Here is a 72,089-nt window from a genome sequence, read left to right as displayed (position 1 = left end):
TTTTTGGTTACTACATGATTCTATATGTGTTATTTCATAGTTTTAATGTCTTCACTATTATTCTACAATGTAGAAAATAGTAAAAATGAAACCCTTGAATGAGTAGGCGTGTATATAATTTTTTCATTACCCAACACTCATTAAAACCCACCACCTTATTCTACTACTTTAACCCTATCTGATCCTACCCAACTCCCACGACCTGAGAGGACGGGACACTACTGTTAACTGCAATTTTCTGAATTATCTTATGACCAGAACAAAACTACGTATTTCACTTAACTAAAGATTGAACTAAATGGTGTTTCTTTAAAAATAGGGACCTGGTTGACATGGATTGGTTCCTCACCTTATTCTCCTTGTATCCATGGTTGTTAGTAATTTACCAGGTAGCAAGAATCAAAACATATACAAGGACTGAAGCGTCCTTACTCAACTAGAGGTTGAAACAACAGTTTTTTCTTTGAAAGGATGTCCTATCTGACATAAAAATGCATTAAGGGGAAAGGATCCAAAGAGACAGAGGCTGATTAACTTTCTGCACATCTCTTTATTTACCATGCTGGCTGCCGTGGTTAACACAAACACAGGACATTCAATTCTACTTGAATTCAAGTAGAAATAAGTATGCCTACAGTATCTCAGGGAGGTTAAACAGGTGTGTGTGTGTGTCTTAGTCAGATTATCCCGTGTCCACAGCAACACTAATAAAATACAGAACCATGGCGGACCCACTGTAAAAAAAAGTATTTTTTCTGTTATTGCTTGTTACAACAGACTCAAACCCATCCTCTGCCTCCTTCAGTCTTTTCAACCTCCTCTCTCTTTCCCTCCAATCCTCCTCCTTCTGAAAAGGTTCAACTTTTCCCAGCCTAAATGATTTCTTAGCCTCCTCGAGAGACAGCCCTGTACTCCCTCCTCTTTAAAGTGAAGCCTCACCCACAGCAATCAACCCGTCTTTATTCCGGGCGAGTGGCCGTTCTACCTTCGTCTCCAGGCGCGTTCCTGAGCAGGGCCAAGCCCCTCTCCGGAGAGTGCCCGTGCGCCAGCTGATCCGGATGAACTGTCACAACCGGGAGCCTGCGCACTGAGGCCACGGGGATTTCCAGCAGTACAGCGGAAAAGGTAAGGTGCTGAATGTCCGTGGCGTCTCTCTCTCTCTGATGAAACGGGTTTTACAACAGCAGAACATTAAACATGCATAGCTCGCCTTTGACGCGTCTGTCTGGATATGTGTGAAGGGCCCAGAGATGTCCGTTTTCTGTGCGGCTGGGGACCATCAAACAGTTCCTAGCTAACGGTAGTTAGCTCCTGTGGCTAACGCCCATTAGCACCACAGCTTGCCAGCTCTGGCTTGTACATGACACTTCCACTGCGTACCCAGCTGATCATTGTTAACGTTGCAAGGCGTTATTGTTCAATTCGATGTATAATAACGTTTTAGTCGTGGTTAACTGGTGGGAACAACGCAGGCTAACATAGTCGGCAAGCTAACCCAGGTGGGTGTGTGTTTTCAGATGCTAACTAGTTCGCTAGCTTGCTACGCGGAGTACTAGAAGTTCGTCCCTTGCGCAGCTGGTCCTTTGCCTTCAATTTCGGTCACCAAATAGCTTAGCCAGGTCAAACACATTTTCACTAATATTAAATCATAGCACGTTTTTGGGTTCATTCAGTGGTTTCATGTAAAATAATTATCTTTTGAAGTACCATTTTTATATTCCTAGAACACAAGTTGAAAATGATACTGTTTCTGCTTCCTGTTTGTTTTTAATATAATTTATAGCAGTGAGTGTCGAAACAACGGGTTTAAATGTCCCAATTCACAATCATTATTCTGAAATATGTTGTGATATGTTGAAGACCAATGCATAAAAAAATACTCTATAAACACCTGTCACACTTGTGTTCAGATGACTTGTATTTTGCCAAATTAGTACCTTTTAAACTGCTCATGCAGTTTAACATTTACCAAGCAGGACTCCAGACTGAAATTGAGTAGGTTGTTCTACTATAATCAATTGCACACGCAGATTATTCACTCATGTCAAGAATGTATGGAAATCAATGGAACTGGGATAATTGGCTGCTGCTATGTGCTATTTGCACTCTTCAAAACAAAACAAAAAAACACAACACACTTGGGTATACTACCTGTCGATAGATTAGAACATTTATCAACTCATCTCCTTGTGGGACAATGTTTACGGTAGATGGCCAATACTAAACAAGGCAGTAGCAGTGATTTGCTGATTCCCCTTTCAATTCAAATATAGCCATCTCTTAGTTATGCCTTTCTATTTTGAAATTGTTGCATGTTGATCATTTTATTTACAGCGATCTGGATGAAAGGAATTGCAGAATTAGCAAGTGCCGGGATGATACAAGTATTGTGAAAGTAGTTAGTATCGTGGGAAGGAAACACAAAACATATTTAATTTATTTAGGAAAACAGCCCAAATGTTGGAAACTAACATCATTATGTTGTCATCCAGAGTCACATGTATTTATTTTCCAAGCTATAGCGCACAACATTTTACATACAGCAGGCTTTTTTACAGGACAAAGAGTTTGGTCTGCTTTGTTTTCATTTTTGGCCTGGATTTTTTTGGGATGGGGGAAAAACTCTGGACTTCATTGCCCTAGAATTTGCCAGCATATTTGCAGCCTTATAGTTAGCCAAACCTTACACTGACGCAAACACTCATTTGAATGTCAAAAGGATATTGCTGTGAAATGCAGATTTGAGATTAAATTACATTTTAGGTCAGACTGCATGGTAAAACATTGTCAATTATATTTCTCTATTTTGAAATGAATACAATTATGCAGGTAATATAGGTAACTTCAGAGCTTGCTATATTCATGAATCAGCATTCCATGTAGCCATCTGCATTTTGAGCTGTTACTTTTTCTGTTGATCATTCATGCAAAGTGGATGCGAGTGCAGTTTTTGGCTAAATGGTTAGCTAGCTATTTAGTGCACTGTGGGGCAAAACATCCATCCATCCATGCTACACACTGCACATTTAGAGTCAGAAACAGAGGGGGTGTGTCACTCACTAGGATACATATTCACTTCCCCTCAATTGTGCACACACACACTGAGATTGATGTTCTCTACCCCCTTTGTTTCAATGGGCCATTTAGCATGTTTGGAACATATTTTGCTGCTTCTGTGTCACCTGATGTCAGCATTGCATGAATGCAGAGAAAGAAGGGAAGTGTCCCAAGCTCAATACGTCATCTTTATTGGCACAGTGAAGTGTGTGTGGTGTGCGCATATGTGTGTTCAATATCCTACCGCATATCCCTCTTTTGTCGTTGCAGCTTGGAGTTTAAAAAAATGCACAGCATCATGATCGTGACCTTCTCTGCCTGGTGACCTTGAATTCACTACTTTTGACAGGGCAGAGGCTAGAGCTCCGGGTGCAACTCAGGACCACCAAACTGTGAACCACTCTGACCTTATTTTATTTCCCACATTTTCCCTGGAGAGCCCACATAGACAGCTAATGAAATAACCAGATGCCCCAAAGCAGAGGGTGGTCTTACAGGCAAAAGCCTAACCACCCCAATTACCCTAAACCAGGAAGCAGTTAAGTTCAATACTACTACTGATCCCCTTTTGTCTTTAGAATGGTGACGGCTTCCTGATTGAGGCCAGAGGCGTGTTCTTGTCCATTTCTCAAAATCCTCAGCAGAGTCTATTTGTGTGCATGTCCTGAGATGGCGGCAGAGAGGGGCTGCTGAGTGTCGTCCCGGTCCTTGGCATGAGAGAGGGAGTGAGAGAGGAGTGTCACGGCTGAGCAGTTCACTGCTGCGCCGCCAATGGATGCTAAACTGCAAGAGGACCTGTTCCGGAGGTACGTGGCATGCCTGGAGAGGCGGCTGGAGGATGGAGGGGGGAATGCAGGCCCTGGGAGAGGCACATCACAGAGGGGCAGCGAGGCCCTACTCTCCACGGCCACGGCCCTGCTGGGGGCCTACCAGCCAGACCCGGGCCAGAGGTTCCGCATGGTGCGCTTCTATGAGGTGGTGGAGAATGCCATGCGCTGCCTGAGAGGCTGCAGTCTGCGTGGCCTGGAGAGAGCCTTCCTCACCCTGGAGACGGTCTGCACCAACCTGCTGCTCTTCCCCTGGAAGAAAGAGTTCCGCTGCATCAAGGTACCATCATCTAAAGCTTCTGGAATGGACTTGTTTCTCTCATCTGACTGTTCTGATGGCAGGATTGTTGTCCTATATGGTCTCTGAGGTTAAACATTGTATTGCATTTCAATGAATTTGCTGGAACAGTCCTTAATAATTGTGTCCTCCTTTGTGTCTCCCCCTTCTAGACTTTCACTGGCCCGTATGTCTACCACCTTCAGGCTGTCTTGTGCGACGCCGATCTACGTTCCCTCCTGCGTTCCATGGGCTACTCCCATGACCACGAGCTCCAGTTCCATGTCCGGGACCACCCTGGTGGCCCGGCCCACCTCCGGCAGCTAGCCTTTGAGCTCTTCCTGGCCCAGGCAGAGTGTCGTCTCCTTGGGGAGGTGGTGGCTCTGGCCCGGGGCTCAGCCTCTGAGCTGGAGGCCCTGGAGCAACGGAGGGGCTGCCGGGACGACGCAGCCGGCTGTGCCGAGGTCCTTCGGCGGCGGGACAGCCTCGGGGCTGACATGGCCCGGCTCTCTGTGCGACCAGTGGACATAGGCCACCCTCACCATCTGAGGAGAGGGGGAAGGCCGTCCAAGTCAGTGGATGTGACGGATGGAGCTGGGCATTGGCACGCAGCCAGTAAGCCTGTCCTGAAAGCCTCTCTGAGCCTTAGGAAGGAACCTCTGTTTGTGGATGCAGAGGAGGACATTAAGGATGAGATCATCAGGCCCAGCACCTCCATATCCATGTTTTCTGTGGCTGCCCCGCCTTCTTACAGCCCCTTGGCTGACTTCTTCCCTATCCAATCACCGCCCTCGGTTGATGCCTACTCCTCCTACCACCTCTCCTCATTGGATGAGATTGATCTGTACACAGAGAGGGGTGGGCCTGGGGTTGGAGGTAGACAGACGCCTTCCAGACCTTCATCCAGGGAACCCTGGGATGCCAGGGATGGCTGGGCGTTCAAAGCCCATGGCGGACTCTCTTCTCTGGGGGTAAAGTGTCAGGGTTGTGGCCTGGGCTGCTCCAACCTGGCCTCCTGCCCTAGGTGTGACATGATCCTGTGCCCGGCCTGTCGCGACATCGACCCCTCCCCCTGTTGTGGCCTGCAGGAGTACCCAACCCCCAAATCACCCCGCCCCATGGATGGCTACCTCCCCGTCAAGGAGAAGCTGTCAGTATACTCCAACACCCACTCTCCCCACCCCCACATGCACCCTCATCCCCTCACCCTCACCCAACAGCACACCCACCCCCACCCCCAGATGGTAGAGAAACCCCTTATGGCCACCAAGCTGTTTTCCAGCAAGTCGGTAGCCAATGCTGACCGAGCAAGTCTGGGGGGGTCGCGGTGCGGGTTCTGTAACAAGCCGGGCGCGTCTCACACCTGTGTGAACTGCTCCAAGGTATCGTGTGACTCGTGCATGAGCCTGTACGGCAAAGACTTGTGCACACGTAAAAACCCCCAGCACAGCTTTGTCCCCAACCATCAGCTCAACTTTAAGTCTGGAACCATATCACACCTGGTCTACCGATGAGCAGGGAGTGAACTCTCTCACTTTCCTCTCACCCTTCCCTTGTACCCTTGCACTCTCCCCTGCCCTTTCTTTCCTCCCCTCCCTCATATCGTCTCTATCAGATGTATGCCTCTGGAATACATACATTACACATGTTCATAGGGAGTCCTCTCTCTCTGCCTTGTAAAAGATCATGCTTTTTTTAATTGGTTCCTCTTCTTCCTTACTGCTCCACCCCCTCTAGCTTAGTCATGTGACGTCGTAGGGCTTCCCAATCCCTTAAATCTATTCCTCCTTCAAACGAAACGCGCCAGACGGCTCGAAGGAAAGCCGCCCAAACAAAACACAAAAGCTGACATAACTTGTCAGCCGAGGAGACTCCGTTAGATGTGTCGTACAGAAGACTTCTGAAACTGGATTGTGTGCACTGATGAACTTTTTAACCTTGAAAACCAATAGGAAAGAACACTGAACTTACACTGGAATTAAATAGTATATATTTTCAATGGTTCATTCCGTAGATCAATGTGAGACTGTTAGTTGGGTGGTGAAAGAGGCTGGAGTGAACATTTGGTGTGGGGGTTGATGCTTTAAAGGGATATTTTGAGACCGACTATTATGGCAACTGACCACTATTTAAAGAACAATCACTTGTACATTTACCCTTAAATATTTAAAGTGTATGGCTGAGGTTTACATGCTGCTGTGGAAATTGGAGATGTTTTGTTGTATCAGTTTATCATATCACTTACATATTCACAACACACCTAAATTCTCAATCTCAGTGCTATCATGCTGATATGTCACCCAGCTTCTTGGAGGTGGCTGTTGTTTTGAGTAATCCAATAAACTGGAGGACCCTAAGAAATTAAGTCTAAAGCCAGTCACAGTCCCGAAAATATATATGAACTTCACTCTTTGCTACACTGGCATTTAGACACTACAGGGAGAAGTTTCTGTTCTGTGACAGGGAGAAGTTTCGGTTCTGACAGCTTACCCAGATGGTAATTTTCCCAACTGATCTTCAGTTAGTGTTTTACAACCTGTTCCTTCTCCTATTTACAGTGGGGTTTGAAATTATTGACACCCTTGATAAAGATAAGCAAAATAAATCAAATACTGAGCTATATTGTATGCTGAAAAGAATGTGCTAAGAATACCTATTTTCATGTTAATTAACTAATGTAAACACTTGGCGTTTACTGAATGACATTGGCATTTGGATTGTAGCTGCTGCTTTGGTCAGAGGTGAAAATAAATATCTTTGGCCACGCACACCAGTGGTGGGTTTGGCGCTGAAATGAGAATGCAGAAAATAACCCCATTCCTACTGTAAAATATGGTGGTGGATCTTTGTTTATGGGGCTATTTTGCTTCCACTGGTCCTGGGGCCCTTAAGGTGGGGGCAGCAGGTAGCCTAGTGGTTAGAGCATTGGACTAGTAGCCGGAAGCATTTCGCTACACTCGCATTAACATCTGCTAACCATGTGTATATGACCAATAAAATTTGATTCGGAAGGTTACAAGATTGAATCCCCGAGCTGACAAGGTAAAAAGCTGTCGCTCTTCCCCTGAACAAGGCAGTTAACCCACTGTTCTTAGGCCGTCATTTTAAATAAGAATTTGTTCTTAACTGACTTGCCTAGTTAAATAAAAAGGTCAACAGTATCATGAACTTTCAGCAAGACAAGTACACATCAAAATTCACAAAAATTGTTAATTTACAAAATCAACATTTTGCAATGGCAATCTGTCTCAGAACTTCTATCCAATTGAAAACCTGTGGTTTGTTTGAATTGAAGAGGAACGTCCATAAACACAAAGGATTCTGTATAGAGGAATGGTCTATCATCCCTTTGAACGTGTTCTCCGACTCATGAAACATTTTGGGGATTTTTATTTCTCTAAACATTTATATTAGTATAAAATGTAAATTCCCATTTTTTTTTTGTAGCATAAAATATTGCTCAGTATTTTAATTGATTTACTACATTTTTGCTAATCTTTATAAAGGGTGTACATTGGGGTAAAATACTCTATAACCTGACCCACAGTTCAGTCCATTTACTTAATATGGGCAAGCAGGAGCTGCAGGGGTGATTTAGACTCTGCTAAACATAGGTCTACCTGTGGGCAAACGTCATGACACTTCACACTTACAAAGTTAAACGTTCTGGCCATGCTGAAATCCTTATACATAGGTCTACCTGTGGGCAATGACACTTCACACATACAAAGTTAAACGTTCTGGCCATGCTGAAATCCTTATACATAGGTCTACCTGTGGGCAATGACACTTCACACATACAAAGTTAAATGTTCTGGCCATGCTGAAATCCTTATGTGGTGAGTGATGAAGAATTCACAGTTTAATAAATAGACTTGTGGTTAAGGTTATGGGTTAGAAAAATACACAACACACAAAAAGGGAAGTGTTTTGTTTCTGACTGATGAACCCAATTGGCCACTGCTGCCTTACATTATTCTTTCAACAACCGCTCTAGCTAGAGAAGGGTGATTTTGTCAGCGTCTATGCACTAGCGTCTATGCACTATTGGGGCGGCAGGTAGCCAAGTGGTTAGAGCGTTAATAATGTACTGTGTTGTAAAAACAAATGCAGTAAGCAACATGTCAGGATACTAGGCTCATCCTACTGTGATGACGCCTAATGCGTCATCTAATGTGCAATTGTGTTATTTCCCACCATACGTTCATTTTGGTGAAGTGCGTCCCCCTCAGATGATTATCAGCTTCTGTAAGACACGTGGATCTCAAAAGACGACGACTCTTCCTCGTGTGCAGCAAATTCAAATTGATTAAAAGAAGGAATGAGTATGACATCCCGGCATTTAAAGTATACTAAATTTCAGCTCTACGGATCCCCAATGGAGTCAGTTTTAAAAAGGCCAACTGAAATCCTTTCCTCAATGATGTACTGTAATTGCTTGTTCTATTACTTGGTGAAAGCTATATAGAGGAATGCATTACATTAGTCATTACCTCAAGGAAGTGTGCTACTGCATTTTTTGGAACTTGGTTGAAATGTCTTTCTAGAGTGGCCTTAAGGAGCAGTGCAATTCACTTTTGACCTTTTCTCCTCGTTCATCTAGTGATGTTTCCGAACGGGCCAAAGAGATGGCCTAATGGATATGTTCCAATACTTATAAATGTTCTTTCTTTCCAGGAGCTCTTTCACCAGTGCTCTGAGAAGGCCAGCTGAGGTGATCTCTAGTTGGCTCCCACCTCTCACTGAGTGTGTTTCTGTCACAGACACAGCTTCTGTGCAGAGTATCATATCTTTACAATGTCTTGCTAGAAACATGTTAACATCTCAGGAACCAATAGGACACAATTAAAATCTCTGCAGAATCTGTACTGAATATGCATGAAAGAAACACCCATTGTCTTCACAGACCAAAAGGAACACAGAGAGAAGAGGCCATTGGGCATAACCTACTCTATATTCTAGCCAGTAGAGAAATATAAACAAATGACGAACTAGTAGTCATAGCAAGCCCATGACAAAATGTCATTGAGCAGCTTTGATGCCGCCAATTTGATTCGCTGTCATTTGTATATATTTTTTCACACATGAAACTTCCTATGTGACAGAGAAATCAATCATCCCTTTTCTCTCTTTGTGATTATCTTACCAGTATGAAAAGTGGTGGTGTTGCCCCGACCCCCAAATCCTCTCCTCACCCGGCATGCTCTGTAGACCCAGCCCGGAACCTGAGCTTTACCCCCTCTCCTCCCCCTCCACCCGTTGACACTGAGGAGCATCGCAGAATGTCTGTGTAGAGGGATTCAATCCCCACTATCCCTACATGGCCATACAGGTGGAGAGGAGGGGGAAAATAGCCAACATTGTAAATTGGTGAAAAGTATGTACAGTTGAAGTCGGAAGTTTACATACACCTTAGCCCAATACATTTAAACTTCGTTTTTCACAATTCCTGACATTTAATCCTTGTAAAAATTACCTGTCTTAGGTCAGTTAGGATCACCACTTTATTTTAAGAATGTGAAATGTCAGAATAATAGAATTATATATTTCAGCTTTTATTTATTTATTCACATTCCCAGTGGGTCAGAAGTTTACATACACTCCATTAGTATTTGGTAGCATTGCCTTTAAATTGTTGAACTTGGGTCAAACGTTTCGGGCAGCCTTACACAAGCTTCCCACAATAAGTTGGGTGAATTTTGGCCAATTCCTCCTGACAGCTGGTGTAACTGAGTCAGGTTTGTAGGCCTCCTTGCTCGCACAAGCTTTTTCAGTTCTGCCCACAAATTTTCTATAGGATTGAGGTCAGGGCTTTGATGGCCACTCCAATACCTTGACTTAAGCCATTTTACCACAACTTTGGAAGTATGCTTGGGGTCATTGTCCATTTGGAAGACCCATTTGCGACCAAGCTTTCACTTCCTGACTGACGTCTTGAGATGTTGCTTCAATATATCCACGTAATTTTCCTCCCTCGTGATGCCATCTATTTTGTGAAGTGCACCAGTCCCTCCTGCAGCAAAGCACCCCACAACATGAGGCTGCCAACCCCCGTGCTTCACGGTTGGGATGGTGTTTTTCGACTTTTTCCTCCAAACTTAATAATGGTCATTATGGCCAAACAGTTCTATTTTTGTTTCATCAGACCAGAGGACATTTTTCCAAAAAGTACAATCTTTGTCCCCATGTGCAATTGCAAACCGTAGTCTGTTTTTTATGGCAGTTTTGGAGCAGGGGCTTCTTCATTGCTGAGCAGCCTTTCAGGTTATGTTGATATGGGCCTCGTTTTACTGTGGATATAGATACTTTTGTACCTGTTTCCTCCAGCATCTTCACAAGGTCCTTTGCTGCTGTCCTGGGATTGATTTGCACTTTTCGAAATCGAATTATGTTAATCTCTAGGAGACAGAACGCGTCTCCTTCCTGAGCGGTATGATGGCTTCGTGCTCGCATGGTGTTTATAGTTGCGTACTATTGTTTGTACAGATGAACGTGGTACCTTCAGGCGTTTGGAAATTGCTGCCAAGGATGAACCAGACTTGTGGAGGTCTACAATTTGTCTTTCTGGGGTCATGTCTGATTTTCTTTTGATTTTCCCATTATGTCAAGCAAAGAGACACTGAAGGCAGGCCTTGAAATACATCCACAGATGCAGCTCCAATTGACTCAAATAATGTCAGTTATCCTATCAGAAGCTTCTGAAGTAATTTTCTGGAATTTTCCAAGTTTTTTTAAAGGCACAGTCAACTTGCTGTATGTAAACTTCTGCCCCATTGGAATTGTGAAATAATCTGTCTGTAAACAATTGTTGGAGAAATGACTGTCCTAACCGACTTGCCAAAACTATAGTTTAACAATAAATTTGTAGAGTGGTTGAAAAACACGTTTTAATGGCTCCAACCTAAGTGTATGTAAACATCCGACTTCAACTTGATTGTGTGTGTGTGAACTCAGCAAAAAAAGAAAAGTCCCTATTTCAGGCCTGTCTCTTTCAAAGATAATTTGTAAAAATCCAAATAACTAAACAGATCTTCATTGTAAAGGGTTTAAACACTGCTTCCCATGCTTGCCCAATGAACCATAAACAATTAATGAACATGCAACTGTGGAACGGTCATTAAGACACTAACAGCTTACAGACAGTAGGCAATTAGGGTCACAGTTTTGAAAGGTTAGGACACTAGAGGCCTTTCTACTGACTCTGTAAAGCACCAAAAGAAAGATGCTCGGGGTCCCTGCTCATCTGCGTGAACGTGCCTTGGTATGCTGCAAGGAGGCATGAGGACTGCAGATGTGGCCAGGGCAATACATTGCAATGTCCGTACTGTGAGACTTCTAAGACAGAGCTACAGGGAGACAGGATGGACAGCTGATCGTCCTCTCAGTGGCAGACCATGTGTAACAACACCTGCACAGGATCGGTACATTCGAACATCACACCTGCGGGACAGGTACAGGATGGCAACATCAACTACCCTAGTTACGCAAGGAACGCACAATTCCTCCATAAGTGCTCAGACTGTCCGCAATAGGCTGAGAGAGGGTGGACTCAGGGCTTGTAGGCCTGTTGTAAGGCAGACCCTCACCAGACAACACCGGCAACAAAGTCGCCTATGGGCACATCCACCGTCGCTGGACCAGACAGGACTGGCAAAAACGGTTCTTCGCTGACGGGTCGCGGTTTTGTCTCACATGGGGTGATGGCCGGATTCAGGGTTTTTTCGTTGAAGGATTGAGTGTTAGACCGAGGCCTGTACTCTGGAGTGGGATCGATTTGGAAGTGGAGTGTCCGCCATGGTCTGGGGCGGTGTGTCACAGCATCATCTGACTGAGCATGTTGTCATTGCAGGTGATCTCAACGCTGTGCATTACAGGGAAGACATCCTCCTCCCTCATGTGGTACCCTTCCTGCAGGCTCATCCTGACATGACCCTCCAGCATGACAATGCCACCAGCCATACTGCTCGTTCTGTGCGTGATTTCCTGCAAGACAGGAATGTCAGTGTTCTGCCACGGCCAGCGACGAGCCCGGATCTCAATCCCTTTGAGCACGTCTGGGACCTGTTGGATCGGAGGATTCCCACTAGAAATCTCCGGGAACTTGCAATTGCCTTGGTGGAAGAGTGGGGTAACATCTCACAGCAAGAACTGGCAAATCTGGTGCAGTCCATGAGGTGGAGTTGCACTGCAGTACTTAATGCAGCTGGTGGCCACACCAGATACTGACTGTTACTTTTGATTTTGACCGCCCCTTTGTTCAGGGACACATTATTCCATTTATGTTAGTCACATGTCTATGGAACTTTTTCAGTTTCAGTTGTTGAATCTTGTTATGTTCATGCAAATATTTGCACGTTCATTTGCAGAAAATAAACGCAGTTGACAGTGAGAGGACGTTTCTTTTTTGCTGAGTTTATTTATGTATATACTCCCATTCAAAAGTTTGAGGTCACTTAGAAATGTCCTTGTTTTTGAAAGAAAAGCAAATTTTTGGTCAATTAAAATAACATCAAATTCATCATAAATACAGTGTAGACATTGTTAATGTTTTAAATTACCTTTGTAGCTGGAAACGGCAGATTTTTTATGGAATATCTATATAGGTGTACAGAGGCCCATTATCAGCAACAATCACTCCTGTGTTCCGATGGCACGTTGTGTTAGCTAATTCAAGTTTATAATTTTAAAAGGCTAGTTGATCATTAGAAAACCCTTTTGCAATTATGTTAGCACAGCTGAAAACAGTTGTGCTGATTTAAAGAAGCAATAAAGCTTGCCTTTAGGATAGTTGAGTATCTGGATAATCAGCATTTGTGGGTTCGATTACAGGCTCAAAATAGACAGAAACAAATACCTATCTTCTGAAACTCGTCAGTCTATTCTTGTTCTGAGAAATTAAGAAGAAAAAAAGAAATTGCCAAGAAACTGAAGATCTCGTACAATGCTGTGTACTACCACATAACAGCGCAAACTGCCTCTAAACAGAATAGAAAGAGTGGGAGGCCCCGGTGCACAACTGAGCAAGAAGACAAGTACATTAGTGTCTAGTATGACAAACAGACGCCTCACAATTCCTCATTCATTAAATACGTCCCGCAAAACACCAGTCTCAATGTCAACAGTGAAGAGGCAACTCCGGGATCCTGTCCTTCTAGGCAGAGTTGCAAAGAAAAAGCCACATCTCAGACTGGCTAATAAAAAGATTAAGATGGGCAAAAGAACACAGACACTGGACAGAGGAAGATTGGAATAAAAGTGTTATGGACAGACAAATCTAAGTTTGAGGTGTTCGGATCACAAAGAGAAAAATTTGTGAGAATCTGCTCCTTGCTGAACGGCCTTTCATGTTATGTTGATTTCGTGTTATGTTGATATAGGACTCGTTTTACTGTGGATATTGATACTTTTGTAACGGTTTCTACCAGCATCTTCACAAGGTCCTTTGCTGTTGTTCTTGGATTGATTTGCATTTTTCGCACCAAAGTACGTTCATCTCTAGGAGACTGAACACATCTTCTTCCTGAGCGATATGACGGCTGCGTGGTCCCATAGTGTTTACACATGCGTACTATTGTTTGTACAGATGAATGTGGTACCCTCAGGCGTTTGGAAATTGTTTCCAAGGATGAATCGGACTTGTGGAGGTCTACAATTTGTTTTTCTGAGGTCTTGGCTGATTTCTTTTGATTTTCACATGATGTCAAGCAAAGAGGCACTGAGTTTGAAGGTAGGCCTTGAAATACATCCACAGGTACACCTCCAATTGACTCAAATAATGTCAATTAGCCTATCATAAGCTTCTAAGGCCATGACATAATTTTCTGGAATTTTCCAAGCTGTTCAAAGGCACATTAAATTTAGTGTATGTAAACTTCTGACCCACTGGAATTGTGATACTGTGAAAAATAAGATAAATAATCTGTCTGCAAATAATTGTTGGAAAAATTACTTGTCATGCACAAAGTAGATGTCCTAACCGACTTGCCAAAACTATAGTTTGTTAACAAGAAATTTGTGGAGTGTTGAAAAAACTAGTTTTAATGACTCCAACCTAAGTGTATGTAAACTTCCAACTTCAACTGTATGTTTTCATGGAAAACAAGTACATTTCTAAGTGGCTCCAATCTTTTGAATGGTAGTGTGTATGTGTGTGTGTATATATGCGCACACAGTACCAGTAAACATTTTGGACACACCTACTCATTCAAGGATTTTTCTTTATTTTTTACTATTTTCTCCATTGTAGAATAATAGTGAAGACAACAAAACTATGAAATTACACAGAATCATGTAGTAACCAATATCGTTTTAAACAAATCAAAATATATTTTATATTTGAGATTCTTTAAAGTAGCCACCCTTTGCCTTTGACAGCTTTGCACACTTGGCATTCTCTCAACCATGTTCATGAGGTAGTCACCTGGAATGCATTTCATTGAACAGGTGTGCCTTGCTAAAAGTGAATAGGTGGAATTTCTTTCCTTCTTAATGTGTTTGAGGCAATCAGTTGTGTTGTGACAAGGTAGGGGTGGTTTACAGAAGATAGCCCTATTTGGTAAAATACCAAGTCCATATTATGTCAAAAACTGCTCAAATAAGCAAAAAGAAACGACAGTCCATTACTTTAAGACATGAAGTTCAGTCAATCCGGAGAATTTCAAGAACTTTGAAAGTTTCTTCAAGTGCAGTCGCAAATACCATATGAAGCGCTATGATGAAACTGGCTCTCATGAGGATCGCCACAGGAAAGGAAGCTGCAGAGCATAAGTTCATTAGAGTTACCAGCGTCAGAAATTGCAGCCCAATTAAATGCTCAGAGTTCAAGAAACAGACACATCTCAACATCAACTGTTCAGAGGACACTGTGTGAATCACGCCTTCATGGTCGAATTGCTGCAAATAAACCACTACTAAAGGACACCAATCAGAAGAAGAGACTTGCTTGGGCCAAGAAACATGAGCAATGGACATTTAGACTGGTGGAAATTTGTACTTTGGTCTGATGAGGTACATTTTTTGATTCTTGGTTCCAACCGCTGTGTCTTTGTGAGAAGTGAAATAGGTGAACGGATGATCTCTGCATGTGTGGTGCCCACCGTGAAGCATGGAGGAGGTGTGATGGTGTGGGGATGCTTTGCTGGTGACACTGTCTGTAATTTATTTAGAATTGAAGACACACTAAACTAGCATGGCTACCACATCATTCTGCAGCGATACGCAACCCATCTGGTTTGTGCTTAATGGAACTAACATTTGTTTTTCAATAAGACAATGACCCAAAACACACCTCCATGCTGTGTTAGGGCTATTTTACCAAGAAGGAGAGTGATGGAGTGGTGCATCAGATGACCTGGCCTCCACAATCCCCTGACCTCAACCCAATTGCGATGGTAAAACTTGTAAGAATAATGAAAAATACAACACTAATATATCTTGGTCATCAAAAAGAAAGGAGGACCAAGGCACTCTTCATATAATTAATTTAAATGCCTTTATTAGTATGGCATGTTCAATAGAAACAACGTTTTTTTTAAACCGACGCGTTTCGGCTGCATGGCCTTCATCAGGGAGTACAAAAAAAAGGATGTCCTCTTTTGAACAGCTTTTTCAATTAGTCCTAATTGAAAGAAGGAGTGGTTACAAAATTGTGGTTACAAAATTTCAATTATACCAGCTCAATTAGCCAGAAAGACGACATTATCTCTTTAAACTAAATCACAGTAGACCTATTGCTTGCATGATAATCATACATGAATTAGAATAGAGGAAATTGTAATTCATCACCTCAAAATAATTTCACTCACGTTTATATTATTAAAATAACAAACAGGGAGAGACTACAGGAAGCGGCCAAAGTGCACATGACATCAGAAGCGCAGAAAGTTTGAAATTATGAGCTGGCGATTTCTGACATTTGTTCTGAAATGATAATGTTAAAAATAGTAGTGTAATCGTACAGCATAATAGGTAGGCTAGGTTTGGACATAAATTTTGCAGCAAGTAGGGTAACATGGTGTAACTAGACACCCTAAGAAATATGTTAAAATGCTGATGCAAAAAAAAAGTTTGGTAAAAATGTGATATGTGGATAATGGTCAACCTTAAGGAAAACAAACTATGAAGGCAAATAAGTGGCTAGTTTTTAAAACTTTTTTTGTTATTTAATGAAATGTTTTCAGAAAAGGGGCGTTTTTCCCAAGTACCGGGGTAACTGGAAGTTACTTGTGGATGGCCAGCATCACGGAGTCAACTCTTCACTGTTGACATTGAGACTGGTGTTTGGTGGGTACTATTTAATGAAGCTGCCAGTTGAGGACTTGTGAGGAGTCTGTTTCTCAAACTAGACACTCTAATGTACTTGTCCTCTTGCTCAGTTGTGCACCGGGGCCTCCCACTCCTCTTTCTATTCCGGTTAGAGCCAGTTTGCGCTGTTCTGTAAAGGGAGTAGTACTCAGCGTTGTACGAGATCTTCAGTTTCTTGGCAATTTCTCACATGGAATAGCCTTCATTTCTCTGAACAAGAATAGACTGACGAGTTTCAGAAGATATGTATTTGTTTCTGGCCCTTTTGAGCCTGTAATCGAACCCACAAATGCTGATGCTCCAGATACTCAACTAGTCTACAGAAGGCCAGTTTTATTGCTTCTTTAATCAGAAGAACAGTTTTCAACTGTGCTAACATAATTTCAAAAGGGTTTTGTAATGATGAACTAGCCTTTTAAATGATGAACTTGGATTAGCTAACACAACGTGGCATTGGAACACAGGAGTGATGGTTGCTGATAAATGGGCCTCTGTACGCCTATGTAGATATTCCATAAATAATCTGCCATTTCCAGCTACAATCTGCCATTTCATTTACAACATTAACAATGTCTACAGTATTTCTGATCATTTTGATGTTATTTTAATGGACAAAAAAACAAGGATATTTCTAAGTGACGCAAAACTTTTGAACGTTTTTTGTGTGTATGTATATATGTGTATGTATAAACAATGTGTGGACTCCCCTTCAAATGAGTGGATTAGGCTATTTCAGCCACACCCGTTGCTGACAGGTGTATAAAATTGAGCACACAGCCATGCAATCTCCATAGGTAACATTGGCAGTAGAATGGCCTTACTGAAGAGCTCAGTGACTTTTAACGTGGCACCGTCATAGGATACCACCTTTCCAACAGTTCATCAAATGTCTGCCCTGCTTATTGCTGCCCCGGTCAACTGTAAGTGCTGTTATTGTGAAGTGGAAATGTCTAGGAGCAACAATGGCTCAGCTGTGAAGTGGTAGGCCATACAAGCTCACAGAATGGGACCGTGGAGTGCTGAAGCGTGAAAAATCAGCACAAGAACTGTTCATCGGGAGTTTCATCAGATGTTTCTATGGCCGAGTGCTCAATGCCAAGCGTCGGCTGGAGTGGTGTAAAATTTACCATACGGGTAGGCTAGTTACCCCATCAAATGAATGCTTTGGTGGGAGAAAAAGGAGGATTGTGAATTAAGTTAATTAAATGCATCACATGTATACACACATTGTAATTTTTCCATAATTTATGGCAAGTAGGAATACATTTACTTTTTAGTTTTGCACATTTTCGACGATTTTCAGACAGTAGATACCTGTGATATCGACGCTCACCTTGAATGGAACTGCAATCTATGCAATCTATCTTTGTGACCAGCAGAGGGTGGTAGGTACCTACAGACCACAGCTTGTTGGACTTAACCTCTGACAAAATAAGTACTAAATATAAGGCATCCTATTTGTCTTTAAATAATATTACATTTTAAATTATAGTAGCGTATTAGTGACCAATACATAATATACATATATTGTCAGCATGGTACCAATATATTTGATTCATCAAATAATTTGTCATAATATGATCGGATTTGGTCTGAACAATAAAGTACAGCAGTCTGATTGGTTATTGACACATGGATGATACAGGGTTGCCATAACAATACACAGGCATACAATACAGCAGTCAAATCAAATCAAATGTATTTATATAGCCCTTCGTACATCAACTGATATCTCAAAGTGCTATACAGAAACCCAGCCTAAAACCCCAAACAGCAAGCAATGCAGGTGTAGAAGCACGGTGGCTAGGAAAAACTCCCTAGAAAGGCCAAAACCTAGGAAGAAACCTAGAGAGGAACCAGGCTATGTGGGGTGGCCAGTCCTCTTCTGGCTGTGCCGGGTGGAGATTATAACAGAACATGGCCAAGATGTTCAAATGTTCATAGATGACCAGCATGGTCCAATAATAATAAGGCAGAACAGTTGAAACTGGAGCAGCAGCACGGCCGGGTGGACTGGGGACAGCAAGGAGTCATCATGTCAGGTAGTCCTGAGGCATGGTCCTAGGGCTCAGGTCCTCCGAGAGAGAGAAAGAAAGAAAGAGAGAAAGAGAGAATTAGAGAGAGCACACTTAAATTCACACAGCACACCGAATAGGACAGGAGAAGTACTCCAGATATAACAAACTGACCCTAGCCCCCCGACACATAAACTACTGCACCATAAATACTGGAGGCTGAGACAGGAGGGGTCAGGAGACACTGTGGCCCCATCCGAGGACACCCCCGGACAGGGCCAAACAGGAAGGATATAACCCACCCACTTTGCCAAAGCACAGCCCCCACACCACTAGAGGGATATCTTCAACCACCAACTTACCATCCTGAGACAAGGCTGAGTATAGCCTACAAAGATCTCCGCCACGGCACAACCCAAGGGGGGGCGCCAACCCAGACAGGATGATCACATCAGTGACTCAACCCACTCAGGTGACGCACCCCTCCCAGGGACGGTATGAGAGAGCCCCAGTAAGCCAGTGACTCAGCCCCTGTAATAGGGTTAGAGGCAGAGAATCCCAGTGGAAAGAGGGGAACCGGCCAGGCAGAGACAGCAAGGGCGGTTCGTTGCTCCAGAGCCTTTCCGTTCACCTTCCCACTCCTGGGCCAGACTACACTCAATCATATGACCCACTGAAGAGATGAGTCTTCAGTAAAGACTTAAAGGTTGAGACCGAGTTTGCGTCTCTGACATGGGTAGGCAGACCATTCCATAAAAATTGAGCTCTATAGGAGAAAGCCATGCCTCCAGCTGTTTGCTTAGAAATTCTAGGGACAATTAGGAGGCCTGCGTCTTGTGACCGTAGCGTACGTGTAGTTATGTACGGCAGGACCAAATCAGAGAGATAGATAGGAGCAAGCCCATGTAATGCTTTGTAGGTTAGCAGTAAAACCTTGAAATCAGCCCTTGCTTTGACAGGAAGCCAGTGTAGGGAGGCTAGCACTGGAGTAATATGATCAAATGTTTTGGTTCTAGTCAGGATTCTAGCAGCCGTATTTAGCACTAACTGAAGTTTATTTAGTGCTTTATCCGGGTAGCCGGAAAGTAGAGCATTGCAGTAGTCTAACCTAGAAGTGACAAAAGCATGGATTAATTTTTCTGCATCATTTTTGGACAGAAAGTTTCTGATTTTTGCAATGTTACGTAGATGGAAAAAAGCTGTCCTTGAAACAGTCTTGATATGTTCGTCAAAAGGGAGATCAGGGTCCAGAGTAACGCTGAGGTCCTTCACAGTTTTATTTGAGACGACTGTACAACCATTAAGATTAATTGTCAGATTCAACAGAAGATCTCTTTGTTTCTTGGGACCTAGAACAAGCATCTCTGTTTTGTCCGAGTTTAAAAGTAGAAAGTTTGCAGCCATTCACTTCCTTATGTCTGAAACACATGCTTCTAGCGAGGGCAATTTTGGGGCTTCACCATGTTTCATTGAAATGTACAGCTGTGTGTCATCCGCATAGCAGTGAAAGTTAACATTATGTTTTCGAATGACATACCCAAGAGGTAAAATATATAGTGAAACCAATAGTGGTCCTAAAACGGAACCTTGAGGAACACCGAAATCTACAGTTGATTTGTCAGAGGACAAACCATTCACAGAGACAAACTGATATCTTTCCGACAGATAAGATCTAAACCAGGCCAGAACTTGTCCGTGTAGACCAATTTGGGTTTCCAATCTCTCCAAAAGAATGTGGTGATCGATGGTATCAAAAGCAGCACTAAGGTCTAGGAGCACGAGGACAGATGCAGAGCCTCGGTCTGATGCCATTAAAAGGTAATTTACCACCTTCACAAGTGCAGTCTCAGTGCTATGATGGGGTCTAAAACCAGACTGAAGCATTTCGTATACATTGTTTGTCTTCAGGAAGGCAGTGAGTTGCTGCGCAATAGCCTTCTCTAAAACTTTTGAGAGGAATGGAAGATTCGATATAGGCTGATAGTTTTTTTATATTTTCTGGGTCAAGGTTTGGCTTTTTCAAGAGAGGCATTATTACTGCCACTTTTAGTGAGTTTGGTACACATCCGGTGGATAGAGAGCCGTTTATTATGTTCAACATAGGAGGGCCAAGCACAGGAAGCAGCTCTTTCAGTAGTTTAGTTGGAATAGGGTCCAGTATGCAGCTTGAAGGTTTAAAGGCCATGATTATTTTCATCATTGTGTCAAGAGATGTAGTACTAAAACACTTGAGTGTCTCTCTTGATCCTAGGTCCTGGCAAAGTTGTGCAAACTCAGGACAACTGAGCTTTGAAGGAATACGCAGATTTAAAGAGGAGTCCGTAATTTGCTTTCTAATAATCATGATCTTTTCCTCAAAGAAGTTCATGAATTTATCTCTGCTAAAGTGAAAGCCATCCTCTCTTGGGGAATGCTGCTTTTTAGTTAGCCTTGCGACAGTATCAAAAAGGAATTTCGGATTGTTCTTATTTTCCTCAATTAAGTTCGAAAAATAGGATGATCGAGCAGCAGTAAGGGCTCTTTGGTACTGCACGGTACTGTCTTTCCAAGCTAGTCGGAAGACTTCAGTTTGGTGTGGCGCCATTTCCGTTCCAATTTTCTGGAAGCTTGCTTCAGAGCTCGGGTATTTTCTGTGTACCAGGGAGCTAGTTTCTTATGAGAAATAATTTTAGTTTTTAGGGGTGCAACTGCATCTAGGGTATTGCGCAAGGTGAAATTGAGTTCCTCAGTTAGGTGGTTAACTGATTTTTGTCCTCTGGCGTCCTTGGGTAGACAGAGGGAATCTGGAAGGACATCAAGGAATCTTTGTGTTGTCTGTGAATTTATAGCATGACTTTTGATGTTCCTTGGTTGGGGTCTGAGCAGATTATTTGTTGCAATTGCAAACGTAATAAAATGGTGGTCCGATAGTCCAGGATTATGAGAAAAAACATTAAGATCCACAACATTTATTCCATGGGACAAAACTAGGTCCAGAGTATGACTGTGACAGTGAGTGGGTCCAGAGACATGTTGGACAAAACCCACTGAGTCGATGATGGCTCCGAAAGCCTGGCTGATGGCTCCGAAAGCAGTCTGATTGGTTATTGAGACATGGATGATACAGGGTTGCCATAACAATACACAGGCATACAATACAGCAGTCTGATTGGTTATTGAGGCATGGATGATACAGGGTTGCCATAACAATACACAGGCATACAATACAGCAGTCTGATTGGTTATTGACACATTGATGTGCATTGATACTGGGTTGCCATAACAATACACAGGCATACAATACAGCAGTTGCGTATAAATTGATGTAACCTTTAGGGGTAGATTTGGGATGGAACATTACTCTACCATAGTGCTAGGTGGAGCTTTCATCCTATTAATTACACCAATTAATTATTTTCTAATCTAAGAAGTGCAGCTAGATCACTGCTCTGTGTGCAGAGTGTTTTGTGTGCAGCAAATGGGTGTGTGTGTGTATGCAATGGGTGTGTGCCTTTGCAGCATGTGTGTGTGTGCCCGTGCAGTGTGTGTCCGTGCAGCATGTGTATGTGCCGGTGATGCGTACTGCACCTCATGCCGTGGGTTTCCCTCAGAGACAGTGGGCTCCTCTGTGTCATGTGCAGGGGACTCACAGCACCCCTCATCACCCAGCATCACCAGGACATTCTGGGCTATATTTAGACGGGGATAACAGCTAGACCCATGGCATGCTAAATTTGGACCTGGTTCAAAGTGAACACCATAGCAGCCTAAACTAAACACCATATGTGACCGACCACCTCGATTCGGTCTCATGTAGCAAAATTTCAAATCGTTTTTTTTACATTGGACAAAACTAAAGACTCCGAGCTAGAAATGGTATATAATACCCTGCAATTGAGGAACAATGTCAAAGTAATTTTGCTTTGAAAGTTGATCAACTTATAAACCCCACTTTTGAGAAAATGGCCTGTGAATGTTTTGGTACACTTACTGGAGATCTCTTCCTTCTCTTCACCCATTTAGCATCGTTCACACCCTGTTAAGCTTTAGCCCCACCCATCTCTTTAAAAACTGTTTCACCGAGTCTTGGCTGAACGACGACATGAATAACATAGACCTGGCAGGCATTTATGCTTTTTTGGCAGGATAGAACGACTGCCTCTGGAAAGACAAGGGTTGGCGGTCTGTGTATATTTGCAAACAACAGCTGGTGTACAAAATCTAAGGAAGTCTTGAGGTTTTGCTCACCTGAGGTAGAGTATCTCATGATAAGCTGTAGCCCACACTATTCTTTTCATCTATATTCTTCATAGCTGTCTATTTGTCACCACAAACCGACGCTGGCAGTAGGGCCACATTCAATGAGCTGTATACGACCATAAGGAAACAGGAAAACGCTCATCCAGAGGCGGTGCTCCTAGTGGCCGGGGACTTTAATGCAGGGAAACTTAAAACCGTTTTACCTAATTTCTATCAGCATGTTAAATGTGCAACCAGAGGGAAAAAACTCTGGACCACCTATACTCCACACAGAGAGGCGTACAAAGCTCTCCCTCGCCCTCCATTTGGCAAATCTGACCATAATTATATCCTTCTGATTCCTGCTTACAAGCAAAAATAAAGCAGGAAGCCCCAGTGACTAGATCAATAAAAAAGTGGCCAGATGAAGCAGATGCTAAACTGCAGGACTGTTTTGCTATCACAGACTGGAATATGTTCCGGGATTCTTCCGATGGCATTGAGGAGAACACCACATCAGTCACTGGCTTTATCAATAAGTGCATCGATGACGTCGTCCCCACAGTGACTGTAAGTACATACCTCAACCAGAAGCCATGGATTACAGGCAACATCCGCACTGAGATAAGGGGTAGAGCTGCTGCTTTCAAGGAGCGGGTCTCTAACCTGGAAGCTTAAAAGAAATCCCACCATGCCCTCTGACGAACCATGAAACAGGCAAAGCATCAATACAGGACTAAGATTGAATCGTACTACACCGGCTCTGATGCTCGTCGGATGTGGCAGGGCTTGCAAACTATTACAGACTACAAAGGGAAGCAGAGCCGCGAGCTGCCCACAATAGTCTACCAGACGAGCTAAATTACTTCTATGCTCACTTCGAGGCAAGTAACACTGAAACATGCATGAGAGCATCAGCTGTTCCGGACGACTGCGTTATAACGACCTCCGCAGCCAATGTGAGTAAGACCTTTTAAACAGGTCAACATTCACAAGGCTGCAGGGACAGACGGATTATCAGGGTGTGTACTCGGAGAATACGCTGACCAACTGGAAAGTTGACTTTACTGACATTTTCAACCTCTCCCTGACTGAGTCTGTAATAGCAACATGTTTCAAGCAGACCACCACAGTCCCTGTGCCCAAGACCACTAAGGTAACCTGCCAAAATGACTACCGACCCATAGCATTCACATCTGTAGCCATGATGTGCTTTGAAAGGCTGGTCATGGCTCACATCAACACCATTATCCCAGAAACCCTAGACCCACTCCAATTTGCATACCGCCCCAACAGATCCATAAATGATGCAATCTCTATTGCACTCCACACTGCCCTTTCCCACCTGGACAAAATTAAGCTCTATGTTAGACTACTATTCATTGGCTACAGCGAGGGCGTTCAACAACACAGTGCCCTCAAAGCTCATCACTAAGCTAAGAACCCCAGGACAAAACACCTGCCTCTACAACTGTATCCTGGACTTCCTTGAAGGGCCAGCCCCAGGTGGTAAGAGTAGGTAACAACACATCCGCCACATTGATCCTCAACACAGGGGCCCTTCAGGGGTGAGTGCTCAGTCCCCCCCTGTACTCCCTGTTCACTCATGACTGCATGGTCAGGCACGACTCCAACACCATCATTAAGTTTGCCAATGACACAACAGTGGTAGGCATGATCACCGACAACGATGAGACAGCCTATAGGGAGGAGGTCAGAGACCTCGCCGTGTGGTGGCAGGACAACAACCTCTCCCTCAAAGTGATCAAGACAAAGGAGATGATTGTGGACTTCAGGAAAAGGAGGACCGAGCACACCCCCATTCTCATTGACGGGGCTGTAGGGAGAGCTTAAGTTCCTTGGTGTCCACATCTCCAACAAACTAGAATGGTCCAAACACACTAAGACAGTTTTGAAGAGGGCACGGCAAAGCCTATTCCTAGTCCTCAGATCCTCAAAAGGTTCTACAGCTGCACCATCGAGAGCATCCTGACTGGTTGCATCACTGCCTGGTGTAGCTACTGCTCTGCCTCAGACCGCGAGGGTAGTGCGAACAGCCAAGTACATCACTGGGGCCAAGCTCCCTGCCATCCAGGACTTCTATACCAGGCGATGTCAGAAGAAGGCCCTAAAAATTGCAAAGACTGCAGCCACCCTAGTCATAGGGTCACTATTGTGGAGGACTTAATTCTTCCGGCTGCCATGGATAAGGTTGGGACAATGCTGGGGGAAAAGCCCCAAAAATGCTACAATATCTTCATCAAACAACACTGTTTCACAAAGCATTAGTGACATGGCAGGAGATGTTTTGAAACAATTATTACTTCGCATACAAGCCAGTGAATTATATGCGTGACAGCTGGATGAGTCAACAAACTCATGGCACAGCTCCTGGTATATGTCCGTTACGTTTATGTGGGGGTCAATTAAAGGAAGGCATTTTCTTCTGCAAAGGACAACATGAGAGGATATTTTTAAAGTGCTGGACAGCTTTGTGACATCAAATGGACTTTGGTGGTCAAGATGGGGCGGCAGAGTAGACTAGTGGGTAGCGCGTTGGACTAGTAACTGAAAGGTTGCAGGATCGAATCCCCGAGCTGACAAGGTACAAATCTGTCGTTCTGCACCTGAACAAGGCAGTTAACCCACTTCCTAGGCCGTCATTGAAAATATGAATTTGTTCTTAACTGCCTTGCCTAGTAAAATATAAAATAAAAATGTGTTGGTATCTGTACTGATGGCGCAAAAGCCATGACAGGGAGACATAGTGGAGTGGTAACGTGCGTGCAAGCAGTTGCTCCCAACGCAACTTGGGTACACTACAGCATCCACCGAGAGGCTCTTGCTGCCAAGGGAATGCCTGACAGCTTGAAAGATGTTTTGGACACTACAGTGAAAATTGATAACTTTGTTAAAGCCCCTGGCCCCCTGTTAAGGCCCCTGGCGACCATGTAATGCTTACAACATATACAACATATAACATACGTGCGCTGGTTATCAAGGGGCAAAGTATTGACACAACCAGCGCACGTATGTTATATGTTGTAAAAAGCATTACATGGTCGCCAGGGGCCTTGCTTTAACAAAGTTATCAACATTGCGACAAGCTGAGGCTAAGACCAAGAAGTTGTATCTCTTTTATGTCTGCATTAAGAAGGTGTTTCCATCATTGTAGGATTTTTTTGTGTAAAAATGAACTCAAGCTTACGGACAATGTCAAATGTGATATAGCGAAGCACCTGAATGAGTTTAATCAGAAGCCACTGCCAGATTTTTGGATAGTGCTGCACTCAGAGTTTCTTGCCTTGGCAAATCACGCTGTTAAGACACTGATGCCCTTTGCAACCATGTATCTATGTGAGAGTGGATTCTCGGCCCTCCCTAGCATGAAAACTAAATACAGGCACGGTGTGTGTGTGGAAAATGATTTAAGACGGAGACTCTCTCCAATACAACCCAACATTGCAGAGTTATGCGCATCCTTTCAAGCACACCCTTCTCAATAACCTGTGGTAAGTTATTAACAATTTTCGATGAACAAATAAGGTTTTACATGTAAGATGGCTAAATAAAGAGCAAAATTATTGATTATTATTTGTGCCCTGGTCCTATAAGAGCTTGTCACTTCCCACGCGCCGGGTTGTTTATTTATTTATTTACGTTGAGAACAAGTTCTCATTTACAATTGCGACCTGGCCAAGATAAAGCAAAGCAGTTTGACACATTCAACAACACAGAGTTACACATGGAGTAAAACAAACATACAGTCAATAATACAGTAGAAAAATAAGTCTATATACAATGAGAGCAAGTGAGGTGAGATAAGGGAGGTAAAGGCAACAAAAAAATATTATTTGTGCCCTGGTCCTGTAAGAGCTCTTTGTCACTTCCCACGAGCCAGTTTGTGACGACAACTCACACTCATTCTTATGTTTAATAGATAGGCTTACAATGATGGCAAAAAAAAAACATTTGAGAGTGCGCTGACTAGAGGTTGACCGATTACAATTTTTCAACGCCGATACCGATTATTGGAGGATCAAAAAAGCCGATACCGATTAATCGGCCAATCTTTATTTATTTATTTGTAATAAAGACAATTACAACAATACTGAATGAACACTTATTTTAACTTAATATAATGCATCAATAAAATCAATTTAGCCTCAAATAAATAATGTAACATGTTCAATTTGGTTTAAATAATATATGTGCCATGTAAGAAAGCTAACGTTTAAGTTCCTTGCTCAGAACATGAGAACATATGAAAGCTGGTGGTTCCTTTTAACATGAGTATTTCTCTCTATAAGATTTGTATTTCATATACTTTTGACTATCGGATGTTCTTATAGGCACTTTAGTATTGCCAGTGTAACAGTATAGCTTCCATCCCTCTCCTCGCCACTACCTGGGCTTGAACCAGGAACACATCGACCACAGCCACCCTCGAAGCAGCGTTTCCCATGCAGAGCAAGGGGAACAACTACTCCAAGTCTTGGAGCGAGTGACGTTTGAAACGCTATTAGCTTGGCACCCCGCAAACTAGCTAGCCATTTCACATCGGTTACACCAGCCTAATCTCGGGAGTTGATAGGCTTCAAGTCATAAACAGCTCAATGCTTGAAGCATTGCGAAGAGCTGCTGGCAAAACACAAGAAAGTGCTGTTTGAATGAATGCTTACGAGCCTGCTGCTGCCATGCATCGCTCAGGCAGACTGCTCTATCAAATCATAGACTTAATTATAACATAATAACACACAGAAATACGAGCCTTAGGTCATTAATATGGTAGAATCCGGAAACTATCATTTCGAAAACAAAACGTTTATTCTTTCAGTGAAATACTGCACCGTTCTGTATTTTATCTAATGGATGGCATCCCTAAGTCTAAATATTGCTGTTACATTGCACAACCTTCAATGTTATGCCATAATTACGCAAAATTCTGGCAAATTAGTTCGCAATGAGCCAGGCTGCCCAAACTGTTGCATATACCCTGACTCTGCGTGCAATGAACGCAAGAGAAGTGACACAATTTCACCTGGTTAATATTGCCTGCTAATCTTTCTTGTAGCTAAATATGCAGGTTTAAAAATATATACTTGTGTATTCATTTTAAGAAAGGCATTGATGTTTATGGTTAAGTACACATTGGAGCAGTCCATTTTCATGAATGCGCACCGCATCGATTAGATGCAACGCTGGACACGCTAGATAAACTAGTAATATCATCAACCATGTGTAGTTATAACTAGTGATTATGATTGATTAGGTTTAATGCTAGCTAGCAACTTACCTTGGCTTCTTACTGCATTCACGTAACAAGCAGGCTTCACGTGAGGCAGGTGGTTAGAGCGTTGGACTAGTTAACTGTAAAGTTGCAAGATTGAATACCTGAGCTGACAAGGTAAAAATCTGTCGTTCTGCCCCTGAACAAGGCAGTTAACCCACTGTTCCTAGGCCGTCATTGAAAATAAGAATGTGTTCTTAACTGACTTGCCTCGTTAAATAAAGTTGTACAAAAAAATTATATATATATATTTTTTTTAAATCGGAGTCCAAAAACACCTATTTCCGATTGTTATGAAAACTTGAAACCGGCCCTAATTAATCGGCCATTCCAATTAGTCGGTCGACCTCTAGCGCTGACCCTGTTGCTAGAGGGGGTACAGAGCTGGAGGTTGAATGTTTGAAGGGGTACATGACTATAGAAAGTTTGAGAACCACTGGTTTAGCTGATAGTGGTTAAAATAAGGACTGCAGCCACAGATTAAGTCATTAGCGAGTGGCAAATGTTTTGCCTTGTGTGTATGTCTGTGTGTAGGAACAGTCTGAATGCTTTTGTTTTTGGGTGGTAAGCTGCTACATAATACCTCACACGCTAACATAAGCTGAAAGTGCGTTCACCGCACAAAATATCTTGAGCAATTCAAGCTCTTCGTTGTCTTGTCAGATGCGTGTGTGCTCGTGCACATTTGTTTTTGTGCCTGTGTGTTTGGCAGTGTTTATTTGAGTGATTTGTTCTGTAACACAGTACTGTAGTAACATCATATGTAGTCTAATTGTTGTCTCTTAAAAGCCCTATATTCCAACCCACCATGTCTCTGTGTTCCCTTAGCCTCCATATACAGCTACTTAATTTCACACACATCACCATGTCTCTCTGTTCCCTTAGCCTCTATATACAGCTACTTCATTTCACACACATCACCATGTCTCTCTGTTCCCTTAGCCTCTATATACAGCTACTTCATTTGACACACATCACCATGTCTCTCTGTTCCCTTAGCCTCTATATACAGCTACTTCATTTCACACACATCACCATGTCTCTCTGTTCCCTTAGCCTCTATATACAGCTACTTCATTTCACACACATCACCATGTCTCTGTTCCCTTAGCCTCCATTTACAGCTACTTAATTTCACACACATCACCATGTCTCTCTGTTCCCTTAGCCTCTATATACAGCTACTTCATTTGACACACATCACCATGTCTCTCTGTTCCCTTAGCCTCTATATACAGCTACTTAATTTCACACACATCACCATGTCGAAACATTGACTTTCTTCAGATGTATCAGATGGGAAAAAGACAACAGTTGACATAACTGTTCATTTTCAGGTCCCATGATAATATGACCTTATTTATTTACTATTTTATGGATTACTTCCTGTGATGGATTTTGTTGTAGTTGATATTGTGATGATGAGGAGACTTGCTGTGAGACAGGCTGTGTTAGAAGCACTGAAACTTAGTGTAAGAGTCCAGACTGTGTGGAAGGATGTCCGAAATCAACTGCTAGCCCCTAAACTCTATACACTTAGATCTGAAGGAATTGTATAAATATAACCAAAATGGTTACAGCTCCACCATGCCTTTTAATTTGCTAGTTGGATTGTCTGCCATATTGCTTAAACCTTTCCAATCCTGTCAGATCTACAAAAATACATAGAGATTAGGGTCTATGGGTTGATTTGAGATGTTTATTAATCTGCTGAGCAGACATTGTGGAAGGAGATGCCTAATCTGAAAGTGCTTGATGTCACTTCCTTCCACTAAGCACCTTCAATTTCCTGATCTGTATTGCTGATCTGCTAGACCTCAGATTGGGAGAGTCACTAATTACGTGCTACATGGAAACCAATCTGTACTTAGATAGCTACAGGAAGTACCCTCTTATTGGTTCATCCAACCTTCCTCTTTTTAACATCACCCAACCTGGAGCACGTGTTTACCTATTGTAGCCAATTTGGAGGTGCTAGTTTCTAAAGTCTTCCTCTCCGAGTGTGTTTTATTGAAATGGCGGAGCCTGTCAATGCCAGGGGCCATCCACAAGAGACTGTTGTTTTTGCATGAAAAGATGGTTTGTTTTCAAGCACTGAGACCTTAGGCTTAGTTTGTAGGCCAGAATGTTCCAATACAAGTCGAAAGGTTTACAAGCCTGGTGGAAGAGGTGGAATACAACGTGTGGTGGTACTGACCTGAAGGCCTGGGTTTGAAGCCCCCTGGTGTCAGATCTAGGTAAACCCCACCCCAGCTCTTGAGGCCTGTAGCCACTAGTTCTCTTCCTTTGCCTTGAACCAGAGAGTGACTTAGACCTGGGAAACAAAGTGAACATGCAGTATTCTCTGGCCTGTCAGTGACATTGGTTGGTCTTTACAGTGCTGCAACTCTGGAGTTCTAGGACTGGGGACACCTGTGTTTCGGTTGTTGTTCTCACTGATCTTGTGTTAGTATGTTGTAAACCCAAAGCTTTGCCAGGTGAGTCGCTGTGCTCCAAGGCCCCTGTCTTGTCAGGTTCCTCTCTGTCCTAGCAGAGCCATGATCTGACCCATTCTTATCCATTCTGGGCCAGTCCAAATGAAGGGCCCAGTGCTGCTCAGCCATGGTATAGCTAACCTATGTTATTACACAGGAAATATATTGGATAATCTGGTAGGGTGACCTGTTGCAGAGGTAAGCACTGACTAACTGGCAAGCCTTAAAAACCTCTTTAATTTATTTCAGTGTTTTCAAACAAGTTTAAATGGTTCATCAGCTAATATATTGAAATTAAATACAAAAATTGCATATCATATCAATGGCCAATTGTATTGTCCAATATTATTGTGTCTTGTATTTTAGAAAAGATAAACAAAAAGGTCTTAAATCACTAAAGATGCTACCTTAACGAACAAGAGTTTAGAATGGTTTCGCTGAGGGTTATCTGGTGTCATGGAACTACTAAACCTCATCCAGCTACTTACTGTAACACTTTCACATGATTAGTTCCTCACTCATTTTAAATAAGGAGTAACGTGAGGATTTGTCCATCACCTTTAGAATCATAATTCTTGAATAGTTTGGTATTACAAATGCTTTCCCCTTGTCATGCAGTAGAAGATATTGCATGATATTGCTGTTCCTATAGCATAATCCTTTTGGATCCTTGTAGAACTCTGTGGAAAGGGTTCTACATGGAACCCAAAAGGGTTCTTCGAAGGGTTATTCTATGGGAACAGCTGAATAACTCTTTTAGGTTCTAGATTATACACTAGGATTTTTTTTCTTCTAATAGTGTAGTTTTGGGGGGGTGGGGCATTGGTTCAGAAAAGGCCTAGAAAGAGGAAGGAGGAGGAAGGAGAAGAGGAAGATAGTGGTCAGAGCTGTAGCCTGCCCATCCTTTCTCTGACTGCATCCTTAAATAAAGGTTACCTAAAGACATTGAAATTCTCTCACTCCACCAAAATAAGGACTTGCAGTTCATCTTTGGTTCTCATTGTAATATCTTGGCAACTTCTAACCATTCTTTAAAACAAGGATTGACAGTTAATCTTTGGCGACTTCGAACCTGTGGTCTGTGATACGTGCTGATGCAGTAAACCTGCCGACAGTGCAGCTCTCGTGCACTGAATCAAATCCTATCCCTCCGTTTACTCTCTAGTCCACCTGACATGGAAAAATTGTCTTCTGTGAAATGGGGGAGATTAGTCCCTGGCTGTCCCTTTGTTTTGGAAATACCACTGAAATACTAAAGAACAAACCATAACATCTCTGTTATCAGGGGATTTGATGCCTCCTGCTGGTTAATCTTTGAACTGCATCAGAACATGAGAAATTCGATGTTCTTTTCTTTCTTTTACAAGTACAAAAATACAATAAGTGTACTGGACAATTTATTGGTGCCTCTGCATTAGCATTATAAATGACAATATGGTCAGGATTGTATGTAAAGATCAGACATTTATTTTATATTCTATGATAGGCCAGCATTGCAAAAAGATCAACAAGAACACTCATGAGAAATAAAGGTGAGAAGTAATGGTGAGACATAATTTGACAGAACATACATAATTAGATCCATGTGCCTGATATAGGCACCCGGCCACCCTACAGTGTGCAGGACCCATTGATTTGTGTAATTTGTAACACTCATCTCCTGTCCGAATGCTTTTTAAAAAGTTTTTATAACAGAATGTGATATCATATCACGTGAAAGTTAATTACTTATGATTCAGGAAATACAACTACAGAGATTGATGGGGAGGGGCGAGGAACCCATATACCCCACTTCAATCAAGCAGGCTTCAGTCACCCACTTGTCTTCAGTCACCCTAAAGATTGAAGAGGGAGACAACAGCTCACACTGGGCAGACAGGTGTCCTGCGATGGACAGCTTGCACAGCTTCCTCACCTATGGAGCTGGATCAAAGGTGATCTCATTGAAGAGGACACCCAGGAGCCTCTCTACGTCGCCTGTAATGTTTTTGAAAAGGGAAATGTTTGTTAAATGGGTAGTGCATTTTATTGTATTTTATGATTCTATCAATTCGTTAATGTAGCAATCTACTCATTCTACAATGTGTTTTCTATTTGTTTTTTCATTCTACAATGTGTTTTTTTATTTGAAATATGCAATATTTGGTTGTGCAGTTTTTGTGAAACTTTTCAATGTTTTTATTTTGAATTTTAGTGTGTGTGAATTGCTCAACTGATGCAGATTTTAAATGAGTAACTATAACCCCCCCCCCAAAATCATCATGACTAGCCCCAATGACACAAGATACAGTGCCTTGCGAAAGTATTCGGCCCCCTTGAACTTTGCGACCTTTTGCCACATTTCAGGCTTCAAACATAAAGATATAAAACTGTATTTTTTTGTGAAGAATCAACAACAAGTGGGACACAATCATGAAGTGGAACGACATTTATTGGATATTTCAAACTTTTCTAACAAATCAAAAACTGAAAAATTGGGCGTGCAAAATTATTCAGCCCCTTTACTTTCAGTGCAGCAAACTCTCCAGAAGTTCAGTGAGGATCTCTGAATGATCCAATGTTGACCTAAATGACTAATGATGATAAATACAATCCACCTGTGTGTAATCAAGTCTCTGTATAAATGCACCTGCACTGTGATAGTCTGAGAGGTCCGTTAAAAGTGCAGAGAGCATCATGAAGAACAAGGAACACACCAGGCACGTCCGAGATACTGTTGTGAAGAAGTTTAAAGCCGGATTTGGATACAAAAAGATTTCACAAGCTTTAAACATCCCAAGGAGCACTGTGCAAGCGATAAGCGAACTGAAAACTGCTGTTCACAAATGCTCTCCATCCAACCTCACTGAGCTCGAGTTGTTTTGCAAGGAGGAATTGGAAAAAATTTCAGTCTCTCGATGTGCAAAACTGATAGAGACATACCCCAAGCGACTTACAGCTGTAATCGCAGCAAAAGGTGGCGCTACAAAGTATTAACTTAAGGGGGCTGAATAATTTTGCACGCCCAATTTTTAAGTTTTTGATTTGTTAAAAAAGTTTGAAATATCCAATAAAATGTCGTTCCACTTCATGATTGTGTCCCACTTGTTGTTGATTCTTCACAAAAAGTTGGGGGGCAAAGTTCAAGGGGGCCGAATACTTTCGCAAGGCACTGTACATCAACTGTAAGACAACAACCACACAATGAAAGGGCAAAATATTAAATTCCTTTTGTGGACAACATTCCTTGGGGCCAGCTGTGTGTTCTAAGACTAAATGTAGGGGGCTTAGGGATGAAAGATAAAAAACATATACTGTAGTGACTCAGCTGTGTTATAGAAAATATACTGTTTACAAGTCAAAGCAGCCACAGTTGCATTATTTGACGTTAGGCCTATGATCTCCAACAATGTTGGCTACCGTGTCAGACACATCAAACTCTGATACTTACATTACGGTCAGCGCTTGCAAGATCCACTGTCAATGATGGCATCCGTATTCAGGACTAGCTTCTTGGCACGACTCATCGAATGTTCTCCCCAATTGGTAAAGCTGCAGCCTGCCCACCCGAAATGAAAAGCAGCCACTGCTATCTGATGTCTTCATACGTTCTGTTTGAGCGAGATACTGGCTTATGGTTTGTTAACAAGACCAAATCAAGGCGTAGGCGCACGTGAGGCGCACGTGATGTCGGTTTTAAGGCAGAACATAATATGTTGATATGACAGGGTGTTTTACACTTCCTGCTTCATGTGACGTTGCATAAAGCCGCAAGTAAAGCCTTGGGTATGCCTGTCCAGAGATAGAGGAAGGAGTATCTGGCCTGCCTCCTGAATCCGTGTGTTTGACATGGGGGTGTGTTTGTGTTTGACATGGGGGAGGGGACCAGTGACTTTATGATCCAACTTTATCAATGTAGAAGCAACAGTCATTTTGATGATGTTCGGGACCTTTAAGTAGAAATACTAAAAAATTAGTGTTAACCAAATGTATAGCACCTTTCATATTGACATACAGTATTTTTAAAGGACAGTCCACACAGAGAGTAGAGTGTGCTAGTCCCAACCCACTGGGCACACACTGGTTGAATCAACGTTGTTTCCACTTCATTTCAATCAAATTACGTTGAACAAATGTGGAATAGACATTGAATTGACGTCTGTGCCCAGTGGGATATCATTTGCTTTGTTTTTGTTGTTCATTTTTCACAAATATGTCTAATACAGTATAACAATGCAGTCATCTTTTCTTCAAATAAGTTAAAAAGTCAGTTAATATCAATATAAAATGTGAAAACAAAACTATAAGAAAAAAACTAAATGCCCCTTTTGAAGAAAAACTTGAGGGAAAATATTGCCCAACTATACAACCAAGGGTGCATTTCAATAGCTTCAAATGGCCTATTCTACTCATCTCCTCTCCTTCACTGATCTGAAAATGCAGGAATACATCTGTTCTCAAGTTTCACATTTGAGCAGATGAAGGAGAGCAGAAGATGAGAGGACATACGTCTTTCTCCGTAGCGTTACTGGTCTCCCCTCTGATTGGCTGAGCCCTTTCCGACACAGTCTTTCATTTCTCCCTTCAGTTTGGCCAGCTGTGTAGAGTGACTGGCCATCGTTCCTTTGACCTGTGACAGGTGCAAGTCTGAGTGTCTCTCCAGCTCTGTCCTGATCCTCTCCAGGTTGTCCGCCAGCTCCCCCAGGCTACCACACTGTCCCTCCACCTGGGCCACTCGACTATCTACCTCCTCCACCTCCCTCTGCACCCCCAGGGCCGTACTCCGGCAGCCCTGCAGCTCCCCAGCCAGTCTCCTCCTCATGCTCACCAGCTCCTCCTTCAGCTGGGCTAGTCGGTGCTCCCCGGCCCCCAGGAGGTAGGCCTGGCGCCCCACTAGCTGGGTGATACCCTGGACCTGGGTGGCTAGCTGATTCTCCCTGTGTGTCCACGTGGTGTTAGCATGGCCCACTTCCTTACTGAACAGGCTAACAGAGTCCCTCAGGCCCTTCAGGGTGCGGTTGACTGAGTTGACTTTGATCTTGAGGAGGGTGATCTCTCCCTGGACAGAGCCTTCCTCGTCCTCCTGGGCAATGCGGCTCAGTAGGGTCTGCAGGGTGGTATTGAGACGGTCCAGCTGGTCAGCATGGGAGTCCAGACGGCCTGACACCTTCTTCTCCACCGCCTCACACTCCGCCACTAGGCCTGTCCGTGCGCCTCCTCCAGGGGGAGTGGCGTGGGAGCAGGAGGAGGTGCAGAGGAGCTCCAGGTCTGTGAGTTTCCTCTGGATGCAGTCCAGGTCTCCTTCCACCCTCCTCCTGACCGACTCAATCTCTGTCTCCAGGGCGGGCATCACCTGACCCTCCAGCAGAGCTGGGGCGGTGGTGTTACTCAGCTCCTCCAAAGCCACAAACACCCTCTCCTCCAGGGACTTCAGCTTGTCCTTCAACAGGGTCTTGAAGCCATCCAGACTCCCAGGCACCTTGCCAACCCCTACGTCCCCAGACTCGGTGACATTGAGCCTGGCATCTATGTCTTCCAGACGGGCCTCTATCAGGGTCTCAATGTGGATGGTCTGGTCAGTGAGAGAAGCCTGAAGCTCCAGCTGGGACTCTTTTAAGCCCTTCACTGACTCCTCCAGCATCAACATCCTCTGCGACAGGCTGTTTACCTGCTGGGACAGTCACATGTCAGGCATATAGTGTAGCAATAAGACATTTTGCAAATATTTTAGTAATATACAAGTTTTAGCCATTTAGCAGATCATATTTCATATTTACATTGAATAACTGTAACCCAATTTTCATGGTGCATTTTTCAAGGTGTGTATGCCCATAACATTTGATGTGGTAGCTACTGTTTGAAGTATTGATGAATTTCTGATGCCTCAATAAAAACATGCCAGTAGCATTGAAAAACACCAAAGTTCATTGGTACCTGTCCACAGCAGCTCTCAGTGAGGGTCAGTCCTTGTATCTGGGCCTGCAGGGTACCCAGCTCCTCTCTCAGTCCAGTTTCTCTGCCGTCCAGAGACTGCTGTATGTGCTCCTGGCCGTTCATGTGTTCATTATGGCACTGTCTCTGGACCTCTCCTATCCTCTCCTCACAGTGGTTCTCCAGGCCAGACAGACGCCTCTCAAAGCCGTCCAGGATGTCAGCGCGGACACCTGCTAGTTTAGCATCCAGCAGCTCCTCCAGGGTGGAGGGAGAGACTGACCCAGTGATGGGCCTGCCAGTCGCAGCTTCCAACAGCTTTTTCAGCTGCCCTTCATGGCCCAGAACCATGCCCTGAGGAAAGACAATGGTTTGGCTTTAGGAACACTTCAAATTATTTGACACTGTAAGTGAATGACATTGTGTGGAAATAGCCCAGTCTCAGAATCTCAGTGTGAGATTCAGAATGTTACCAATTAGCAAAAGTTATATTATTGATTTAGACATCTGCTTGTTTATCTACATTTCCATAAACTAGCATAAACCAGTCTAATAACATTAACAAAACCGTAGCACCCACCTGTATCTCCTCAAGCACATGTCCTTTGGCTTTGAGCTCATCCTTCACCTCTGTCACCCTCCCAGCCAGGTCTCCGAACCCAGGGAGTCCCTCTCCCCCCTCCAGGCCATCTGGGGTCCCGTCTGGGATCACCCCAAAGCCAACAGAGGTGTCTGAAAGACGGGGGACGGTGGAGAGCAGGGAGCCCAGCATATTTTTTGTATCCTCCCGGAGAGAGAGGTGCAGGCGGTCTTCTAGGCTGGCCATCACCCCATTCAGAATGTCCAGATCCTGGGTCAGACGAAGCAGGTCCTCTTCCATACGATCGAGACGGTCTCCACCAACTTTATGACCTAGAGAGAAAGAGAAAACATTATTACATAGGGCAAGGGAGGGAGAAGTGAATCACAGTTTGAAAATATAAATGGGCAAATATTTCACACACTGTCTGGACTCACCATAGTTGGGTTTGCCGTTCCCGGTGGGCAGTTGTCCAGTGGGGATGGGTCTGCTATCAGGCTGATTTGGGAAGGGGCTCCCTGGCTCCAGATTAGCCCCACCAGGGACAGGTTTTTGGATAAGGGGAGGTTGGGGGTGGCCATGGGGGTACCCCTTGATCCCTGGTCGGTGTGGGGCACCCCCTTTGAAGGGGGGCAGAGAGGTGGGTCCATCGTAGCAGTTCTCCCCAGAGTAGCCAGGACAACACCTCCACTCCAGCGCAGTAATTCTCTTATAGCCCACCTTATACTTAGGCTTGTAGAAGGTCCGGTACCTGGAGTGGATGGAGAGGAGAGAGAAGATAACAAGAGGTCAGTGACTATCTTAGAAAGTGAGATGGGAGGAGAGAAGAGGGTAGATCAAAGGATCAAGGTTTGTATAATGATACTGGGGAGGGTATGAACAGTAGATTTGGAGATAAAGAGACACTTTAGTGTGATGATGACGATGATGCATTCTCAGATGAAGGATTGTTACAAGGGTCATTGACCTCACTGAGACTGTTATGTCTTAAGGTGTCTACTCTTCTACTGAAGAATAGTGATCTCTACTCTCTCTTTCCTCTCTCTCTTCTATCTCATTCCCTACATTTTTTAAAAGTAGAAATCCTTTCTCTCTGTGATGTCACTACAGAGGACCTTTGAGAGGCTTCAGTCACATCAGAGAGAATCTGACATCCCAGCTCACACACTCATTACAGAGATGAGCTATAGACACACAAACACATACACACTCATGCATGCACACAAACGGACACAGCACAATTTCACTGTAAACTTATACTGAAAAGGTGGCCTCTGTAATAACCATAATGTGAGTTTGTTTATAATCCACTGAGATGGAAATAAATGGTCAAATTTGACAAGAATCCAATTATTATGAAAACTAGCAGACCATTAACACTTTCCAACCTTTGAGGCCTGAGCAGAGTCACAGAGCCACTGACCACAAACACAGCTGGAAGTGCAGCTGGAGGGACAGTGTGGAGTTAACTAGTAATACAAACTGACACCACCAGAGGGCAGCACATATACATGAGTCCCAATTTATGGTACACCACCTACTTTGTTGTGCCTGTCAAAACTATACGGAAAGTGTACAGCAGTGGGGTGAGTCTCATAAACCACGTTCCCATCCACAGTTCTATGCGAGTCAAGTCATACCATATAAAAACAAATCATGACAGCTGTGATGGAAACAGGAAGTTTCCGTACAACAGATCATTTGTTCTTTCGACATTGTGGGATCTTTTTGTGTCTTTAAAGATTTTTACAAGAAAATATTTAAGCACAAATGTTGATATAATAATTATCATACAGAAGTAAATATGGAGTCATGGTGTGTGGTCCTCCTACTACGACTAGGGATTGGCCTACCATGCAGTTTCTTAGGCTACAGATGAAATAAGTTATGATGAACTTTACAGGGTGGTGAAAGTGCAAGGTGATGATGCTCCTTTCCAATAAATATTACGGGTTTTATTCTAGTGACATGATGATCAATGATTGGCTGCTGTTTTTACAAAAAAAAAAACATTCTGGCTCCTATCCATAATATCATCATCTAAACTAGCCGACCTGCAGACCACTGTGTCCGCGAGATGTTGGCTAGAGCGAAAGTACCAAGACCAGAGTAGACACATTTGCAATTTAAAACTGTTTTTATGGCAAAACTCAGTAGAGGTGAAAATGCGATGGAAACTATTTGAACATTAGATTCTTATTGAGGACATGAACACTTGCATTTCGCATGCGCTACGTAATCACTCGCATATTTTTATCTGCAATGAGCCAGTTTGTTGGAAACACCACTGGTGGGTTTCAGATTATAGAATATTCGCATGAAAATATGTTGCAAACTGGATGGAAAGCTAGTTACTGTCAGTATCTATTATGTACCTGTATGTATTCTCTCTCATGTTACGATAAGTAGTGTCAGAGGCTGGTGGGTCTGAATTGAGTAACTATCAGGGTTGGGGTCAATTCCAATTGAATTTGAAATTCCAATGAAATTATTGAATTCACTCATGAAGTGAAGAATTTACATAGCATTACATTCTAATTTAAAACATCTTCAACTCATGGAATTGGAATTGAATTGTAAAAACAAAACATCTTTGGAATTGAATTAAATTGGAATTGAATATTTTTTGAAGAGTGTAGACTTACATGACGACAGGACACTTCTGCCCCCAGATGCACTTGGTGGTGTACTCTGCCTTCACATAGGTGGCCATGCCGTCCTCAATCGTACACGTAATGTTCTTCTGGACCACATACGCACAGTGGTTTCTGTTAGAGATCGAAAGAGAGAAGAGAACAACAACAAAATACAACATCATCGAGTGCTCAATCCGACGTTGTGTCTCCTGTAGGACTTTGTGTACTAAAGCTGTCTATAACAACATTAGAGACAGTTGCTAATCCAACACACACAGCTGCTTTTCATAACGACCAAGGAATTCAATCATTTTGTACCACACTTTCTGAAAGTTTAGTGATGAAATGTCCAATGACACTTGATTCCCCCATTCAGTGCACTATACTTTAGGCCAAAATAAAATGTGAAGACATGTATGTGTCATTGAGATTTCCCTCATGAAAATAAAACATACTAATCGAGCGATTTATGTGATTTAATGTGAAGTTAATATGTTAAGATAAAATTAAACATGTGACAACATGTTAGCACATGTGAGAACATGATCTCATGTGAAATTGATGTGAAATCCATGTGACAACATGGGGATGCAAAATCTCAACATCTGATAACATCAAACTTCACGTGACAATCACACAATTATTGACTTGATTCCGGGCAACTTGCAAAATGCAGAAATGTATTCTTGCCAATACATCTGTGGTTGATCTCTGTCATGGCCACATACCTGCTGGCAATGCAGGAAATTCCTCTTAATGACATCCTAGAGGTTATGAGTTCAAATCCCAGGTGTGGTTGTGTCCAAGTGTGCTAACCAATGTTGAGGTCAGTTTCATTTACATTCCAGTCAATTCAGAAAGTAAACCAAAATCCACTTTGACATTTTACTGGAATTAGAATTGGAATTTCTGTGTACTTCCTGAATATAGTTCGTTGTTGTATAGTTTGAGTAGCAGGATGTGTACTCAAAGCATGTGCGTACCAATTGGCATGTGTCTTCACTGACATTTTAAAACTCTCCCTGACTGAGTCTGTAATACCTATTTCTGAAATACCTGTTTCAAGCAGACCACCGTGGTCCCTGTGCCCAAGGAAGCGAAGGTAACCTGCCTAAATGGCTACCGCCGTAGCGCTCACGTCGGTAGCCATTGTTGTGTCTTGACTATCATTAATGTGATTGACTGTTATTTTATAAAATAATTACATACCATGTAAAATTATTATGCAACAATTAATTAAGTAATAATCTGGGGCACCATGGAAAAAGTTATTTAACGAGTTACTATCTCCCAACTAAACTATAAAGACAAATATCTCTTACATCAGTCAATTCATTCATTCTTATTTACCTTCAGTCTCATTCTGAATTGCACAAAATCCTTGGATGTCTGCACGAACCCTAGCATAAATGATGAATCAGCGATATACAAATTGACTTAATTATTTATTTACCAACTAATGAAATAATCACATAGAATTGCATAAACACACGAACAGAATAGCGTACACCTTGATTACTACATAATGTAATGAAAAGTCCCTAGTGGACTAAACCCGATGTGACGGCTTGCAACACAATGGACATGGGTGGGGAAAGATAAAGAGCGGGAAAGACAGAATGGATCCACTAGATACAGTTGATAACTACGCTCATTCAAAAGAATTCCAAAGTACACTGCTGTTCAAAAGTTTGGGGCCACATAGAAATGTCCTTGTTTTTGAAAGAAAAGTTATTTTTTTGTCCATTTAAAATAAGATCGAATTGATCAGCAATACAGTGTAGACATTGTTGATGTTGTAAATGTCTATTATAGCTGGAAATAGATTATTTTTTAAATGGAATATCTACATAGGAGTACAGAGGCCCATTATCAGCAACGTTGTGTTAGCTAATCCAAGTTTATAATTTTAAAAGGCTAATTGATCATTAGAAAACCCTTTTGCAATTATGTTAGCATATTAATGCCCATGATTTCTGAATGAGATGTTCGACGAGCACATGTCCACATACTTTGGTCATGTAATGTACAAACCTAAAAAGTAACTTCTATTGTTATTACCAACTATGTAAAAGTAGCCTACATAAAGCCTTCAAATAAAAACCTTTCAGCCTGCAGGTCGAAAATATCCCGAAAAAATAAATGCCCTATAAATCACATTGGCTACGCATGGCCTGTCTGCAATGATCTTAAATTAATTTCGGTCTGGCCTGAAGCTTGCTCTAGCAAACTTGCAACATTGTAGAAAATAATCTGGGCCCTCAGAGTTTCCCTTGCCAGTGAGCTCAGGACAGACATAGCTGTAGGCTATTTGCGCAAGGGATAAGAAGTAATCAGGTAGGCCTATTTTATGAAGTTTCCACTGGATCAGAGGATGACATTTTCCCCTTCCCCTTTTGGTTATCGAAAGGGAGAGAGCTGGAATGATCTTTCAGATACATTGAGGAACAATTGTCATTCTCAATAGATGTAAAAACATACTTTGTTTGCTTGCTATTTGAGAAGCTCCACAGCTCCTTAGTGGTGGTGCATTAAGACAATCATAAATACTATCAGATCCCCGAATGGGCCTATAGGCCTACTTCTATGCAAAGTCAGGTGAGTGTAATCAACATTGACAGGAGAGCTGCAAACAAAAGAGAATGAATAAATTGACAAAACTGAAAATTGAATAAAATAAACCAAAACATGTTTCTCATAAGTGTAACATAGGCTGTGCGGTCTGCAAACAACGTGTCCACTCCGACAATGAGAACGACAATAATATATTGAATGCATTTACAGAAATTACCTTAACCAAACAAGTGTTGTAGATTATTCATTTTGTAGAAATGACAGGAATGAATGGTAAATGTACTACTGCTAGTACACAGTACCAGTCAAAAGTTTGAACACAAAAACTCTTGAATGAGTACTTATTTTATTTGTACTATTTTCTTCATTGCAGAATAGTAGTGAAGACATCAAAACTATGAAATAACACATATGGGATCATATAGTAACCAAAAAAGTGTAAAACAAATCAAATTATATTTTTAATTTGAGATTCTTCAAAAAGCCACCTTTTGCCTTGATGACAGCTTTGCACACTCTTGGCATTCTCTCAACCAGCTTCATGAGGTAGTCACCTGGAATGCATTTCACTTAACAGGTAGGCCTTCTTAAAAGTTAATTTTGTCACACCCTGATCTGTTTCACAATAATTCTATATTGTAGAAAATAGTAAAAATAAACAAAAACCCTTGAATGAGTGTTCTAAAACTTTTGACTGGTACTGTATATTTTAGATTCTTCAAAATATTAACCTATTGCCTTGATGACAGTTTTGCACACTCTTGGCATTCTCTCAACCAGCTTCATGAGGAATGCTTTTGCAACAGTCTTGAAGGAGTTCGCACTTGTTAGCTGCTTTTTCCTTCATTCTGCTGTCCAACTCATCCCAAACCATCTCATTTGGGTCGGGTGATTATGGAGGACAGGTCATCTAATGTAGTACTCCTTCACTCTGCTTCTTGGTCAAATAGCCATTACACAGCCTGGAGGTGTGTTGGGTCATTGTCCTGTTAAAAACAAATGATGGTCCTTCCAAGCGCAAACCAGATGGGATGGCATCACAGCAGAATGCTGTGGTAGCCATGCTGGTTAAGTGTGCCTTGAATTGTAAATATATCACAGACAGTGTCACCAGCAAAGCACCCTCACACCATCACACCTCCTCCTTCATGCTTCAATTTGGGAAGCACACATGCAGAGATAATCAATCACAGACTCTTCGTCTCACAAAGACATGGCAGTTGGAACCAACAATCTCAAAATTGGACTCATCAGACCAAAGGACAGATTTCCACCCTTTTTAATGTCCATTGCTCGCGTTTCTTGGCCCAATGCAAGTCTCTTCTTCTCATTGGTTTCCTTTAGTAGTTGATGTTGAGATGTGTCTGTTACTTGAACTCTGTGAAGCATTTATTTGGGCTGCAATCTGTGGTGCATTTAACTCTAATGAACTAATACTCTGTAGCAGAGGTAACTCTGGGTCTTCCTTTCCTGTGATGGTCCTCATGAGAGCCAGTTTCATCATAGCGCTTGATGGTTTTTGCGACTGCACCTGAAGAAACTTACAAAGTTCTTGACATTTTCCGGATTGACTGACCTTCATGTCTCAAAGTAGTGATGGACTGTCGTTTCTCTTTGCTTATTTGAGCTGTTCTTGCCATAATATGGACTTTACCAAATAGGGCTATCTTATGTATACCACCCTTACCTTGTCACAACATAACTGATCAAACACATTAAGTAGGAAAGAAATTCCACAAATTAACTGTGCAAAGCTGTCTTCAAGGCAAAGGGTGACTACTTTGAAGAATCTCAAAAATAAAATATGTTTTGATTTGTTTAAAACTTTTTTGCTTACTATATGAATCCATATGTGTTTTTTCATAGTTTTGATGTCTTCACTAATATTCTATAATGTAAAAAAAAAAAAGTAAAAATAAAGAAAAACCCTGGAATGAGTAGATTGACTGGTACTGTATGTAATGTGGAATTGATAGTGCCTATCAAGCCATTTACCCATTCTTTAAACATGTTTTCTTCCACATGTCATTTTTCAAATGCAAACAATTCACATAATAAAGTTATGAAATAATGAATGTGCACAAATTGACGGGAGAGAGCACATTCTGGAGAGAGATGTGCATTTTAGCCACTCCCCTTCTTCTTAAACTGTGCCATTCCCACAGCCTCCGCAATGTATTAGTCTGGGCCTCTTCAATGGATTTGTTCACTGAGATTTTTTGACAGTTTGAAATGGCCATCTCAGTCTCCCGACTTGGATCCCATTGAAATTGTGTGGTTTGAATTGAAGAGGACAGTCCATAAGCACAGACAAAAGATATCAAGAATCTGGAAGGATTCTGTACGGAGGAATGATTCATCTCAATGTGTTCTTCGTCTCACAAAACATTTTAGAAAAAGGATCAGTGCCGTTGTCTTTGTAAGGTAAGGTACTGAAAGGAATTGAAAACAGAGGTGTCAATAACCTTTACCCCTACCTTTTATATTAAATATAAATATAAATATTACTTGTTAAACAAAATCTCTATCTCTTGTCTTTAGAAATTAAAAGGAACGCAGCTACCTCTCACTGGCATGCGCATGATTTAGCTCATGGCATTCTGCCAGACACCTGACTCAAACAGCTCTCATTCACTTCCCCTTAACAGTAAAAGCCTGACACAAGGTTCTAAAGACTGTTGACTTAGGAAGTGACCCCATAGACACTGTATATTCGATAGGCAATGACTTGAAAAACTACAAACCTCAGATTTCCCACTTCCGGGTTGGATTTTTTTCTCAGGTTTTTGCATGCCATATGAGTTTTATTATACTCACAGACATCACTCAAACAGTTTTAGAAACTTCAGAGTGTTTTCTATCCAAATATACTATTAATATGCATATTCTAGCTTTTGGGCCTGAGTAGCAGGCAGTTTACTCTGGGAACCTTATTATCCAAGCTACTCAATACTGCCACCCAGTCCCAAATAAGTTTTAAGCTACACTCTGTGATATGTGTTAACCATCAATAAGTAGGCCCACCAACAAAACAAAACACTACCAAGCAATATTAAAATAGGATTACAAGATATTTTCACATGCAAATAGCTAAAAAGACTGAACTGGCTTTGACCTGACTTGACTCCTGCTTCTGAGTTTGAAAGATGCATTTGTTGGGCCAATGAGATGAATGACACAGGACCATACGTTCCCATATGTACCTATCTTGGGGCTGCACTCATATATTTCATGTGGACCCCTCCCTCACTATATTTATGGAGAGATGATAATTGAAACAGAATCATGGCAGCTGCAGAATACACTAAAAGTTGACTGACTTTTTTGTCCCTCTCATGATGTGTCCCTTTCTGGTTGTAGATCGTGGCTTCCCCCTCTCTCACTCTCTCCTACATCCAGGTTCTGTTATCTCAGGTCATAAATTCCTGGCGGAGAATCTCTTCCCCTGGTCATGCAGAAAGAGAGACACAGAGAGAACAAAGGATTTCACTTGGCAAACTCCTAAATCCCCAAAATGGGAATATGAAACAAAATGCCCACTTGTGGGAATGGTTCGTGGACACTTAAGGGACGGGTATGACGAGTGTGTTTCATTTGGTGACCTCAGAGAGGACAGAAAACACACATATCTCTGAATGTGTACATTTCTCAATTATAGGGTTTGCATCTAATTCACATATAAAATGAATGAGTAAAGATGAAACTATTTGTGAAATGATGTAATGTGATGTTAAACCTTTAATGTGAGAGAATTGTATTCCCTTTAACTAAGTCATTGGCACGCCCCCGTGAGCACAGACATGATCAGGCGTCCTTTCTATTGTTACGAATAAAACCCCCTAGTGAGGAAATCCTCTTCAGACCACGCATACCTCAGTGTGAGCTGAGCACAGACATGATCAGGCGTCCTTTCTATTGTTACAAATAAAACCCCCTCCTGAGGAAATCCCCTTCAGACCACGCATACCTCAGTGTTAGCTGAGGTGGCACAGGTTTGAGAACCAAGATTAAGCAAACCCTCAGCATGAGCTGTGATTGCGAATAGTTTAGACTAAGCAAACTCACAGCGTGAACTGTGATTGCGAATAGTTATTTAGTTCCTAACCATACCACATGGAGAATTGGCTACACGGCTGGAAATGATTAAACTCTAAGACTATCGATCCATACAGAATAAGAGAAAATCTAAGATACTAATTACTAGTCTGCAGCTAGAAATTATGTAAACCTGGGATGCAAATACAGACAACCGCCGAAACATCTATTCTATGAGAACATTTCTGAATGGTACTCTGGAGTATCCATCCTAACCACGAAGTATCCATTCTAACCACAGAAAGAGAGAGAGAGAGACTCCATCAGACGGACCGGATTCCAACAGAAAAGATCACAACGACACACTGGGCATAAATATATATTGATTGCAATTATTCCCGAATAAGTGAGCGTTCATGTGCAAAAGACGAGCATTTCAATTAATATAGATTCCTTTTGTCTTTCCCACTCTTTCTCAGTCCACACCCACTTCCCTTTGTCCACCAAGCCGTCATATCGGTTTAGCCCACTAGGGAATATTCCCTATAATTTGTTTGGAACATATCTACTGTTTGTTTGTTTATGCATTTCTGTGATTATTTAGTTAGTTAGTATATCCATGATTAAGCCAATTGGTGTATGGATGATTCGTAGTAAAGGCTGGGTTCGTGCAGATAACCAACAGTTTATGACGTTCAGATGAGAATGACGTGAGGTACAGAATAATTCATTGATAGAAGACTAATTAATCAGATATTAAAATATCTGAAGAGTTATATTCGGAAAACTATAACTTTGTAATCTGAAGATTTTCCATGGTGGCCCGACTTCCTAGATAATGAAATGTACACGATTAGTTTAATCACGTAATAATAATTACAGAGAATTGATTTGATAAAATAACAGTCTTCACTTTTAATGATGCCAAAGACACGACTTCCCCACGGGGAAATGTTGTTGCAGTGTCATGTACATGTTTAAAACTTCTTATGGCTGCAATCCCGTTAACGGGATCGATATGACAACAGCCAGTGAAAGTGCAGGGTGCCAAATTCAAAACATCAGAAATCTCATAATTAAAATTCCTCAAAACATACATGTATCTTATATCGTTTTAAAGGTAGTCTTGTTGTTAATCCCACCACAGTTTCCGATTTCAAATAGGATGTACAACTCAGAAAAACACAGCACACATTTTTCCAGCCAAAGAGAGAGAAGAAAAAAAGCACAAATAGAGATAAAATTAATCACTAACCTTTGATGATCTTCATCGGATGACACTCATAGGACTTCATGTTACACAATACACGTATCTTTTGTTTGATAAAGTTCATATTTATATAAAAAAAATGTTGATTAGCCACATAGATTCAACAGAAATACTCATCAAAAACCTTTAATGTGAGAGAATTGTATTCCCTTTAACTAAGTCATTGGCACGCCCCCGTGAGCACAGACATGATCAGGCGTCCTTTCTATTGTTACGAATAAAACCCCCTAGTGAGGAAATCCTCTTCAGACCACGCATACCTCAGTGTGAGCTGAGCACAGACATGATCAGGCGTCCTTTCTATTGTTACAAATAAAACCCCCTCCTGAGGAAATCCCCTTCAGACCACGCATACCTCAGTGTTAGCTGAGGTGGCACAGGTTTGAGAACCAAGATTAAGCAAACCCTCAGCATGAGCTGTGATTGCGAATAGTTTAGACTAAGCAAACTCACAGCGTGAACTGTGATTGCGAATAGTTATTTAGTTCCTAACCATACCACATGGAGAATTGGCTACACGGCTGGAAATGATTAAACTCTAAGACTATCGATCCATACAGAATAAGAGAAAATCTAAGATACTAATTACTAGTCTGCAGCTAGAAATTATGTAAACCTGGGATGCAAATACAGACAACCGCCGAAACATCTATTCTATGAGAACATTTCTGAATGGTACTCTGGAGTATCCATCCTAACCACGAAGTATCCATTCTAACCACAGAAAGAGAGAGAGAGAGACTCCATCAGACGGACCGGATTCCAACAGAAAAGATCACAACGACACACTGGGCATAAATATATATTGATTGCAATTATTCCCGAATAAGTGAGCGTTCATGTGCAAAAGACGAGCATTTCAATTAATATAGATTCCTTTTGTCTTTCCCACTCTTTCTCAGTCCACACCCACTTCCCTTTGTCCACCAAGCCGTCATATCGGTTTAGCCCACTAGGGAATATTCCCTATAATTTGTTTGGAACATATCTACTGTTTGTTTGTTTATGCATTTCTGTGATTATTTAGTTAGTTAGTATATCCATGATTAAGCCAATTGGTGTATGGATGATTCGTAGTAAAGGCTGGGTTCGTGCAGATAACCAACAGTTTATGACGTTCAGATGAGAATGACGTGAGGTACAGAATAATTCATTGATAGAAGACTAATTAATCAGATATTAAAATATCTGAAGAGTTATATTCGGAAAACTATAACTTTGTAATCTGAAGATTTTCCATGGTGGCCCGACTTCCTAGATAATGAAATGTACACGATTAGTTTAATCACGTAATAATAATTACAGAGAATTGATTTGATAAAATAACAGTCTTCACTTTTAATGATGCCAAAGACACGACTTCCCCACGGGGAAATGTTGTTGCAGTGTCATGTACATGTTTAAAACTTCTTATGGCTGCAATCCCGTTAACGGGATCGATATGACAACAGCCAGTGAAAGTGCAGGGTGCCAAATTCAAAACATCAGAAATCTCATAATTAAAATTCCTCAAAACATACATGTATCTTATATCGTTTTAAAGGTAGTCTTGTTGTTAATCCCACCACAGTTTCCGATTTCAAATAGGATGTACAACTCAGAAAAACACAGCACACATTTTTCCAGCCAAAGAGAGAGAAGAAAAAAAGCACAAATAGAGATAAAATTAATCACTAACCTTTGATGATCTTCATCGGATGACACTCATAGGACTTCATGTTACACAATACACGTATCTTTTGTTTGATAAAGTTCATATTTATATAAAAAAAATGTTGATTAGCCACATAGATTCAACAGAAATACTCATCAAAAACCTTTAATGTGAGAGAATTGTATTCCCTTTAACTAAGTCATTGGCACGCCCCCGTGAGCACAGACATGATCAGGCGTCCTTTCTATTGTTACGAATAAAACCCCCTAGTGAGGAAATCCTCTTCAGACCACGCATACCTCAGTGTGAGCTGAGCACAGACATGATCAGGCGTCCTTTCTATTGTTACAAATAAAACCCCCTCCTGAGGAAATCCCCTTCAGACCACGCATACCTCAGTGTTAGCTGAGGTGGCACAGGTTTGAGAACCAAGATTAAGCAAACCCTCAGCATGAGCTGTGATTGCGAATAGTTTAGACTAAGCAAACTCACAGCGTGAACTGTGATTGCGAATAGTTATTTAGTTCCTAACCATACCACATGGAGAATTGGCTACACGGCTGGAAATGATTAAACTCTAAGACTATCGATCCATACAGAATAAGAGAAAATCTAAGATACTAATTACTAGTCTGCAGCTAGAAATTATGTAAACCTGGGATGCAAATACAGACAACCGCCGAAACATCTATTCTATGAGAACATTTCTGAATGGTACTCTGGAGTATCCATCCTAACCACGAAGTATCCATTCTAACCACAGAAAGAGAGAGAGAGAGACTCCATCAGACGGACCGGATTCCAACAGAAAAGATCACAACGACACACTGGGCATAAATATATATTGATTGCAATTATTCCCGAATAAGTGAGCGTTCATGTGCAAAAGACGAGCATTTCAATTAATATAGATTCCTTTTGTCTTTCCCACTCTTTCTCAGTCCACACCCACTTCCCTTTGTCCACCAAGCCGTCATATCGGTTTAGCCCACTAGGGAATATTCCCTATAATTTGTTTGGAACATATCTACTGTTTGTTTGTTTATGCATTTCTGTGATTATTTAGTTAGTTAGTATATCCATGATTAAGCCAATTGGTGTATGGATGATTCGTAGTAAAGGCTGGGTTCGTGCAGATAACCAACAGTTTATGACGTTCAGATGAGAATGACGTGAGGTACAGAATAATTCATTGATAGAAGACTAATTAATCAGATATTAAAATATCTGAAGAGTTATATTCGGAAAACTATAACTTTGTAATCTGAAGATTTTCCATGGTGGCCCGACTTCCTAGATAATGAAATGTACACGATTAGTTTAATCACGTAATAATAATTACAGAGAATTGATTTGATAAAATAACAGTCTTCACTTTTAATGATGCCAAAGACACGACTTCCCCACGGGGAAATGTTGTTGCAGTGTCATGTACATGTTTAAAACTTCTTATGGCTGCAATCCCGTTAACGGGATCGATATGACAACAGCCAGTGAAAGTGCAGGGTGCCAAATTCAAAACATCAGAAATCTCATAATTAAAATTCCTCAAAACATACATGTATCTTATATCGTTTTAAAGGTAGTCTTGTTGTTAATCCCACCACAGTTTCCGATTTCAAATAGGATGTACAACTCAGAAAAACACAGCACACATTTTTCCAGCCAAAGAGAGAGAAGAAAAAAAGCACAAATAGAGATAAAATTAATCACTAACCTTTGATGATCTTCATCGGATGACACTCATAGGACTTCATGTTACACAATACACGTATCTTTTGTTTGATAAAGTTCATATTTATATAAAAAAAATGTTGATTAGCCACATAGATTCAACAGAAATACTCATCAAAAATGTAGATGAGTTATACACATGGATGAGTTATACACATGGAATTATAGATATACCTCTCCTTAATGCAACCGCTGTGTCAGATTTTAAAAAAACTTTACGGAAAAAGAAAACCATGCAATAATCTGAGACGGCGCTGAGAACAATAGTCAAATTAGCCGCCATGTTGTAGTCAACATAAACCATAAATGACATGCTAAATATTCTCTTACCTTTGATGATCTTCGTCAGAAAGTCTCCCAGGAATCCCAGGTCCACAATAAATGCTTGATTTGTTCGATAATGTCCGTTATTTATGTCAAATTAGCTACTTTTATTAGCGTGTTTGGTACACCTATCCAAACGCTGGAGCTGGTCGCCGTTTCTTCGGACAAAAACTTCAAAAAGTTATATTACAGGTCAAAGAAACATTTCAAACTAACTACAGAATCAATCATTAGGCTGTTTTTAACATATATCTTCAATAAAGTTCCAACCAGAGAATTCCTTTGTGTCTAGAGGAGGAACGGAACGCAGGAAGATATCATGTGCTTTGCGCGTGACCTGGAACTGTCTCTCTGCCAGTAGTCTGATGCATTCTGTTCTTATTCAGCCCCACATCACAGTAGAAGCCTCATTCAAATTTCTATAGAGGGTTGGCATCTAGTGGAAACCCTAGAAAGTGAATATTAATTCATATCTAACAGGGATTTAAAAACGGAATGGATTGAAAATATACCAACTGTTTGGATTCCTTCTCAGGTTTTTGCCTGCCATATGAGTTATGTTATACTCACAGACATCATTCAAACAGTTCAGAAACTTCAGAGTTTTTTCTATCCAATACTAATAATAATATGAATATATTAGCAAATGAGACTGAGGAGCAGGCCATTTACTCTGGGCACCTCTGGGCACCTTTCATCCAAGCTACTCAATAGTGCCCCTGCAGCCATAAGAAGTGGCATTCAAATACAAAACAAGTTGACAATACCACTTTCATAACAGTTACAGTTGAAGTCGGAAGTTTACATTCACTTAGGTTAGAGTCATTAAAACACATTTTTCAACCACTCCACAAATTTCTTGATAACAAACTATAGTTTTGGCAAATTGGTTAGGACAACTACTTTGTGGATGAGACAAGTAATTTTTCCAACAGTTCTTTACAGACAGATTATTATTAAGTTGACTGCCTTTAAAAAGCTTGGAAAAATCCAGAAAATGATGCCATGGCTTTAGAAGCTTCTGATAGGCTAATTGACCTCATTTGAGTCAATTTGAGGTGTACCTGTGGATGTATTTCAAGGTCTACCTTTAATCTCAGTGCCTCTTTGCTTGACATCATGGGAAAATCAAAAGAAATCAGCCAAGACCTCAGCAAAATAATTGTAGAACTCCACAAGTCTGGTTCATCCTTGGGAGCAATTTCCAAACGCCTGAAGGTACCACGTTCATCTGAACAAACAATAGTACCAACAATTGTCTCTGGCCCCCTCCCAGTTAGGGGGAGTGATGAGCTCTACAGCGGAGTCTCACAACTCAATCGCTGGTTGAAAACTGTTTTCTGCCCCTTCCAAAAGATAGAATGTGTAGATAATTGGCCCTCTTTTTGGGACTCACCCACAAACAGGACCAAGCCTGACCTGCTGAGGAGTGACTCACTCCATCCTAGCTGGAGGGGTGCTCTCATCTTATCTACCAACATAGACAGGAATCTAACTCATCTAGCTCCACAATGAAATAGGGTGCAGGCCAGGCAGCAGGCTGTTAGCCAGCCTGCCAGCATAGTGGAGTCTGCCACCAGCACAGTCAGTGTAGTCAGCTCAGCTATCCCCATTGAGACTGTGTCTGTGCCTCGACCTAGGTTGGGCAAAACTAAACATGGCGGTGTTCGCCTTAGCAATCTCACTAGGATAAAGACCTCCTCCATTCCTGTCATTATTGAAAGAGATCATCATACCTCACATCGCAAAATAGGGCTACTTAATGTTAGATCCCTTTCTTCAAAGGCAATTATAGTTAATTAACTAATCACTGATCATAATCTTGATGTGATTGGCCTGACTGAAACATGGCTTAAGCCTGATTCATTTATTATGTTAAATGAGGCCTCACCTCCTCGCTACGCTAGTGACCATATCCCCCGTGCATCCCGCAAAGGCGGAGGTGTTGCTAACATTTACGATAGCAAATTTCAATTTACAAAAAAAAAAATATGTTTTCTTATTTTGAGCTTCTAGTCTTGAAATCTATGCAGCCTACTCAATCACTTTTTATAGCTACTGTTTACAGGCCTCCTGGGCCATATACAGCGTTCCTCATTGAGTTCCCTGAATTCCTATCGGACCTTGTAGTCATAGCAGATAATATTCAAATTTTTGTTGACTAATATTCACATGGAAAAGTCCAGAGACCCACTCCAAAAGGCTTTCGGAGCCATCATCGACTCAGTGGGCTTTGTCCAACATGTCTCTGGACCTACTCACTGCCACAGTCATACTCTGGACCTAGTTTTGTCCCATGGAATAAATGTTGTGGACCTTAATGTTTTTCCTCATAATCCTGGACTATCGGACCACCATTTTATTACATTAGCAATTGCATCAATAATCAAATAAACTCAATTTAACCTTGCGCAATACCCTAGATGCAGTTGCACCCCTAAAAACTAAAAACATTTCTCATAAGAAACTAGCTTCCAGAAAATTGGAACGGAAATGGCGCCACACCAAACTGGAAGTCTTCCGACTAGCTTGGAAAGACAATACCGTGCAGCATCGAAGAGCCCTTACTGCTGCTCGATCATCCTATTTTTCCAACTTAATTGTGGAAAATAAGAACAATCCGAAATTCCTTTTCGATACTGTCGCAAAGCTAACTACAAAGCAGCATTCCCCCAGAGAGGATGACTTTCACTTCAGCAGTAATAAATTAATGAACTTCTTTGAGGAAAAGATCATGATTATTAGAAAGCAAATTATGGACTCCTCTTTAAATCTGCATATTCTTTCAAAGCTCAGTTGTCCTGAGTCTGCACAACTCTGCCAGGACCTAGGATCAAGAGAGACACTCAAGTGTTTTAGTACTATATCTCTTGACACAATGATGAAAATAATCATGGCCTCTAAACCTTCAAGCTGCATTCTAGACCCTATTCCAACTAAACTACTGAAAGAGCTGCTTCCTGTGCTTGGCCCTCCTATGTTGAACATAAAACGGCTCTCTATCCACCGGATGTGTACCAAACTCACTAAAAGTGGCAGTAATAAAACCTCTCTTGAAAAAGCCAGAAAAAATAAAAAAATATCGGCCTATATTAAATCTTCCATTCCTCTCAACATTTTTAGACATGGCTATTGCGCAGCAACTCACTGCCTTCCTGAAGACAAACAATGTATACGAAATGCTTCAGTCTGGTTTTAGACCCCATCATAGCACTGAGATTGCACTTGTGAAGGTGGTAAAGGACATTTTAATGGCATCAGACCGAGGCGCTGCATCTGTCCTCGTGCTCCTAGACCTTAGTGCTGCTTTTTATACCATCGATCACCACATTCTTTTGGAGAGATTGGAAACCCAAATTGGTCTACACGGACAAGTTCTGGCCTGGTTTAGATCTCATCTGTCGGAAAGATATCAGTTTGTCTTTGTGAATGGTTTGTCCTCTGACAAATCAACTGTACATTTCAGTGTTCCTCAAGGTTCCGTTTTAGGACCCCTATTGTTTTCACTATATACTGTATTTTACCTCTTGGGGATGTCATTCGAAAGCGTTATCTTAACTTTCACTGCTATGCGGATGACACACAGCTGTACATTTCAATGAAACATGGTGAAGCCCCAAAAATGCCCTCGCTAGAAGCATGTGTTTCAGACATAAGGAAGTGAATGGCTGCAAACTTTCTACTTTTAAACTCGGACAAAACAGAGATGCTTGTTCTAGGTCCCAAGAAACAAAGAGATCTTCTGTTGAATCTGACAATTAATCTTAATGGTTGTACAGTCATCTCAAATAAAACTGTGAAGGACCTCAGCGTTACTCTGGACCCTGATCTCTCTTTTGAAGAAGACTGTTTCAAGGACAGCTTTTCTCCATCTACGTAACATTGCAAAAATAGATACTTTCTGTCCAAAAATTTTGCAGAAAAAATTCATCCATGCTTTTGTCACTTCTAGGTTAGACTACTGCAATGCTCTACTTTCCGGCTACCCGGATAAAGCACTAAATGAACTTCAGTTAGTGCTAAATACGGCTGCTAGAATCCTGACTAGAACCCCAAAATTTGATCATATTACTCCAGTGCTAGCCTCCCTAAACTGGCTTCCTGTCAAGGCAAGGGCTGATTTCAAGGTTTTACTGCTAACCTACAAAGCATTACATGGGCTTGCTCCTACCTATCTCTCTGATTTGTTCCTGCCGTACATACCTACACGTACGCTACAAGACGCAGGCCTCCTAATTGTCCCTAGAATTTCTAAGCAAACAGCTGGAGGCAGGGCTTTCTCCTATAGAGCTAAATCTTTATGGAATGGTCTGCCTACCCATGTGAGAGACGCAAACTCGGTCTCAACCTTTAAGTCTTTACTGAAGACTCATCTCTTCAGTGGTTCCTATGATTGAGTGTAGTATGGCCCAGGAGTGTGAAGGTGAACGGAAAGGCTCTGGAGCAACGAACCACCCTTGCTGTCTCTGCCTGGCCGGTTCCCCTCTTTCCACTGGGATTCTCTGCCTCTAACCCTATTACAGGGGCTGAGTCATTGGCTTACTAGGGCTCTTTCATACCGTCCCTAGGAGGGGTGCGTCACTTGAGTGAGTTGAGTCACTGATGTGATCTTCCTGTCTGGGTTGGCACCCCTCCTTGGGTTGTGCCGCGGCGGAGATCTTTGTGGGCTATACTCAGCCTTGTCTCAGGATGGTAAGTTGGTGATTGAAGATATCCCTCTAGTGGTGTGGGGCTGTGCTTAGGCAAAGTGGGTGGGGTTATATCCTTCCTGTTTGGCCCTGTCCGGGGGTGTCATCGGATGGGGCCACAGTGTCTCCTGACCCCTCCTGTCGCAGCCTCCAGTATTTATGCTGCAGTAGTTTATGTGTCGGGGGGGGGGGGGCTAGGGTCAGTTTGTTATATCTGGAGTACTTCTCCTGTCCTATCCGGTGTCCTGTGTGAATTTAAGTATGCTCTCTCTTTCTGTCTTTCATTCTCTCTCTCGGAGGACCTGAGCCCTAGGACCATGCCTCAGGACTACCAGGCATGATGACTCCTTGCTGTCCTCAGTCCCCCTGGCCGTGCTGCTGCTCCAGTTTCAACTGTTCTGCCTGTGATTATTATTATTTGACCATGCTGGTCATTTATGAACATTTGAACATCTTGGCCATGTTCTGTTACAATCTCCACCTGGCACAGCCAGAAGAGGACTGGCCACCCCACATAGCCTGGTTCCTCTCTAGGTTTCTTCCTAGGTTTTTGCCTTTCTATGGAGTTTTTCCTAGCCAACGTGCTTCAACACCTGTATTGCTTGCTGTTTGGTGTTTTAGGCTGGGTTTCTGTACAGCACTTTGAGATATCAGCTGATGTATGAATGGCTATATAAATACATTTGATTTTATTTTAATTTGATTTGAATAGTACCCAAGTATAAATAACATGGGACCACTCAGCTGTGTTACCACTCAGGAAGGAGACGCGTTCTGTCTCCTAGAGATGAACGTACTTTGGTGGGAAAAGTGCAAATCAGTCCCAGAACAACAGCAAATGGCCTTATGAAGATGCTGGAGGAAACGGGTACAAAAGTATTTATATCCACAGTAAAACGAGTCCTATATCGACATAACCGGGGGACAAAAATCATACTTTTTGGAGAAATGTCCTCTGGTCTGTTGAAACAAAAATATAACTGTTTGGCCATTATGACCATCATTATGTTAGGAGGAAAAAGGAGGATCCTTGCAAGCTGAAGAACACCATCCCAACCGTGAAGCACGGGGGTGGCAGCATCATGTTGTGGGGGTTCTTTGCTGCAGGAGGGAGCAGTGTACTTCACAAAATAGATGACACCACGAGGGAGGAAAATTATGTGGATATGTTGAAGGCATCCGTCTAGAAGTTGAAGCTTGGTCGCAAAATGGTCTTCCAAATGGATAATGACCCCAAGCATACATCCAAAGTTGTGGCAAAAAGGCTTAAGGACAACAAAGTCAAGATATTGGAGTGGCCATCACAAAGACCTGACCTCAATCATATAGAAAATTTGTGAGCAGAACTGTAAAAGCGTAGGCGAGCACGGAGGCCTACAAACCTGACTCAGTTACACCAGCTCTGTCAGGAGGAATGGGCCAAAATTCACCCAACTTATTGTGGGAAGCTTGTGTAAGGCTACATGAAACATTTGACCCAAGTTAAACAATTTAAAGGCAATGCTACCAAATACTAATTGAGTGTATGTAAGCTTCTGACCCACTGGGAATGTGATGAAGGAAATAAAATCTGAAATAAATCATTCTCTCTACTATTATTCTGACATTTCACATTCTTAAAATAAAGTGGTGATCCTAACTGACCTAAAACAGGGAATTGTTACTGGGATTAAATGTCAGGAATTGTGAAAAACTGAGTTCAAATGTATTTGACTGAGGGGTATGCAAACTTCCGACTTCAACTGCACATACCAATAAAAAGAGACTAGCCTGCTGGCCTTACTGAGTCGATAGGAACAATAGACTGAGCTATTTAGGAGGGATATCACACCTGGCACAAATTATTGTCTAGTTCTGTTTTTCCTGCTGAGGGGTGCCCTATATCTGCGCCCAGAGGGGATTAGTTCAAAGTCTGGGTACAGGGGGTGGCTTGGGTCTAAAATGATTTTGTGAGATCTTTAAAGATCTCACCCAGGCCTGTCTGTTTGACTCCGACAACATCCAAATGAGCAGGATTGGAGTGAAAAACACAACCTTTCACCAATACTCCCCCTGTAGCCCTCTGTGGTTTGTGTAAATCACATGCAGTTTAGTTGTAGCCATTGTGATCATTGTCTTCCTTGTCACTAACAATGAGGAGTGGGCACATTCCCTCCCAGTCAGCACGGGGCAGAACGTCTGTTGAATCACATGTTCCATTGCAACAATACTGAAAAAACGAACAAGAAAAAAACACCAACAGACCCACAGCTGAAGACTTGACAGAGAATGCTGTGATCTGTTAATTCTATGTAGTGATTTCTAGGCTATATATTTTGTTACCTAGCTTTGTACAAGTGTGTTATCATCTTAGTTGTGTTTGTATGTGTTATAAATTCCAGATAATCAGCTTAAGGGTGAGATGGAAGAGGAGGTTGAGAGATAGGGAGGAAGGGGGAGGTTGAGGGTGAGATCGAGTGATGGGGAGAAGGAGAGGTTGAGGGGAGAGAGTGACTGAGGAAAGGGAGAGAGGGTGTGTGAGATATAGTGAGCAATGGTATGGTGAGTATGTCGTGTAGGTGAGGGTCGGGATGAAAACTGTTAAGTCAGACCCTCTCTCTGAGGGAATTAAAATTAGGAGAAGTAAGGGTGAGGTGGGTAAAACAGGGGGTAAAGGCTAAGTTGGGCTGGGTCAGGGTTAGTCTCCCTGCTGAATTAGGGTAATGAGGGGTGTGGAGGGAGGGGGGAGGGTAAAGACTAAATTGGGCTGGATCAGGGTCTGTCTGCTGGGACTGGTAGAGGAAAGGGTTTGTCTCCCTGGTGAATTAGGGTAATGAGGGGTGGGGAGGGAGGAGGGTGGGTAAAGACTAAATTGGGCTGGGTCAGGGTCTGTCTGCTGGGGCTGGTAGAGGAAAGCAGCAGGTAGCTGGGCTGCTGTCCAGAGTGGTACAGCTCTCAGGGGAAGCCAAGCAACAGAAAATGACAGAACGGAAAACCCCCAGGGCCAAACAACAACCTGCCATGTGGAACTCTTTCTCTACAATGCAGAACATCGCAATGTTCTTCACAGTCATCACAGCAATGTTCTTCACAGTCCCATCTTTCAGCATCACTCCTATCAATTCCTATGTTCTTCTTGTATGTAATAATTGAATTGCAATGACAATCCTTTTAAGTTTTATGATCAAATGAGGAAAAGGGAGAAAAAACCCAGATCCAGCTACTGTACTGTATGTTATCACTTGAGTAAGTATTTGGTGGTGACCAGAACATATTAAAAGCTTTACTAGCATTAGAGCACAAAGAATGTAGCCACATTCTGGCCCCTTACTGTAGATCTAATGTACAGTTGAATTACTCTGAGGCTGGAATTCAGTCAAATTTACCACAGTCATAACTTCATTGACAAACTTAAGTCACACACACACACTTCCCACTGGGCACAAAATAGTTGAATCAGCGTCGTTTCAGCGTAATGTTCAACGTATTGTGATGTGGAATCTACGTGGAAAATACATTGGAGTTAAAAAAAGTAATCAAAATAATATGCTGTTTTGAGGGTGACATTTCAACCACAGGATTATGTCATCATAGTAACCAAATTTCAACATAGACAAACCTATAAAATACACTGAATATACAAAATTTTAAGGACACCTACTCTTTCCATGATATAGACTGACAAGGTGAATTCAGGTGAAAGCTATTATCACTACGTGACCAAAACCCCAGATAAACCTCCGGTAGTAGTTGGCAAACCCTATGAACTGCTGCACCTCCTTTACCGTGGTGGGAGTCGGCCAATTACGCATGGCTGCAATGCCGTCACTCTCGATCTCCACCCATGAGGTAGAAATGCGGTACCCTAGGAAGGAGAAGGACTGCTGGAAGAACAGGCATTTCTCAGCCTTGACATACAGGTCATGCTCCAACAGGCCGACCAAGCATTCTGCGCACCAGGGGCACATGAAAGCCATCTTCCACTCGTATCCGGGAGACGCACCAGGTTGTAAGCGCTCGTGAGATCTAGTTTGGTGAAGAAGCGAGCCACGTGCATTGACTCAATCGCTGTGGCTATGAGCGGTAGCAGGTAACTATACCTCACAGTGATCTGGTTCAGACCTCGATAGTCAATACACGGGTGCAGACCTCCCTCTTTCTTCTTCACAAAAAATAAACTTGAGGAGGCAGGTGAAGTGGAGGACCAAATGTACCCCTGACGCAGGTATTTGGGAAGTGCAGCGTCTATCAGGAGCTCTATCGCACAATCGCCCCGTTGATGGGGTGGTAATTGAGTCGCCTTCTTTTTGGAGAAGGCGAGAGCCAAATCTGCATATTCAGGGTGAATGCGCATGATGGAGACCTGGTCTGGACTTTCCACCGTAGTAGCACCAACGGCAACCCCTAAACACCTCCCCGAGCACTCTCACGACCACCCCGTGAGAGCCCTATGTTGCCAAGAAACAGTGGGGTTATGACAAGACGACCAAGGTAGGCCTAGCACCACAGGAAACGCAGGAGAGTCAATAAGGAAGAGACTAATTCTCTCCTTGTGACCTCTCTGCGTCACCATGCCCAGAGGAGCGGTGGCCTCCCTAATCAACCCTGCCTCCAATGGTCGATTATCTAAGGCGTCAACGAGAAAAGGCACAGCCACGGGAACAATGGGGATCCCTAAACTTTGGGTGAACAATCTATCTATAAAATTCCCATCCGCGCCTGAATCGACGAGCACCTTATGCTGGGAATGCGGGGAAAATTCAGGAAAAGTAACATACAAAAACATATGTGCAACAGAGGGCTCTGGGTGAGAATGGTGCCGGCTCACCTGGGGTGACGCCAGAGCGCCCTGCCTGCTGCCTTGATACCCAGAGGAACCAACCCAGCACCGACCGGCAGTGTGACCTCTGCGGCCACAGATGGTGCACGAGCTGGAACCCCCTCCGGTCTCCCTGTGCACCGCCCCTCCCAGTTCCATGGGTATCAGAGAAGGGTGCGGGGGGATGGAATCAACAGACCCCGATCTGGACGTCCGCGGGTAGCCAGCAGGTTATCCAGCCGGATGGACAGGTCCACCAGCTGGTCAAATGTGAGGGTGGTGTCTCTGCAGGCCAACTCCCGACAGACATCCTCGTGCAGACTGCAGCGATAATGGTCAATCAGGGCCCTGTCGCTTCATCCCGCGCCGGCAGCCAGGGTCTGAAACTCCAGGGCAAACTCCTGGGCGCTCCTCGTCCCCTGCCTCAGATGGAAGAGGTGTTCACCCACCGCTCTACCCACACACAGGTGGTCGAAGACTGCCCAGAAAAGGCTGATGAACTCCTCAAACTGGTCCAATACAGCATCTCCCTCTCTCCACACGGTGTTGGCCCACTCCAGGGCTTTCCCGGTGAGGCACGATATGAAGGCGGACACCCTCTCACGGCCCAAAGGAGCTGGGTGGATGGTTGCCAAGTCTAGCTGCAACAGGATCTCCTGGCTGTTCGCAGCCGTCCCATCGTATTCCTGGGGAAGGGAGAGACAAATCCCACTGGGACCAGGAGAAGGAGGCGCGTGTAGTGGAGACTCCAGTTGTGCTGGTGGAGGCGCTGGTAGAACTCCCTGTCTCTCCCAGTTTACCTTTGTCTGGACTACGTGGTCCATGGCAAGATGGTGGAGCATTGCTGCGTGCTCCTGGACGTGCTCCTCCACCCCTATACCCGGGGTACCTGCTCCTGCTGACTCCATAAGTTTGGTCCGGAATTCTGGGGTGCATACAGGCGGCAAAGAAGTCAGGCGCAGGAGAGCAAAAACTGTGTTACAACGGTGCAGTTTAATAATAAAAATCCCCATAAACAGAATAATAAATACAATGGGTACAGAACCCTCCGTCGCCACCAGAATAACGTGCACAAGCACTTATAATAAACTATTCCAGACAAGGACATGGGGGGGAACAGAGGGTGCAATGACGGAATTGAAACCAGGTGTGTGGGAAGACAAGACAAAATAAATAGAAAATGAAAAGTGGATTGACCACCGAACGTCGCCCGAACAAGGAGATGAACCAACTTCGGCGGAAGTCGTGACAATGTCACCACTTAAATCTACTTCAATCAGTGTAGATGAAGGGGAGGAGACAGGTTAAAGAAGGATTTTTACGCCTTGAGAAAATTGAGACATGGATTGTGTATTCTGAGGGTGAATATGCAAGAAAATAGGATTTAAATGCCTTTGAACGGGGTAGTAGTAGGTGCTACGCACACCGGTTTGTGTAATGAACTGCAATGGGTTTTTAACACTCAGCAGTTTCCCATGTGTGTCCTTTGGTCCACCACCCAAAGGACATCCAGCCAACTTGACACAACTGAAGGAAGCATTGGAGTCAACATGGGCCAGCAACCCTGTGGAACGCTTTCGACATCTTGTAGAGTCCATGCCCTGACAAACTAAGGCTGTTCTGAAGACAAGGGGGGGTGTATCTATTGTTTGGTCAGATCTTCAGCATTATATCCACTATTAGAAAAAAACACAATAGGCTGGGCAGCAACACCTAGTGGAGAATCAAATCTATCTACAGCTACCCTTTGGTCTCCCATGTTGTAATCTCATCGATCAACGTCTCAGCCAAACCCAATTATCCACGTTTGAAATTACGTAGTTTGCCCGGTGGGTTGTTATTTTGTCACAAGCCTCAAGCCTGACATTGAGGAGATCCTGCCTGGTAGTAGTAAGGTTTTAACCTACCCAAAATACAATCAGTGGCCAGTTTATTAGTTACACCCATCTAGTACCTGGTCAAACCTCCCTTTGCCTCCAGAACAGCGTAAATTCTTCTGGGCATGGAAACATTGCTCAATTGGAATGAAGGGACCTAACGTGTGACAGGAAAACATACCCCACACCATTACACCACCACTACCAGCCTATACTGTTGGCACCTGACAGGATGGGGCCATGGACTTATGTTGCTTACGCCAAATCCTGACTCTGCATGATGTAACAGGAACCGGCAATGTTTTTCCAATCCTAAATTGTTCAGTGTTGGTGATTGCGTACTCACTGGAGCCGCTACTTCTTGTATTTAGCTGATAGGAGTGGAACCCAGAGTGGTCGTCTGCTCCAATTGCCCATCCGTGAAAGGACCAACGAGTTATGCATTCCGAGATGCTGTTCTGCACACCACTGTTATATTCCTGTTGGTGGTCAGAAAGCCTGTTAGTTTGCACGATTCTTGCCATTCTCCTTTGACCTCTCATCAACGAGGTGTTTTCGACCCACAGGACTGCCGCTGAATGAATGTTTTTTGTTTGTCGCAGCATTCTCTGTAAAACAGAGCATTTTTGCAAATGTAAATAAAAATAACCTTATTTACATAGGTATTCAGACCCTTTGCTATGAGACACGAAATTGAGCTCATTTGCATCCTGTTCCCATTGATCATCCTTGAGTAGTTTCTACATCTTGATTGGAGTCCACCTGTGGTAAATTCAGTTGATTGGACATGATTTGGAAAGGCACACACCTGTCTATATAAGGTCCCACAGTTGACAGTGCATGTCAGAGCAGAAACCAAGCCGTGAAATTGAAGGAATTGTCCGTAGAGCTCTGAGACAGGCTTGTGTCGAGGCACAGATCTAGGGAAGGGTACCAAAACGTTTCTGCAGCATTGAAGGTCCCCAAGAACACAGTGGCCTCCATCATTCTTAAGTGGAAGAAGTTTTGAACCACAGAGTGTCTTCCTAGAGCTGTTCACCCGGCCAAACTGAGCAATCAGAGGAGAAGGGCCTTGGGCAGGGAGGTGGCCGCGAAGACGATGGTCACTCTGACAGAGCACCATATTTTTACTGTGGAGAGGTGAGAACCTTCCAGAAGGACAACCATCTCTGCAGCAGTACACCAATCTGTCCATTATGGTAGAGAGGACAGACGGAATCCACTCCTCAGTAAAAGGCCCATGACAGCGCACTTGGAGTTTGCCAAAAGGCAGCTAAAGACTCGCAGACCATGCAAAACATGATTCTCTGGTCTGATGAAACCAATATTGAACTCTTTGGCCTCAATGCCATTCGTTACATCTGGAGGAAACCTGGCACCATCCCTACGATGAAGCATGGTGGTGGCAGTATCATGCTTTGGGGATGTTTTTCAGCGGCAGGGACTGGCAGACCAGTCACGGTTGAAGGAAAGATGAAAGGAGCAAAATACAGAGAGATTCTGAAAACCTGCTCCAGAGCACTTAGGGCCTCAGACTGCGACGAAGGTTTACCTTTCAACAAACCAACAACCCTATGCACACAGCCAAGACAATGAGGAGTGGCTTCAGGAGAGGTCTCTGAATGTCTTTGAGTGGCCCAGCCAGAGACAGACCTGAACCCATTCGAAAAAAGCTGTGCAGCGACGCTACCCATCCAACCTGACAGAGCTTGAGAGGATATGCAGAGAAGAATGGGAGAAACTCCCCAAATACAGGTGTGCCAAATTTGCAGCATCATACCCAAGAAGACTCAAGGCTGTAATCGCTGCCAAAGGTGCTTCAACAAAGTACTAAGTAAAGGATCTGAATACTTAAGTAAATTTAGTATTTCAGTTTTTTATTTGTAATACATTGGCAAAAATGTCTAAAAACCTGCTTTTGCTTTGTCGTTATGGGGTGTTGTGTGTAGATTGATGAGGGCAAAAAAAACTACAACTTTTTTTTCTTTTTTTCTCAACAACATTTCTTCCCTGAATTTAGCATCTCATGTTTTCAATCTTGTTTTGATCTTCATGTTTATTATTATTAAACTCACCTTCTGCACCTGCTTCCTGACTCCCTGTGTATATTTTACAGTTATAGCTTAATGTTAGCTTGCTAACGTTGAACCTAGTTAGCTCTGTAGCTACCTGCAGATTAATACTAAATCTATGACAATGTTTGTATTGGTAGTAGTATGAGTTGGGATTAAGCCGGCTCATCGTTTAACTACATGCCTAAACAAAAAACTCCACTTCACCAGATGATTACATGACACATCAAGTTAGCCAGGTGTGTCTGCGAGTGATTACGGCCATCTATTTTATTTCATGAACATGTGTACATGTCTAGGGGTGGTTATAGCATTTCCTTCACATGACTTATCAATTTAGACAAGCGTGTTGGGCATGTGTCATCTAATAATTATAAAATATTTATACAATATTTTTATTTGGACACTTTATATCTTTGACATGTACCGTGTACACCTTCTGTATCCTGTGCATGAGTCAAATCAACATAGCTATTTTTTGATAGTGTGTGCTTACCAGAGACAGTAATGTGATAAACAACATGACGTGCACCATTGTCAGATTAGGATATAGGCCAAGGATTGGGTATTTTTACCTGGAGTTATTCCTTATTGTAAGCTACTACTTTTACCACTTTTAGTCTTGACGTGAATCCTTAAAGTGCTGGTTTGGGGCTAAGGCTTATGAGGGTCTGAACGATGCTGAATGGGTGTAGATAAAGAGGAGCTCTCCAGTAGGTGTACCAAAACATTCAAGGGCCAGAAAAACGAGACCTCGTGTTGGCAGGCTCCTCATTCTTTAAACAGACAGCTGTGGCTGCTGTAACTCATGGACATTATAAACATGGACATATCTGTAGCATATACGCATGGAGCAAGTGAAAGACACAATGGTTCTTACATCAGCGTATCTCTGTAAGACTGCTATTGTGACCCAGGAATCTAACTATGGGTTAGGAAGTCCTGTGGGGGAGGGGGTTGTTCACGTGTACTTGTCTAAACGTTAACAATAAAAACCATTTGATCACAAAAAATAAGGGTTTGATTGAATTGATAATTACTACACGACTAAAACAGAATCAGAAAGCAACAAGCCCTGGTACTAGTTTAGCATTCCTAGTTCTGCCTTTAATTGAGCCCCCCCCTCTATATACACATACACACACAAAAAGGCATGCACGCATACACACACACGGGCACACACAGAGCTCAGAAGATCAATACCCCGGTCATCAGCTCAGCCCTCCACTGTACAATAAACCTTATAACCTTATCTTTGTCTCCATAATGCAGCATGTCATTGTTTCTCCATAATGTTAATCCTCAGTCACAGATGGTTTTAAATGTGAACCGTAGAGAAAGGCTGACAGTGTGTGAGAGAGAGTCAATTCAGACAGTGTTATTGGAGCGATATGTTAACCATACTATTATTATCCATTCGTAATGTGTTGCTCAAGTGAAAACACAGTTGGAGGTGGGTTCCCCTGTAGTATTGTAAATGGCTTTGCATAAGATGGAAATCAATGGATATCCCTATTGCCATGTAAATCACTTTGAGCACTTGGCGAGGTGCTGTATGAATCCAAGTCATTACAAAGTATTCCTTGTACAGGTGAGGCTAGAGACAGTTTCAGGAGGTGCACTTACTTACTTGTGTCGGCCCAAGGGTTTGCCCGGGGTGTAGTGTGAGTTGACTCCAGACTTGTACAGGTTGTATCTGTTGCCATGGCCTCCTCCATAGAGCGGGTTCCCATGGCCTGTTCCATAGAAGGTTCCTTTGGCGTCCACCAGTGACAGCAACAGTCCTAGAATAAAGGGCTGCAAAGCGACTTGAGGCAACCTGGACCTCATTTTCTCTTCTGGGTGGCTTCCAAAATAACCCGTGGAAAAGCACCAAAAAAGGAGGACAAAGATGAACAACTGATGGACCGATTGAGAACCAAAGGAGATGCATAAAAAACAGACAAGCTGTGTGTTAGGATCCTGGTGCCTCGAGTGTTTTTGTCTGGTCTTCAGTCAGCCCTGAGGGAAACCTGTAGACGCATACATCTGCAGAGTCCACAGCATCCTGACCCGTCCTGCACCTCTTCTCTTCTGTTTTCTTCAACACACACTCTCTCAGACAACTGCCAGTGACAGGCAGAGCAGAAGGAAAACTAGAGAAGGAGAAGGGAAGAGGGAAAGAGGGAGGGAGAGAGCACAACCAAAGGTAAAGTAAAGGAGAGAGAGAGATAGAGATGGTGTCTAGGAATGCCACATATCTATATACACATGCAAGTGTGTGTGTGAAAGGGGGGACGTTTCTGACTCAGCTTCTTCCGTCTTCTGTGCTCTGTGTGTATATGAGGGTGTGTGTGTGGAGCAGCCTGCTCTACTACTGACTATGAGGGGGCAGGCTGACAGGCAGTAGCCATTTGTATATCCCCTGTCCCTCCCCAGGCCCTACCCCTATCCTTAGCCCTGCCCTGAAATGCTACCCAGCCCAGACACAGGGGAACAACCCCATACTTTCTCTCAAATTCAGATAAGCTTTATTAGCATAAATGGCAAGGCCACTGTTGCTAAAGCTATATGACATCAACAATAACAGTAAAAAATGAATAATACAATTGGTGATTAGAGAAAGGGGAATATCTATATACAGTGCCTTGCGAAAGTATTCGGCCCCCTTGAACTTTGCGACCTTTCGCCACATTTCAGGCTTCAAACATAAAGATATAAAACTGTATTTTTTTGTGAAGAATCAACAACAAGTGGGACACAATCATGAAGTGGAACGACATTTATTGGATATTTTAAACTTTTTTAACAAATCAAAAACTGAACAATTGGGCGTGCAAAATTATTCAGCCCCCTTAAGTTAATACTTTGTAGCGCCACCTTTTGCTGCGATTACAGCTGTAAGTCGCTTGAGGTATGTCTCTATCAGTTTTGCACATCGAGAGACTGAAATTTTTCCCCATTCTTCCTTGCAAAACAGCTCGAGCTCAGTGAGGTTGGATGGAGAGCATTTGTGAACAGCAGTTTTCAGTTCTTTCCACAGATTCTCGATTGGATTCAGGTCTGGACTTTGACTTGGCCATTCTAACACCTGGATATGTTTATTTTTGAACCATTCCATTGTAGATTTTGCTTTATGTTTTGGATCATTGTCTTGTTGGAAGACAAATCTCCGTCCCAGTCTCAGGTCTTTTGCAGACTCCATCAGGTTTTCTTCCAGAATGGTCCTGTATTTGGCTCCATCCATCTTCCCATCAATTTTAACCATCTTCCCTGTCCCTGCTGAAGAAAAGCAGGCCCAACCATGATGCTGCCACCACCATGTTTGACAGTGGGGATGGTGTGTTCAGCTGTGTTGCTTTTACGCCAAACATAACGTTTTGCATTGTTGCCAAAAAGTTAAATTTTGGTTTCATCTGACCAGAGCACCTTCTTCCACATGTTTGGTGTGTCTCCCAGGTGGCTTGTGGCAAACTTTAAATGACACTTTTTATGGATATCTTTAAGAAATGGCTTTCTTCTTGCCACTCTTCCACAAAGGCCAGATTTGTGCAATATACGACTGACTGTTGTCCTATGGACAGAGTCTCCCACCTCAGCTGTAGAGCTCTGCCGTTCATCCAGAGTGATCATGGGCCTCTTGGCTGCATCTCTGATCAGTCTTCTCCTTGTATGAGCTGAAAGTTTAGAGGGACGGCCAGGTCTTGGTAGATTTGCAGTGGTCTGATACTCCTTCCATTTCAATATTATCGCTTGCACAGTGCTCCTTGGGATGTTTAAAGCTTGGGAAATCTTTTTGTATCCAAATCCAGCTTTAAAATTCTTCACAACAGTATCTTGGACCTGCCTGGTGTGTTCCTTGTTCTTCATGATGCTCTCTGCGCCTTTAACGGACCTCTGAGACTATCACAGTGTAGTTGCATTTATACAGAGACTTGATTACACACAGGTGGATTGTATTTATCATCATTAGTCATTTAGGTCAACATTGGATCATTCAGAGATCCTCACTGAACTTCTGGAGAGAGTTTGCTGCACTGAAAGTAAAGGGGCTGAATAATTTAGCACGCCCAATTTTTCAGTTTTTGATTTGTTAAAAAAGTTTGAAATATTCAATAAATGTCGTTCCACTTCATGATTGTGTCCCACTTGCTGTTGATTCTTCACAAAAAAATACAGTTTTATATCTTTATGTTTGAAGCCTGAAATGTGGCAAAAGGTCGCAAAGTTCAAGGGGGCCGAATACTTTCGCAAGGCACTGTATATATATATATATATATATATATATATATATATATATATATATATATATACCATGTACCAGTCCAAATTTTGGACACACCTACTTAATCAAGGGTTTTTCCTTTTCCATTTTTCTACATTGTGAACAATAGTGAAGACATCGAAACTATGAAATAACAGATATGGAATCATGTAATAACCAAAAAAGCGTTAAACAAATCCAAATATATTTTATATTTGAGATTCTTCAAAGTAGCCAATCTTTGTATCAGGTTTCAGGTAAGACCCAAGTGCAGACTGTGTTGAAGTAACAATGTTTATTGCAACAACATGGGCAGGCAAACGACAGGTCAAGGCAGGCAGTAGTGGAGCCAAGGTACAGGACAGCAGGCAGGCTCGGAGTAAGTACAGGCAAGGGTCAAAACCAAGAGGATGAGAAAAAGAGAGACTGGGGAAAAGCAGCAGCTGAGACAAACCGCTGGTAGACTTGAACAAACAAGATGAACTGGCAACAGACAGAAAAAACAGGTATAAATACCCAGGAGATAAGTGGGGGAGATGGGCGACACCTGGAGGGGGGTGGAGACAAGCACAAGGACAGGTGTAACAGATCAGGGTGTGACACTTGCCTTGATGACAGCTTTACACACTCTTGGCATTCTCTCAACCAGCTTCATTAGGAATGCTTTTCCAACTGTCTTGTAGGAGTTCCAACATATGCTGAGCACTTGTTGGCTGCTTTTCATTCACTCTGCGGTCCAACCTATCCCAAACCATCTCAATTGGGTTTAGGTCGGGTGACTGCCTAGTTAAATAAAGGTTACTTTTATACATTTATTTTTTATTGTGGAGGCTAGGGTATCTGATGGAGCACTCCATCTCTCTCCTTCTTGGTCAAACGGCCCTTACAGCCTGGAGGTGTGTTGGGTTATTATCCTGTTCAAATCAAATGATAGTCCCACTAAGCGCAAACCAGATGGGATGGTGTATCGCTGCAGAATGCTGTGGTAGCCATGCTGGTTAAGTGCGCCTTGAAATCTAAATTAATCATTGACAGTGTTACCAGCAAAGCAACCCAACTCCATCGCACCTCCTCCTCCGTCCTTCACGGTGGGAACCACACATGCAGAGATCATCCGTTCACCTATTTTGCATCTCACAAAGACACAGCGGTTGGAACCAAAAATATAAAAATTTACCTCATCAGACCAAAGGACAGATTTCCACCGGTCTAATGTCCATTGCTCGTGTTTCTTGGCCCAAGAAAGTCTCTTCTTGTCATTGTTGTCCTTCAGTAGTGGTTTCTTTGCAGCAATTCGACCATGAAGGCCTGATTCACACAGTCTCCTCTGAACAGCTGATGTTGAGATGTGTCTGCTATTTGAACTCTGTGAAGCATTGGGCTGCAATCTGAGGTGCAGTTACAGTAACTCTAATGAACTTATCCTCAGAGGTAACTCTGGGTCTTCATTTCATGTGGCGGTCCTCATGAGAGCCAGTTTCATCACAACGCTTGATGGTTTATGCGACTGCACTTTTCGCATTGACTGACATTTATGTCTTAAAGTAATAATGGACTGTTGTTTCTCTTTGCTAATTTGAGCGGTTCTCGTCATAATATGGACTTGATATTTTACTAAATAGGGCGATTTTCTGTATACCATCACTACCTTGTCACAACACAACTGATTGGCTCAAGCAAATTAGGAAGTAAAGAAATTCCACAAATTAACTTTTAACATGCCACACCTGTTAATAGAAATGCATTCCATGTGACCAACTCATGAAACTGGTTGAGAGAATGCCAAGAGTGTGCAAAGCTGTCATCAAGGCAAAGGGTGGCTACTTTGAAGAATATCAAATATAAAATATGTTTTGATTTGTTTAACCCTTTTTTGGTTACTACATGATTCCATGTGTGCTATTTCATAGAATTTGATGTCTTCACTATTATTCTACAATGTAGGAAATAGTAAACATAAAGAAAAACGCTTGAATGAGAAGGTGTGTCCAAACTTTTGACTGGTACTGTATATTTCTTTATGAATAGAAATACAATAAATTAAATGATCTATTATTAATAATAATGTCATGATCTAAAAAAGCATTTTGATAAGTAAACAAAACATTAAAAAGAAGACGTACAGTGAGATCATTGTATACATGTAACAACATTAAATAGGTGAGATACAACGAGGTTATATGTGGAATGTATGCATTTGTCAGCAGTGTATGTATGTGTGAGTGCATAAGGGTGTGTGTGGATAAGTGTATGAGTGTCTTAAATGTTATTTGTTGTATTCCTTGATGTCTATTTAGAGCAGGGGCACAACTTTGGTTGTAGATGTGTAGAATTGAGAGCTTCTAGCGTTGAAGATGCCATTGGAGGAATGGAGGCACTGGCTGGAATGGACGGAACCTGGTTCAGAACATGACTCGTTGCTAGCTTCGGCTGGTCTTCTTCAACCACTGCCTGTCCCTTTTCCCACATATCCCCGGATTTCATCATGGGTCCCTTTTGAGGGAAACACTGCCATCCTGACTGTGGTCGACCGGTTTTCCAAAGTCACCCACTTCATTCCTCTCCCCAAACTACACTCGGTCAAGGAGACTCCCCAGCTCCTGGTGCAGCACGTCTTCCAGATCCGGAGCACATCTTACTCAGTTCTCATCCCAGTTTTGGAAGGCGTACTGCACCCTCATTTGGTCGCCGGTTGGCCTGTTCTCTGGGTTCCACCCCCAGTCCAATGGCCAATCGAAGTCAGCCAACCAGGACCTCGAGACTACTCTGCGCTGCTTGGTCTCCGTAAAATCCACCACCTGGAGCCAGCAGCTTGTGTGGGTGGAATACGCCCGCAACACACTTCCCTGCACTACCACGGGCATATCGCCATTTTAGTGTTCCCATGGGTATCAGCCCCAGCTCTTCCCCGAGCATGAAGAAAACGTTGGCTACTGCCCAGATGTTTGTCTGCCACTGGAGGAGAGCCCGGTTGGCCCTCCTAAAGACCACCTCCAGGTATCAATGACAAGTGGATTGCCATCGGATGCCGGCTGCCCCTTATCGTCTCGGGCAGAAGGTATGGCTATCCACCTGGGATCTTCCTCTCCGGGTGCAATCCTGTAAACTCTCCCCCTGGTTTATCGGCCCTTTCCCGATCTCCAAGATGATTAGCCCCTCTGCTGTTCATCTTCTGTTGCCCCGTACCCTTCGTATACATCCTACCGTTCATGTGTTCAGAGTTAAACTTTGTC

General features: G+C 42.6%; 2 protein-coding genes across 6 annotated transcripts; one reads left to right on the top strand and one right to left on the bottom strand.

The window, feature by feature from the left end:
* Nucleotides 1-775: 775 nt before the first annotated feature.
* On the top strand, nucleotides 776-6,929 carry LOC110508398 (spermatogenesis-associated protein 2). 2 transcript variants are annotated; one of them, XM_021588906.3, is made up of 3 exons: nucleotides 776-1,125; nucleotides 3,328-4,164; nucleotides 4,335-6,929. In XM_021588906.3, exons 2-3 carry the CDS (start codon nucleotides 3,829-3,831, stop codon nucleotides 5,673-5,675), a joined length of 1,677 nt encoding a protein of 558 aa, XP_021444581.3. In that variant the 5' UTR covers nucleotides 776-1,125; nucleotides 3,328-3,828; the 3' UTR covers nucleotides 5,676-6,929. The 2 variants fall into 2 exon arrangements, with proteins under 2 accessions (XP_021444581.3, XP_021444582.3); XM_021588907.3 differs by having other exon boundaries at nucleotides 1,108-1,499.
* A 24,976-nt stretch (nucleotides 6,930-31,905) lies between these two features.
* LOC110508396 (EMILIN-3) lies at nucleotides 31,906-66,983 on the bottom strand. Of its 4 annotated transcripts, none has more exons than XM_090225679.1 (7): nucleotides 66,244-66,983; nucleotides 39,597-39,719; nucleotides 37,389-37,702; nucleotides 36,952-37,283; nucleotides 36,375-36,725; nucleotides 33,892-36,111; nucleotides 31,906-32,438 (listed from the first exon to the last, which is right to left on the bottom strand). In XM_090225679.1, the coding sequence occupies exons 1-6, from the start codon at nucleotides 66,441-66,443 to the stop codon at nucleotides 34,966-34,968; spliced, it is 2,466 nt and encodes an 821-aa protein (XP_090081805.1). In that variant the 5' UTR covers nucleotides 66,444-66,983; the 3' UTR covers nucleotides 31,906-32,438; nucleotides 33,892-34,965. The 4 variants fall into 4 exon arrangements, with proteins under 4 accessions (XP_090081805.1, XP_090081806.1, XP_090081807.1 ...); XM_090225680.1 differs by having other exon boundaries at nucleotides 33,892-36,108; XM_090225681.1 differs by having other exon boundaries at nucleotides 36,952-37,274.
* Nucleotides 66,984-72,089: the final 5,106 nt, after the last annotated feature.

This window comes from Oncorhynchus mykiss, chromosome 28 (assembly GCF_057628025.1).
Source record: "Oncorhynchus mykiss isolate SJ-2025 chromosome 28, ASM5762802v1, whole genome shotgun sequence".
NCBI lineage: Eukaryota > Metazoa > Chordata > Actinopteri > Salmoniformes > Salmonidae > Oncorhynchus > Oncorhynchus mykiss.
The sequence above is the reverse complement of the archived record's forward strand: the minus strand, read 5'-3'. Positions and strand labels throughout refer to the sequence as shown.

Excerpts from the sequence above, each read along its gene's own strand:
- LOC110508396 (XM_090225679.1), bottom strand. The coding sequence starts at position 66,443 with ATGAGGTCCAGGTTGCCTCAAGTCGCTTTGCAGCCCTTTATTCTAGGA. Across the intron at positions 36,726-36,951 it reads ATGTGCTTGAGGAGATACAG|GGCATGGTTCTGGGCCATGA; the intron begins GTGGGTGCTACG and ends GTCTTTCCTCAG. Across the intron at positions 36,112-36,374 it reads CTGAGAGCTGCTGTGGACAG|CAGGTAAACAGCCTGTCGCA; the intron begins GTACCAATGAAC and ends TGACTGTCCCAG.
- LOC110508398 (XM_021588906.3), top strand. The coding sequence starts at position 3,829 with ATGGATGCTAAACTGCAAGAGGACCTGTTCCGGAGGTACGTGGCATGC. Across the intron at positions 4,165-4,334 it reads AAGAGTTCCGCTGCATCAAG|ACTTTCACTGGCCCGTATGT; the intron begins GTACCATCATCT and ends TCCCCCTTCTAG.